Genomic DNA, 72089 nt, shown 5'->3' with positions numbered 1-72089 from the left:
TGCAGAGGAAAAGGAACCAATGGGATGATTCATGCCAAAAAGACTATTTATTCATTCAACAAATATTTATTAAATACCCACTATGTGCCAGCCACTGTCTGGTCTCTGGAAATAGTGCTGAACAATATAGAAAAAAACACCTGCCTTATTGAAATTTGCCTCCTAGCTGGGGACACAGATATTAGACAATTAGTTAAGAATACAAAGACAAGTACTATATGGTAAAGGTGACCAAGGCTACTCTTTATAGGAAGTAGTCCTCCATGAGGAAATGAGATTTGAAGACAGAAAGAGCAGGCCATGGGATTTCTGTAGGCAAAGCGTTCCAGGCTGAGAGAATGGCCAGTGTAAAGTCTCACTGAGTCCCATGTGCTTAGTTTTGAATGTGTATTCTTGCTACTTCAAACAGAGGAGGAAGGTCAGAGAGGGTAACCAGCAAAGGAGTAGATATTTTAGACCCCACACTGAGGCTGACTACTTTTCCCTATTCCTAAAGCTATACTTGCCGACAGTTATCAGTGATTAAAATCCTGGGTGAAACATTCCTGGAAGACCTTGCCAACTCTCCATTTTAATTCTCAGCTGAGCAGTGTTATTGTAGGTTACTCGCCTGGAAGAATGCCTCAGAATGATCTTTATTGTCCTTTGTTCGTGCTAATAATGCAGCACCCTCTCCAAGCAGGGAATGCCATACATATGAGGAGTGAGAGTGTCTGAAAATCCTGAAGCCTGCTTTATTGCTTGTTCACTGTCATCCCTTATTAGTGAAGGTGTCACAGACCCGACTTCTATTCTATTGGGCATTTGGTCTGTTTCTAGTGAATGCTTGTATTACATTGATTTTTGAATCGCCCATGGTATTAAGCGGGTAAACAGCACAGCTTTAGAAGAAATCCTCTGAGCTTTTGGATATTAAGATATTCTTAACTTCTGCTCTATTTTTGTTACAGCAGAGTCTCTGGTAAGTTCCAAAGGATTGTATAGCCTGGCTCATTATTAGGTTTGGGATTCACGAAACGTGTGTTTTGAGCTAGTCACTACCGTCACTACAGTGTGGCATGATAAGGACCTGCGCTGGTATGAGATTTAAGGGGAACTGCACATTAGGAGCCAATTCATTCAGTTCACCTGGAAGGAAAGTCACTGGGCAAGAAGTGGGAGTGTAGCAATGCCCAGGAACACTAACTCTCTCAGCGTGGTGCTTAGCTAGTGTCTGCCAGGGAGGCTCCATAATTAAGGTACACAGACTCTCCTAACTATGGGAGGGGAGGAGAGGTAAGGGGGACTAAAATAGACGTGGAAAAAGCCTAGCTGTGTGAGTATTAGTGTCTTTAAAAAGCACAGGTGAGGGAAGTGCCTCTCAGAAGTCAGGAAAGAGAACTGAGGTGGCTAATCATATTTCTCCCTACTCTCTGTCTCTCTGAGAAAAGTTAGGAATAGAACAGATGGGGGATAAAAGCACAGTGGGGACTGACAGTGGTGGAGAGGCCATGGGTCTAGGATGAGCGTGTTGTGCCCTTCACTGCATTCTCCCCTCCCCACCCACATTCTCTGACACAGAACTTCACACACAAGAGGGATTTAAGTCTTGTTTGTTGAAAGAATACATAAGCAAATAAATTAATGAGGGGCGGGTTGGGTACCTTGACTCAAAGCTCAGTGCTCTTTTCAGAGCCTGCCTGATAAAGTGGCATCTATTTAAAAATGAATTGTATGAAAAGAGACTATTTAAGTGAACTCCATTCAAAGTCACATTGTATTTGATAGGATGACTTTGAATAGACTCATCTCATGCTTTTGAAAATTTTAGAGAGGATTGTGGCCACGAGGCAGAAGAATAAATATAAACCTGTCCCTAGACTTAATATAGCATGGAAATATTTATAGGAATCCTTTCATTGTAAGGTTTGTCATACCAGTCAATTTACTATGGCCAAATTTTATTTATGCACACAATTCACTCCCACTGGCTTCAGCAGGAACTTCAGAAGTGCTTCAAAGACCTATGTGGATTACACGTGATCCCTGAGACAATGCAGTTTTTATTCTCAGTTTCTCTCTGGCCAGCATATTACTTAATATACTCAATTATCTGGATATTTTTCCTGAGTCATTTACATCTATTCATGCATACGTTCATCTTCTTACCTATCTATCCACATACATCCACGCCTCCACCCATCTCTCAGATTCTCCATTCATGCATCTATTCATGCATCCATCCACACGTCCATTTACCCATCCACACATCTATCCCATCTGTATTCATAAGCACATGTATGTGCCAGGTCATGCGTATTGGGAATAGACGTAACAAAGAGATGGTACTTTGTCCCAATAGCTCATAGTCATTTTAGTTATTATCTACACCTTGGGCTGACACAGCTCCTTGTGTAAACCTCTATGGCATTCTAATGTTGGTACATTTGTCCATTTCCACAACTACGAAATTAGCTCATTGAGGCCATGATTTGTTCCAACCTCCTGATTATGTAGACAAGAAATCTGTACATCAGGGAGGGTATGTGATTTGCCCAAATTCTCCCAAATCTTGGCGGTAGAGGAGAAACTAAGATTTTGGTGTCTCACAATCCAGGGTTCTTCCTATTATATCATGTAAGGACTCCCTGTACTTGTGCTCTCAGCTGGTGTATATCAGGGACTAAAGCTGGAGTGAGTGTTCATTTCCTGAGCAGAATGGAGAACCTGTGGATAGTCTGACGTCCTGGGTCTAGCTACTATTCAGGAGGAGCCTGTAAGCCTTGGGAATCTAGAGACTGAAGAGTCTTTAAGGAGCCGAAAAGTGTTACTTTGTCTTTTAATTTCTCAAAGAATATTTATGAGGTGCCATTAGAGGCCTTCGCCTCCACAAAACACTGCATTTACAGATGACACCCACTTCAGTAAGAGCCTAAGGGGCACTCATTAGCAGACAATTAGTTATTCAACTTGTTAAACATTAATTCCTATTATGCCTCTGGTCCGCCTACTAAAAGCACAGGACGGGGGACAAAAGAGCAAACTAGAGTTTGAATAAGTTACCCTGTCCTTTCCAGTAGTCCTTCTTTTTCTCTATGGGTCTAAATATTGCTTTGTTATATCCTTCACTACCCTGGGGGCTCATGGAGAAGCTGAGTTTCTAAAGAGTGGAGCCAATGTCTCCTCTAATTTTTAAAAAAGTTGTGAACGGGTGGTCTTTTGCATACAGGTAGCATGGCAGTCTGAGGCTCCCACCACAGAGGACAAGGCTCAGATGTCTTGGACACTGAAGTTTTCAAGGCAGTAGACATTTGTCACATGAGGCAACGGACACCTACTGATGTGATGACCATACCGTGGGGAAGACAGCACCCTCTCATGAGGATTTGGCAAAGGAAGTAGGGGACAGACAAAGGGAACGGTGACCACAGATTCTAAATTCCCAGAATCTAGCAAACTTCGGGCAAGATAAGAAAAAGAGAGTAAGTAGGGGAAAAGAGAGAGGTAGAAAACTAGTAGACCAGAGATGCTGTGTTCTGGAATAGAAAGGTGTGGAGTCCTGTCTGGGGGCATCAGGGAACAACAATACAGATCCTCTGAAGCATTGTCCAAGGTAGGCTTGCACGAAATAGGTAAGGTGTCAGGGCTTGGGCTCCATGGCACAGGTTTGGGGCAAGGCCTCATATTCAGCAGTTCCCTACCATCTTGAGCATGGTTAAAGAGAAAGCCAGGTAGTGGGTAGGTGGAGAAAGACCACAACATGTAGGATCTGTGCATATCCAGAGCTGTCCCTGGGCCTTGAGCAGCAAGGTGATCTGCAAGGTGAAAATGCACTGGTCACAGATGGGCCACATGCTAGGTGGTAAGGAGAATGAAAGCCACGGCTTCTTGTTACCATATTCCTTGGTCATATGACAGAAGCCAATCGTTTCAGAAAAGAAAGATGCTGAAACTTAAAAGAGAAGCAGAGCAGAGAAATGAAGAAAGTAGGACAGCCCTACTGGTATCACTAGGACCCTCTACCTAAAGTCAAATGTGCCCCTAGACTTCCTGTAAAAGAGTCAATCCATTCTCTCGTTCTGCTTACGCGACTTAGGTTGACTTTCTAATATATTTGTACCAGGAAGTGTCCTGAACTAGCTAGTTCTGGTTCTGTAGGTTAGGGCTTGCCTTAAGCTGAATTTCAAGAAACAATTGCTGTTATTCTCTCGACTTCTCCCACCCATGAGGCCAGGTCACACAACTCCTCTCAATAGAGGAGTTGAGGAGTTCTTCTCATTTTACAAATGAGAACACCCAGACTCGGTAAGGTGGCGTCCTTTGTCCAAGGCTGCAAACCTGGGAAAGTTGAAAACCTGATTTAACTGACTCTGAGGTTCAGATGTTTCCTCTCGGCCACGTTGCCCCTGGCTGGTGAGGTTTATCCCCAAGTTCTCCCTGACCTTCCTTTAAGGGTCTTTTTCTTGTCCTCTGTACCTATAGGCTTCTTTTCTACTTTGCGGTCTATAGCTCTGCAAGCTTTATTTTTTCCCCTTTCTCTACACCCATCAACATATATGGGTCTCAGAATAGGCTCCAGGACCTTGCTCAGGGCTGGGGATGGCTCACTAAAAATCTGTGTATGGCTTGCTAATGAGCAAAGGTACTCATAATATATCTAGAAGCTGCTGCTCAGCAAATGTGCATGATGTAACTCAGGAGGGGTACATATTTTCTCTTTGCAGACATTTACTTAATCCAAAGAAGCAATGCTAACGCAGGCCAGGCCATGAGTTGGGAGGGGAGTCCTTTCCCCACTTCTCTCCCTCTCAGCTTCTTCTTCCGCGGCTGTGCTGTGCCCTGCATGCCTGTCCACCAGCTTGCCAGGTGGGTCTTCCCTGTTAGTGCCAGCCTGCTGCTTTATGTGGCACTGTGTGACTGATTTGATGACCTGTGACCCGACTGTCCATCTGGCCACTCAAGAGTTCTCCCGGCTGTTTATCTTTTTTTTTTTTTTTTTTTTTTTTTTTTTGCTGTGACTGAATTTCTACTGCTTCCCTCAGCATCTGACTTGCAAACCATTCTGCTCTGTCTGTTAAATGGATGAGAAGAGAGTGACCCCCTGCTGCCAGTTCTACCCTGTGCCCTTTCCGTCTTCTTTCGGAATGCACCTGTGCCTTGGAGGCTCTGTTTGCTGCCACGGCTGCCACCCCAGCTTGCCATGTGTGCGGTGCTCTGCATTTCATTTTGTACTTGGCAGGCGCTGAGCTCAACTGGACAGTGAGACCCAGGAAATATGACACCATCTGCTTCCTGCCATGTTCTAGCTCCAGAGCTTGATGTCAGGGCATCAGCTGTTACCTGAGTGTGCCAGGTCCTTTGAAGTGAGTTGTTCAGGAACCACCTTTTCTAACACTTTCCTCAAAAGCACACTTTATATTTGTCAGACTGCATTGCTGAGCATTTTTTCCTTCTTGACTCCCAAAGTAAAAATGTCTTCCTGCTTTCTAAGTTTTTCAAAGAAAACACACAGACACACACACACACATGCAATATAAATGTATATATACAATATATATACACACAACGTATATTTTCTATATGAGCTTATTCGACTATTCTTTTCTATAGGTGGACTTTTTTCTGCCCAAAAGGTAGCCTTCTTAGATCAGTCTCCGGCTGCCTTGAGCTGTCAAGTGCTCTGTGCTTTAGTTGCCTCCATGTTCCAGGTGAGAGCCAGGTCCTTAACTAGTAGTTAAGTGAGGATTAGGTCTTCCAAGGGGAGGATTAAGAAACAATAGTGTCATAGACAATAGGAAAGACGGGTTGGGCTCCGTGCTGGGAGTGCCTAACCCAGCTGACAACATTTGGGGCTATAGGAGGGAATAGGATCTCTGTTTCCCTCTTGCCCTGGCCCCAGCAAATCTCAAATTTCCCTGAACTTCTGACCTGATTCTCTCTAGTTCTGGAAGGGGCCAGGCAGATGGCTTGGGTGATGTGTTGAAGACTGAGTTCTTTTCTGACTCAGTGGTTATAATCTCTTTGTGGACAGACAAATCAAGCCACCTGTGTGGAGTATTAAAAATGAAACAAAACACACACACACACACACACACACACACACACACACACACAAAACCCTGCTGATCTATTAATGAGTTTTCAGACTCAAAGCATGCCATTTGGACCAGACACAATGGCTCCTGGAATCCGTGTCGCTACTTTCCTCTTTCTGAAGATTTTGACATGGTTTTGGTTAGCCATTCCCATTTTGATGCCTAAAGAGTGATATTAAACAACACCTGAATCTAAGTTGAAAATGTGTACTTTTCTCCTTTAAATGTGTTGGGTCTTTGAAGAATTATGGCATTGCAAAATTTTGCTGGTGGGGTTCCTGAGAAAATTCCCTTTGGTCAATGGATTGTTTCCTAAATTTGTTGAAACCTTTAAGTCCTAGGTCATAAGGAAGATGAAACAATTTGTCACAGTGTTGGAGTATGACATTAGAGCAAATACTATGTTTGAATTGTAAAAGTGGCATTGGTTTTAGTGAAAGACTGAGAGAATAGGTGGGCTGTCATGGATGTAAGCTCCAGGCATGACAGCCCGACCATTGCCATGATTTTGATAAGAGCCATGACTATGCTCAGCCAGCCCTACAACAGCGACAGCCCACTGGCCTTTGCCCTCGGAAGACTGATGAAATGCACATGTGCATACGCATGTACATGTACGCGGGCACACACACACGCACATGCACACGCACTGTGCTCTATTACCCTTGTTGTTATACCACCTAGAACCTGCTGCCCTCCCTCTGACCAGTGATATCCACCCAGATCCCCTTCCCACACACCGTCCTCTGCCAGACTGAGCTCTCCCTCGTGTGGAGTAGAGAACACTACAACCTATACTCTGGACCTAGAGGTGGCATTAAAAACTTGCTATGTTGTAGACTCAGTGGGTTGTATGACTGTGCGGGCTGTGACATCACATAGACTATCGTTTGTTTAATCACTAATTTCTGGTGAGCCCATGTTCTATTGTTTAAGATTCTATTGTTTAATACATCCTGGTCCTTTGGCTTTATAGCAATATCTATGTGAATAACATGGTAGTTCTTCATTCTTATCATGTTCCCTCTTTCTTTTCTCTCTCTCTCTCTCTCTCTCTCTTTTACAGCTGCTACTCAGTGCTTTAAAAAAAAAATATTGGGGTAACATTGACAAACTAAACAAACAAATATTCTTCCTCTTTCTTGATTGGTGTAGAGCTATGAGGATGTCCCATTCAGCCCTTTAAAGTATCAAAGGACTGACTATGCGCTCTAGTAAATAAATCCTGGCTCAGCCTTGGCATTGCCTAGTGCTCAGCCACATGAAGCAAAGGCCTTCCAGGCCAGACCATGGGCAGCAGTGGGTACTTTGCTGATACTGAATGATAACAACCTGGGGTACCTTAGAAAATGCTACGTTCTCTTCAAAGAGCCTACCACACACCGAGAGTAAAGGATCAAAAGTCCCATAATGGAGGTCCATTAAAGGTTGTAGTGTTCATAATAATTAAGTACCATTTTATGATAGCTCCAGCAGGCTAGTCAAGTGAATAATTCTTTCCAGGGTTTGCTCTCTCTCTTCGTAGGTAAAGGATTTAGATAGATTTATGACATTGGCTGAAACAAATCAGTGGATGAGTGATTACAGGATTTGAGTATGGTTAAGGCAAGATTAATGCCACTAATTCCTGAGAATGAAGGAGATGACTGTTACCCAAGTTAAGAGAACTTGCAGTTCAAGATATGCTGATTTCTAGCCAGCAGTTAAAATTCTCTGGGCACACACACTATCCCAGCCCCAACCCAGCATTCCCATATCGCACTGAAGGATAGTAGGCAAACAACAATGATAGAAGGCTTGAGGTATGGTGCATCAAATACTTAATGTGAGTAAACTGCTGCTTACTAAGATTCTCAGGTCATCGGGGTACCATTTAGGCCTTAACAAGGTCACTTACCTCTACCTACACCAGAACCATTATCTTAATTGCTACTCAGTCTTCATGGAAAGGTTTATGGGTAAACAGTTTTCACCAAGGGAGTTATTAATGACCCCCTGGATTACCATAGGATCAGGCGTCATAAAAATAGCAGCAATTGTAGTCATAATAACCTAGGCTGTATAAGTATCTGTTATAAATGTCTTAAACTTTTACCATCACCACCACCACCACCACCTAGAGCAGGTTTAGGGTGAAGCACAGCATAAGAAACAGAGCATTGGTTATTAAAATGCATGGATGGATAAGAGGGTCCTCCTTATCCATGCTAGAAAGCATAAAAGAGCACAAGGGCTGCCATAACTTAAACCACTTATTATTGATAACGTTTCACACTTGTGCTGAAGAACTGGTGGTAGATGTGTGAATTGTTCACACTTGAATACAGGAAAAATATGTGCAAAGTTAATATATTTTACATGCATGCCCAAGGTCAAGGTAAAGACAGAGTTTTGGACATAGTGTCAGTTCCATCCCCATTGGCTCATTCTATGGCTACATGACACTCAAATAACAAGTTGAAAGCAGATACTTTAATCCATGCCCAAGAAATTTAACTAAAACAAATAGATATGGGGGACTGTAGAGACTTAGCCATCCCATTTTGTGGGCTGCTTCTTCAATCCGTAGTCATGTGCCCACCTAATGGTAGATTTGTTGCAGACTGAGAAATACCTGGACTGAATTCTTGTTTGAGCTGGCCTGGAAATGACTCCCACATCAGTCCTTGGGTGTCCTAAGCTGACATTCTCCACCCATATGGTTTAAAATACAGTCCTCCCTGCTTCTGGACTGTTATGACATGCCTCCTGTTTCTCTTTAGTTGTTTGTGTTACCTACAAAATAAAATTCAGTCTGAAAGAGTTGCATTTCAGACACTCTGTTTCGAACCCTTACCTGACTCTCTAGCTTTCTCTTACAACTTCTCTACATATGAGGCACTCTGGATCAGTTATGTCCCACTCTTTATGCCTGCCTTTACTGGCAGAAAGCAAGGTAATGTAGTTATAGTATTTCTCAAATTGAGCGATGAAGAGATCATCTTTAAATGAAACAAGTGAAACATGATTTCAGTACTGGATTTCCGTACTGGCTTGTTAGTGAAATAAGTACAAATAGAAAACTAGGTTTGAACTTTTGCAAAGATCCTGTAGACTGAGTATAATTCTCTTTCTTGGTTCAGTAGAAAACAAGATGTTTCTTCTTCCGGGGGCGGGGCGGGGGAGCCTTTGAAATATTTGAGAAAAGCAATCATAGAATCTTCAAGTCTTTTCAGGGTAATATTTCATGTTTCTTCAGCTGTTCCTTACAGGAAATCGTTTTAAATTCCCTTGTATTCGGCTTACTTCTCAGATGAGAATCCAGTTAGTTATTATCTTTCTGAAAGTATAAACAGTACAGCATGCAGACACATCATTCCCTTGATCTGGATCCCACACTTCTAGAATTGTCACCTCAAATTGTTAAAAAGAAAGCAAAACAAACAAACAAAAATACCCCAAAATCCTTTTTGCAGCTACATCTTATACAATTGATTCATGTTGAGCTTGCTGTCGATTAAAATTCCATCTTTTTAAACACATGAATGATTATTATGAAACCATCTCTCCTTCATTCTGTTTTTATGCAGCTGATCTAGTGAACATAAGTGAAGGACTTCACATTTATCCCTGCTAGTTTTAAATCTATATTGTTAATAAGCCCAACATTCCAGAATCTCAAAGTCTTTGATGTTCTTGATTATTTCAATCTACTCACTAGTCCTCTCAGATGAAGATTTGATTAACATCCCATTTTTGTACTTACTAAAATGTTACTGTCAACAGCACTAAACTCTAACCAAAGAGACCTCCCCTCAGTCTAGATTATGAGCTGAAAATTCAACACCTACAAGAGAAAGAGGTAGGTAATAGGGAGGAGTGTTGGGGCATCTGGCCAACTGGAGTGTGTTAAGGTGTTACGGTTCACATTAATTAAGACTACAAATAACAATAATAACGTGCTGACCAATAACACCAAGTAGATTTTGGCAATGGTGGGTAGAAACAACTGTGTTGCCATGGTGTCACACGGTGGTGGTGATTAAAGTGTGTTTAAATCAAGAGTAAAGAGCCTTTGTTGCTTTTGACCACTACCGCCGCAACAGTGTGCAGTCTATTTCTCATCGTAAGATAGTGCTCAAGATAAAAATTAATGAAAACAAGGCACAACAAAACCATCCAACATTTTCCTCTCATACAATGACACATATCTTGCTCCTGCCCTCATAAAATTTTACCCAGCAACCAGGAGATGAAAAAAGAAGACCCCCACCCTTGAAGCCATTGCCAAAACTCCTTCCTATACTGCTGGACATATATGTAGCCCAGAAAAGGGGCAGAGCAAATTGCTTATGCATCACCAACTCGGGGAGCATCCAGACACATGAACAAAGGGGGTGATTTCTCAGGAAAACAATAACTGACCAACACTGTTTTTTTTCTTTTGTTTCTCTCAACACACACACACACACACACACACACACACACACACACACACACTCCTTTTGCAAATATAGAAACTAAGTATTTGAATGAATGAATGAATGAATGAAGAAAGGGCTTATCTCCGCTTACCTGGGATAAACTCACTGCTCTTTTCCCAGGTAGTGAGGACAGCTATCTTTGTCCAGAACAGATGCTATGAGATCATGTCTCTAAGAGCTGAACCGATGATGAATTCACTTAAATTATGATGCTCAGAGAGAGGTTTTTAGTTTGAACATTTGTTCATATGATTTATGGCACCCTCCATCCGGTGGAGTCAAGGCAAAAAAAATGAAACTTAATTACAGCAAGCATAAAGACAGCAGTTTGCTTAAAAGAAAGCTAAAAGTTTGTGGGGATTTTTTTTTTTTTTTTTAAATGAGGCAGGAAACGTCCTCTAGAAGAAAAAAGCAAAGAGCTTCATAAAACATTTGCAACTCAACAGAAGGAGGGTGCTGGTCTCAAGCAAATTACCCCCAAGCCCAGGTCCCCACCCAATTCCTCCGTCCACCAATGCTAGCTTCTCCAGGATTCCCTTTTATTTTAGCTTAGCCTTGCCCTTTAGGGAAGAGTGTAGTATTGTCCTTTTTCCTTGGCAGTTCAAGTCTGGAATTTTAAATTTATGGTCTAAGAATTGTTCCGGTGTTTATACGGCTCAGAGGGTGTTATTATCAAATCCAATTAAAAACATTCTTTCTGCTAATAAAAAAGTCAGCACCTTCCCATTAAACTAGGACCCACCCTTAAGTTAATTAATGGCTGTTAACACCTTATTTGCTTTCAAGGGTCTCTTGGGTACCAGGCTTCTGAGACAAAGCAGACTCTAGTAGGTAGGTAGGTCAGTGGCTTTGTTTGATGCACATCCTTGACCCACAACTTATTCTACATGTGAAGCTGAGTCTCTTAATCTCTTTATGTCTTGAGATTTCCTCTTGAGATCCCATCCAGAGAGGCCTGGTTAATGGTACTTATTTGGCAAACGTTTGTAAGATCTACAGATGAATCTGGCTGATGAATAATACTAATGCTTATGATACTCATCGAATGATAATTGGCCCTCTTTGGACCATTTAGGATTCAAAAATGCCTCCACCCAAAGCATCAGCCTCTGAAGGTGAGATTTAGCTTTTACGCTGAAGTTTGCAAATTGATACTACTTTCATCAAGAAAGAAAATATAACTGAAATGAAATGATACTACCTAACATTTGGACAGCATTTTATATTTTCAGCATGCTTTCAGATCATGCATTATGAAACTCACAAGCAAACAGCATTTTATCTTTTTCAGGCATGCGAAGACAGCAGGATTCCTGAATTCTAAAAAAACTCCTCAAGCACCTCTGAGGCCGACTGTTGGGTCTATTTTCAATAGATTTTGCAGTGAAAAAAGTGATCGATGATTGCGTTTCCTCTCCAAGAGTCAAGTGGATTTATCAGCTTCTGATGCCTGCATTTGTTTAAAATAAGGTGCTAGTCTGGTAGTCTGAGCACTGAAGCTCAGATTCGGGGGGGTGGGGGGAGGGCACGTCCACCCAATTCATCCTCTTTTCCTTATTACTCACCTACCAGTCCTTTCTTGCTTTTGCTGCTCCAGCAGCTTTGAGGGTGAGCATCAGCACTGAAGAACAGCTCTACAAATGAAAGTGTCTTCCGTTTTCAGAAAAGAGAGGAACCTCTATCACTGAAGCCTCACCTAGAGACAATTTATCTAACAAACTCCATTTCCTGCATGCCATTTGTCGGTATTTATCTTGTGTGTGGGCTTCCATGGAGGATCGCCATAAAGAATTGCTCTGTTATAACCCAGAGTCATATTTTCCCACTTAAATAATGAAGAGACTTGACCTTTCTCTTTTGTTTCCTACTGCCTAGATAAGATGTTCGTACTCAGAATGGTTCATTAAGAGGAAGGTGGCCACTTGGTTTTTTGCCTAGAAAGGGACTGTATTTGTACTATCTCTCCTTAAAAAAAGAGTCTGTTAATCCTCCCTTCCTTCCTTCGTCCCTCCCTCCCTCCATCCCTTCCCCACTCCTTCCCCCACTTCTTTTTTTTGATTATAAATTGCCAGATTTTTCTATGACATATTGTCTTCCTTTAGAGATTAAGATATATAATAATAAAACGACATTCATATATACTCACTTGACAGGTAAACTGTGCTTTGTCTGATAATGTTTTAAATTAACAATAACCTAAATAGCATAGAGGACTATTTATTCCTAGGGAAGTTCCTTTCTTCTATTTTTTTAATCCTCCAATTGCAAGCCATTCAATTTTACATTTCCATGTTAAAGATACGACACTAAAAGTGCATTACCTTAATAATCGATAACTCAGTGGGAGGTCCTAATGGGGAGAATTCACTGGAAGCTACATTCCAGTCGAAGAAGCAAAGGACCACCATAGGCCTGCAGGCTATAATTAGACAACCATAAAACTAGGAGGAAAAGGGTGGCAGATGACATTAGCAGTAAAATGCTAACTTGCAAGTAATAAGTCTCGAATCTTTCATGTCTACTGGAGTGTCACTTATACTTGAACAAGGAAAATGTTATGTTAAAGAACAAATTTACATTTAGGATCCCTAAAGCTTAAGGACTGGTGAAGGTTAGTGTGGTAATGAGAAAACAAATGAATACAAATCTGCACACTTCACAATTTTCACTCAGTGCTCCCCTTCTCTCTCTCTCTTTCTTTTCCATCCACCCGTTTTTCATCCCCCTCCAGGGTTTGAGAGACATCACAGAATTTAAACACAGGAAACCAATATAAAAACCCTCTCATGCAAAGAAACCATGCGGCTGACTTTACATTGTTTCTATTCATGGCTCGCTAGTTTTACATTTTCTGATCAGTGACTGCCACGGAGACCAGGAAAGCAGTTTCTTTAAGAGCATCGGTGGACTGTCTGACGGCCTTGCATTATTGATTTTCTGCTCGTAGATTCCAGTTGCTCTGTCAATCATGAGCCAGAAATACAAGATGGCAGTCAATAAGCAAAAGGACTGAGATCTCAAGAAGACGGCAAAATAATTCAGGAGATCTGACTGAAACAGAAAATGCCAAAATCCTCAAGAGAAAAGAAGTAAGATAAGTCTTTTTGGAAAGTCCTTTCTGGAAAGCTCCCCCCTGCCCCCGTCCTCCCCGCCAAAGACACATTATCTTTGTAAGGCAGTATATTCTTCCCAAGTGAGTCTGGAAATTTTTCACCAAATTAATTCATTAATAAAAAAAAAATAAGTGTCTGTTAGGCAATATTACTGATGACACAGTGAAGATTATTATTCTGTTATATTTTATAGAAAGGTATAAGGTAAACATATCATTGTAAGAAAATGTGCTGAGTACTGTAGTAGAGGTGAGTACAAATAGTTTTGTGAGTACTGGATAGAGGAGGGAGATGCAACAGCCTAGGCAAGTCGGGGAAGAGTCCAGGAGTGACAGCTGAGTTGTATCTTGAAGAATGCTTAGGAGTTCTACAAATAAAGCGGGAGCAGGACACTCCAGGCTGAGGACCTAGCACGTGGCACCCACCCTACTCTTGCTCATTCTTATTCATACAAATTTAATGGACATATAATTTATTGAAAGAGGCATTCTTTAAACTAGACATTTGAACTGAACACTCTGTTATGTAGGTTTTCAACTGTTTAATGATTTTCCCCCTCATTCTCTATCGGATGTGATCCCACAGTGTCTAACTAATGCTTTGTGCAAAGAAACTTCTCAATAAATATTTGTTAATAGGTAGATTGAAGAGGGGATGGTTGCGCATGAACTGAAGGAGATAGTAAAATATCTTTAAGGAGTTATTAAATATCTTTAGGACCCCTTCATGTGATCTACCAAATACTAAAATTATTAACGAGTAAAAGAACTATGCGTATGAATTTGGTAGGAAAGTATCCATTACAAAGCCAAGGTTTGGATAATGGGATTTTCTGGTTGATATGATTTTCTGGGTGAAGGAAAGCTGTCTTAAATATTTAAAAGATTTTAGTAAACCTTTTAAACTTATATTTGTTCAAGTTACTACCGTGCCTACTAGATGGAGTGCCAAGGGTTTCCACTGGCCCCTGAATAATCTGACTCCACGGCCCAGAACCTTCCCACTCCGCTCTCTTACCCATTGTGCTTCAGTCACAGAGGCTCTTCCCAAAACAACCAAGTGTCTTTCCACTTCAGGGTCGTCTAATATGTTATTCTTTCTTTCTGAGCCACATTTTCTCCTCTACAAGTGTTTAGGGGCTTTCACACCCTTGGAAGGGCTGGGCTCCCTCTCCCTGAACTCAGCCTGTTGCACCGACCTCTAGGAAGTTGACATCGACCCTTGCAGCTGTGTATAACACTAAAGCAAATGATTTGCAGGAGCTCACTTCAAATTTGCTGCAAACCTCCTCTCCTCAGTCTGGCCACAAATTTTTGCAACTGCTTCAGGAGAGTACCACCTTGTCCTTTTCTGCCTCCCCCCTCATTGTCAGACTCAACTGGAACCACCAAGGGAAAAGGATTCTGGGAAATCTAGTTCCCAGTTTTTCTGATGTGCCAGGAGATTGCAATAGAAGATAAGATGATTAGGTTGACAGATAATCCAGCACTCGGCTAATTTCTACACATCTCTCATTTTCACAGACTGTTTCATGATCTCTAGATAAGATTATGCCCCGTCATAGTATTTTTCTTAATCACACTTAGCACAATTGTAATATTATGGTTATATGTGTAATGGTGCATTAAATATGCATATTTTTCTTATCCAGTAGAAGCATTATTTCTTTGTATTTATCAATATATCTTCTCATCCTTTGGAACATATTAGGTTTTCAATAAATACTTGTTGAAGGAGTAAATAAAATACCTCAACATTTTTTCAATGATTTATACCCTTGCAATAATGGAAAGTCATCCTTTCTGAATGTTGTACAGAGGTGAGGTTTTGATATTGATGTAACAAGTGAAAGAGATTGCGGTAAATCGGTGATTGTAGGGTAAATTGCTTTAAAAATTAATAGCAGGGAGGACAATTTGGCATTCTCTATCAAAAGTGTTTAAAATATGTCTATCCTTCAACTTATAAATTCTAAGGATATAGTCCTATGATGTTTTAAGCCATGAAAGAGATTGATATATAAGGATCATTCATTGCAACTTCTGGAAAGAGTTGTCCTTACTCAATGTTTATGCCTCCACACCTCCCACTCACTACTTAAAACACTATTATATGGCCTCAGACCCCATAAACCCACTGAAAATGTCTGTCTGAGGTCAGTAATGACCACTTGCTCATCAATAAACCCAATGAATATCTGTAGTTTGTAGGTTATTTGATCTCTCAGAGCACTTGGCCTGGGATAGTTTTCTCCTTTTTAAAACATCCTCCCCCGTGACTTCTAGAACCTGCTCTCTGGCCACCCAATCTCATTCTCTTCTGTGAGCCCTCCTTCCTCTGCTTTGTGGTTCTGCTCTAGGTTCTCATGCCTTTCTGCTTTCTCTGGGCAAATTCATCCTTTCTCATTATTTCAATTACCTTTCACATGCAGAAAATGCTCAAGTCTATCTCCAGACTGAAAGGACCTCAGTATAAACAGTGGGCTACTGGACATCTCAACTCAGCATGTTGTTAACCTAAATTTACCTAAAACTGAACATGCCATTATTCCAAGCAAATATACTTCATTCAATTATTATTCAGCCAAAAGTGTGAGTATGTGTGTGTCTCTAAGTATCTTATGGAAATGGAGATCAAGGATCTTTTAACTTACTTTCAGGTAAGCAAGCTAACCAGCATCAGAGCACAAGTAGTCCATGGTAAAGCTTTCTTTTCTCGTTATGTTTTCTTCACAGTCAATTTATTTCAGATTTTAGCAATAGAGTCATGATCAAGTTCTAATTTATAGTGTTTTGAGTTTTAGACTCCCCTCTTTTCCTGAATCGATCTAGATATTTTAGATAAGACTTAGAGAGCTTGGTACAGTTTCAAACCAGAAAACATAAGCATCATACTTAATGGTTGCCTAAGTCCATCATATAGAAATATCAGAGTTTATTTAACCATTCTCGTATGGCTACTTCCTAATGAAAGATGAGTTCAGAAGTATTCTAGTGAATTCAAGGTCAAGGTTAGTTAAGCTGCAGTGAATGTAGGCTTCACTCTATAACAATGTTCACAAGTCTGAAAATATTTGTTCGATTTGAAAATGAAATTCCTAGCAGGAGTATACTTACCCGTACTTCTATGTTCCTTTAAAAGAGATTTGATTCCATATTCTGGAAAACTCTGTCAGAAATAAAATAGAACATCATCTTTTAGAGATTGGAGGCTTAGTGTGTGCTCTATGGAAGAAAAGGGATTCACATTTTACATTTTGATAGGAGTCTTTGGCTCTGCCTTGGTTAAAGATTATAGAAGAACAGCTTTTAAGTGCTTTTGCCTTACTGACCTTTCATAAGTCAGTTCAAATAATAAATCTCTGCAAATTTGAGGAGAAAAAGAAGATGGCAAAGTACTTTCCAGAGGAATATGACTTTGGTTTGATTCATTTAAATAGTAAGTACAGTTTTAGGATGATTTTTAGTATGCTCAAAGAGCTATACATCCTGTCCCATGGCTTCCCTTCAGATAGACTAAGGAAACACCAAAATATCTCTATAAAGTTTCTAAAGTCACAGTAAGGTTTTACATACTCCCATCACCTCTGCCTAATCCCAACATTGTTCCCTCATCAACTCTTTTCTGGTTTTTATAATACCTTAATCAAGTGGCATGTAAGTAATAAAAGTTTATTCTCTCACTCACCCAGGCTAGGCATTTGTTATAAGATACATGTAATTACCAAATATGGACCATCTTCAAAGAAAAAGTATTATTGAAAAAAGGAAATATGTGTATGAAATAAATAGACTATCACTTAAACTGGAAATCTTGAGCCTGGAAAAACAAATAATTAAGTGGTGGGAAGATGAGAGGGCTTCGCAAAATAAATATTGTCATGACGGCCATGTGGAAGGAGTGACTTAAGTTGCTCTGTTGAATACCAGAGGATGGGACTAGAAAAGATGTAGAAGTTAGAGCAAGGAATTTTAAAATTTTAAATCTAATTGACCCGAAAGCAGGATGGCCTGTGTTGAGAGAGAATAGGTTTCCTGTCACTAAAGTCATTCAAGAAGATGCTGGATTGAACACTGATTGGTGCTGTTACAGAAGGGGTCCAATGCTGGGACAGGAAGATGGACAAGGAACCGTTAAGATGCATTCTGTATATATATGTACGCATATACTTACAAGAAGCGGAGTACAGCATTAGGAATAGAGACAGTGGAAATGTAATGGCTGTGTGCGATGTCAGGGGGATGGTGGATGGGGGAGAGGGGTTCACACAGTGTGAGGGATATAAATGATAAACGTCTAAGTATTACTTTGTCTTGTGCACCTGAAACTAATAAAAATAAATAAATAAATAAATAAATAAAAAATAAAAAGATGCATTCTGACTCTAAGAGTACACGTACTGTTTTCAAGGCAAAGATGATAGAACTTTCTAGCAATTAGATGGTATATTATATAGATAATGTAGAACTGGAACATCATTTTAATAGACTTGGGTGAGGCCTTTCTGCTCTAGAAATAACATGTGATGAATGTCACTATATGCATTATTCTAGGCTATTATCTCCTGTCTTCATCAAATTCTCAAAGTTTCTATGATCTCAAACATATTATGGCCACAGCAACAGAGGGCCCTGGTTAACAGCATTATGCTCACCTCTCACATTTCAGTGAGTGAAACTTCAGTGGGGAGGTAGCTGTAGCCTAATAGGAAACAAGGTCTAAGGGGTAAAAACAGAGAAGAGTTAAGTATTGATAGTAGAAAAAAAGAACAGAAGGGAAGTTGGGAGACTTGGAAGTGTCGAGGGGGTGGGATGGGGACGGTGGAGTGGTGGCCTGGAGGGGATGTTATTTTTTTTCATTGGCTAAAAGCTGAAATCACCCTCTTTCTTCCTTAGAGTAGCTTCCTTCCCATTACCACAGATCACACCACTGTAACAGCAGGATTCTCCAAAGAAACAGAATAAAAAAGTATGTGTATGTGTATATAGGCATGTACATCTTAAGAGATTTATCTTAAGGAATTGGTTCACGTGATTCTGAGGGCTGGCAAGATCGAAATATGTAGGTCAAACTGGCAGGTTGGAAACTAGGAGGAGATGAGGCTGCAGCTTTGCAGCAGAATTTCTTCTCCTCCGGGAAACCTCAGGGTTTATTCTTTAGGCCTTAACTGATTGAATGAGGCCCACACATATTACCAGAGTAATCTCCTTAATTTAAAGTCAACTGATTGTAGATGTTAAACACATTTACAAAATACTGTCACAGCAACACTGAGATTAGTGTTTGATTAAATAACTGGGTAATGCAGTCTAGCTAAGTTGACACATAAAATTAACCACCACCACGGCGAGGCTAATATCTTTCTGGCCAGGAAACATGTAGTTATTCTTATTTCTCCTGAAATTTCACTGTGCTTTTATACTAGAGAGAAACACAAGCAAAATCTTTTTTTAATGAAGGTGGAATGAAAGTACCAAGAAAATAGCCTCCTTCACTATTGTGTGTAGGTTTGGCTTTGGTAAATGGAGTTGGTAATTGCTAAACTACTTGCATTGTTTTTTAAGTAGTAGCAAGGATTTGCTCTTATTCATCCTATTTTGTTTTTGTGACATGGATGGCTTCGGTCATGCATAAAATTTTTAGTTGAGTGATATAATTTCACTCTAACCTACTAGGCTGTCTAGAGGAATGGCAGATATTAGCAAAAACCCTTAATTTTGTGCCTTTAATATATCACATCTACCAGGGATGCCAAAAAATGTATACAAATGGACACTTTGGTCAATGTTGCTCAAGCAGTAGTTCTCCGTAATCAGAAGTGTCTGGTGCTGATGGTAACCACTTTGAGCACCTCCTGTAATTGCAGAAGTCAAACATGACCTGTATTCATCTTTTATTATTGGTATATTGAGTATTACACTTTTAATACAGTTTTCCTTTCTTAAAATGTGTATATATTGTTTTGGCACCCTCTGTCTATCACAATAATATTTGCAGTTGTTATTGTTGGATATCAAACAATTGCAAAATCTTTCATTCAGGTGTGACTGAACTTGTTGACGTTTTGCTGTAGGTCTTCAATTCATACCTGCTCTGCTACTAGTGGGCTGAGACATGTCTATCTCACAGTTATAGCAGAAGAGTAATGGAGGAAAGTGGAAACATGGGATTCCTCTGAAGGCCTAGGAGGCTTGAAGTTGAAATACTGTCACCTCTATCCACATTTTATTGGGGAGAAAAAAGCCGCATTAATGGGGTAGGACATTTTGCTTCTAGTGGGAGAAACTTCAAAGTTATATGGCTAGGTTCATGGATAGAGGGAGAAGTCAAAAGTTGATCCAATAATTAAATTTATTAAATTTATTATAGTGTATTAGTTTTAACAAATGATTGTTTTAACAAATCACCACAAACTTGTTGGCTTAAAACAACAGAAGAATATTCTCTCACAGTTCTTCAGGTCAGAAGTCTGAAATTAATATCACTGGGCCAAAATCAAGATGTCAAAGTGTTGCACTCCCTTTTTGGGCTCCAGGATATAAAGTCCATTCCTTCCCTTTCCCAGCTTTTGGTGGCTGCCGGCATTCTTTCAGTTGTGGCTTCTTCCTTCCAATCTCTGATTCATGATCATACTGCCCTCTCTTCTTCTATCTTTCCCTCTTCTGTACATGTGAAATCTCCCTTTGCCTCTCTTTTTAAGGATATAAGTGATCACCTGTAGGACCTTTCTGGATAATCTAGGAGATTCTCTCCATCTCAAGATCCTGTACTTAATCATATCATTTGCATGTAAAATAATATTCAAGTTTCCAGGAGTTAAGATCTGATACCTTTGGGGGACATTTTTTAGCATAACACAAGTAGGAATAGCATTCATAGAAGGCTTACCTTCTATAAGATACTAATTGAAGCCTTTTCATACATTAACTCATTGACTCCTCCAAACAACCTTAATACTGTTTCAGTTTTTATCCCCAATTTTTAGACGAGGAAACTAAGGAAAAGAGAAGCTAAATAACAACTTGCCCAAATAGTAGAGTCAGGACTTGAACCCTTGGGCTCCAGAGTCTCATCAATACACTCTACTGCTTCTCAACTTTGCTTGTAAATCAATAGAAACATAGATGGAAACCATATCCTATACACTGGGATTTTTAATGCTGGACTTTTAATGTCAGTAAGCATATTGGCTTCTTATACTGGAAAATATGGACTGGGCTTCTGAGACGTCAGGGAGTGGCATCTATCTATCTATCTACCTATCTAACTATCTTGGATGCTGTCAGCAATTGTTCCAAAACTGTTGGACTGGAATCAAGGACCAGATTCCTGGGTGATATTCCAGGGGCCAAGTCGCCAGTATTGCTTCTCAGCTGGAAATATTTCTACTTTCCAAATGCTTTTGTTTCTTCTCTTCAAAATTACTGAAAAATTATGATTGGTGCTTGGCAGAGCTCGTGTTCTTCCTTCCTGTAGAAAGCTGAAGCCAAGGAGTCTTAATAATGCACAATTTCATGGCAAACACAATCTGAGTTATGATGATGGTTAGGTTGTTTTGAATCAGTCATTCAACAGAGTGATGTGTTTCTTTAAACACACAGGTATTTTTCAGGACTTAAATGCTGAGCTTTCTTAGCTTAGCTTCTGATCTACCCTCCAAAAGGGATACATAACTTTGTATTATTATGTTTACTATTTTGGTTTAAATACTGTAAAAAATCTAATATATTATATTATGAAGAACCCTAACATTGTAAAAGGAAGGATGAATCCAACCACATACGGTGTGAACCAAATGTCTCCAAAGCTGTTCTACTTTTTATATGCTTTGCTAGGACTTTTCTCCCTTCACTCTTTAGACCACATTTTGGTTTTTTTTTTGAAGGTTCCATTAATTGGCACATAGTTTAATCATTTGTTCCCAATTTATCAAAAATGCATTATATGTAGGTAAGATATTTATTTCCAAATGGCTTTGTTGGCTCTTTAGGTGTGCTAAAGATATTTTTAGTATATGTTAAAAGCCACCGTTATTATTTTCTCCAAGAGTAAATACATTGAAATCCATGAGCTTTAAATAGATTCCTAACATTAAAACTATACCCTTCAGTCTGCCAAAGTGACTGAATAGCAAAAAAACACATTCTCACTTAGGCTTCTGAAAGTTGGGACAAAAATCAGTTTCTAAAGTACAAATAGTAAACACAAAACAAGACCTTTTCCTTCAATTTTTCACTTTCTATCCCTTTGTAGAGTGCTATCATTTGTATTCATCCTAAATAAAAGTGAGAATGAAGACCAAGGCTAATAATTAAATTTTTGCCATAGATAAAATTGCCAAAAATTAAACATGGTATGTAAATCAGGGAATCATGGGGAGTTTATGTCCATCTCTTCTCTGAATATTATTGAAGACACAGCGGGAAAAATACCCAAAATATTAGGAGATATAGGATGTTTGTGTGTAGTGAAAAGTAATATTTGAGAGGTTCATGTGAAACATGAACCCTCAAGATGCTAATAATACAGCAACACTAAAATTATTCCTATGTCAGACTTTAGCACTCACACTCCGTCCCTGGCTTGGAATGAACTTATATGTCAGGTAGTCAGATAGACCCAGCCCTTACTTCATTCAGATCTCTGCTCAAATCTCTTCTCCTGAAGGAGTCCTTTCCTGACCATCCTATTAAAAGTAGCAGCACCTGTCACTCTATCCTTATCTTTATTTTATTTTTACCATTATGATATTTATAACTACCTTGGTTTATATGTTCATTTGTTATTGTTAGTTTATTTTCTGTCCTTTTCCCTCGACACACACCTAGAAGAGTACCTTACAGAGTGGATACCCAGTACATATTTGCTGTTTCTGTTGAACCCCCATGCCACACTTTAATTACAAACACACGCTGTTTACTTGTTTGTTTTTAATTAAGTGCTTATGCACAGACTCTTTGAAATTAAGAACAATTCATTTGAGATATTTCCAAAAATCCAAAAGCAAAGAACTAGGGAACATAGGATGTGAGAAGTCATTTTATAGATAATGAAAATAAAGCTCAAAGAGAAAAAATGAAGAGTTCAAGTTCACATAGCTGTCAACAATTGCAGAGGATCTGATGTTTGAGAGGATCTGAGGCTAAGGTAGCAAGTTAGCCTCCCATAGATGCACGGGTGGGTGCTGGCAGAGACAGGAGACTCCTGGGTCAGTAACAAAGGACTTGGTTCTCATGGCACAACAAACGTTACAAACGTCATATTTGCATCATTGCTCCTTGTTCTCTTCCCCTACCTATCAGACTCATGGGAGTGATGTGGAGGTTGCCCAAGGCGGGTGCTATACATACATGCAGTGTGTTTGTGTCACAGTTGAGGAACCCTGAACTTAAGGATCTGAATCTTTTATAATGAGCAATTAGCAAACTTGACCTCTTTTCCAGAAGAGTCACTTTCTCTATCATTCAATGTTGGACAACATCCTTGAAAAGATAAAAACAGGTTGTGCCACTGCTCACAACACTTGAAGAACTGCTAGAGATCCATGGGGAATTGTCTCCCAAATTGGCCAGTTAATAAAAATAATTGGGAGCCATGTCCTAACTGTTAATTTAACTATTGCTTTATCAAATTACTTAAAACTCATACAACCCAGTATAATGTCTGGCACATAGTAATTTTTCAATAAAAGTTAACTATTTATTCTCATTCCACTTATTGCCTTTTCATCTTTAGGTTATATATAAGGTTTCTGCTTTACTTCTGATTATCTATAATAGGCTTGACTTGGTGAAGGGACGCACTAGGGGGGAAAAAAACTCAACGCTGAACTCTGTTCTGAGCACATCAATAGAGGAAGCCCATTACAAGAAATCATTAAATAAATATTGATACATTGTGAGTGTTTCATACCTCGTAAATCATAATAAATATACAGAATTTTAGAGTGGGAACTTTAAAGATCACCTCACCCAACTTGCCCTCCTACCCTATATTTGCTAATTTACCAGTGAGGAAACAAGCTGAGGGATGGAGTATCTTGTTCACAAGTCATATTGAGTTAATAGCAGAGTGGGGAATGTGACAGTTTTCATAAAATGGTAGGACTGTAACAAGAACTTGAGTCTTATCTTCTCATACTGTTTTATTTTTTATTTATTTATATTTTTTAAAATAGCTTGCCTTTATTGAACACTTCAATATTCTAGGCATCGTTTTACATGTTCGTTTTACATGTTTTTTTTTATATTTTTATTTTTCAATGACAGTTGACATACAATATTATATTACTTTCTGGTGTACAACATGGTGATTAGACATTTCTATAACTTATGAAGCTTTCATCCCGGTAAATAACTGTGACACCATACCTAGTTATTACAATATTACTGACTATATTTCCTATGTTATACTTTACATCCCTATGACTATTTTGAAACTACCAATTGGTACTTCGTAATTCCTTCTCCTTTTTCATCCAATCTCCCCCCACACCCCGTCTGATCCGGCAACCATTAAAATGTTTTCTGTATCTATGGGTTTCTGAAAAATGGGTTTCTGTTCATGTTGCGTTTTAAAAGGACATTCACAGTATGAGTGGTTTGAGTTAATTGCCTCTTTAAGTACTTATCCAGGAAAGGGAAGGGGTGCCTAGACCTGAACATGATGAACTTGGGATGTATTGTGAGCAAAATCAGTGACTGCACAGGGTTGAGTACAGATTAAATGCTGTGGAAAATCTTAACAGCATTAGCTAATCAGTACTCATCCATTGAGTGGGAGATGGCACATCATAGCGGGTGTAACCTCTAGCGTCAGGTATGGGTGTGAATTTTTACTTTATTTAGCTTTTCAAAGTTATTGGACAGAGCATTGCCTCTCAGATCCTTCATATATGGTCTGAAGATAATAATTGTATCTTTCTCATAGAATTAAATGATCAAATGCACACATAGCCTTTAACAAAGTCCATCTGTAGCAGGAAGTCAATAGTATTAGCATCATTTATACTATTCTGTCTCTACCCTAGATTTTATAAATCATTTAGGCTGGATAATATCTGTTGCCCTAGATTGTCTCCAGCCCTCTCCACTTTGCTCTGTGCACTAGGAGAATGAACCACATGCGTCACCTCAATGGATAACCTTGGGTTAAGCCGGTGGGGAGCCCTGGTGGGGACTTGGAGAAAAAGGTGAGAGAATCACTGTGAGAGCACTGTGAAGTCCATCGAGAGCCTTAACTCTCGGTCTGCCCACTCCACACTGCCTTCTAAATTCAGCCACAGACAATGGTCCTCACCTTCTTGGCCATTACCCGCTGATACTAGCCATGAGGTACTGCATTGTTTCTGGTGGCCTTTTAACAATTTGTTCCCACTTTTATTTCAATTTATTTTATTTTTAAGGTTTTTATTAAAATATAGCTAACATAAAGCATCATATTAGTTTCAGGGATACACCATAGTTATTCAACATTTGTATACCTAAAAGAAGTGGTCACCATAATGAGTAGGTAACCCTCTGACACCGTACCACACTACTGCAATCTTATTGACTATATTCCCTATGCTGGACATTACATCCCCAAGACTTGTTTGTTTTATACCTGGGGATTTGGACTTCTTATTCCCCTTCACATTTCCCCCATTTAAAAATTTTTCATTTACAGTTGACATTCAATATTATTTTATATTAATGTCAGGTGTACAGCAGAGTGGTTAGACATTTATGTATTTTAAGAAATGATCCCCCTGACCAGTCTAGTACTCCTGTGGCACTATACGTAGTTATTACCATATTATTGAGTATATTCCCTGTGCTTTACTTTACAGCCCCATGACGATTTTGTAACTATCAGTTTGGACTTCTTACTCCCTTCACCTTTTATAGCCTGCCCTCCAACCCTCTCCCATCTATCACCTCAACAAATCTAGTACTCATCTGACACCATACATAATTATTACAATATTATTGACTATATTTCTTATATATACCCTACATCCCCAAGACTACTGTGTAACAACCAATTTGTACTTCTTAATCTCTTCCCCTCTTTCACTCATCCCCAAACCCCCTCCCATCTGGCAACAATCAAAACATTCTCTGTATCTATGAGTTTGTTTCTGTTTTGTTTGTTTATTTTGTTCCTTAAATTCCACATATAAGCAAAATCTCACTGCATCTGTTTTTCTCTGTCAGACACTCCATTCAGCAAAAATCCCTCCAGGTCCAGCAATGCTGCTGTATATGGCAAAACCCATTTCCTTCCATAGCCAAGCAGTATTCCGTTGTATATATGTACCACCTCCTCTTTATCCATTCTTCCACTGACAGACACCCAGGCTGCCTCCATACCTTGGCTATTGTAAACTATAGCTGCAATGAACATATGGATTACACATCCCCTCAAAGTAGTGTTTGGGTTTCTTCAGATAAATATCCTGAAGTGAGATTACTGGATCCTTCTTTGTCTCTTGTTATAGCCTTTGTATAAAAGTCTATTTCGTCTGGTATAAGTATTGCTACCCCAGCTTTTTGTTTGTTTGTTTTCCTCTTTTTAATTTCCATTTTTATGAAATATCATTCCCATTCCTTTACCTTCAGTCTTTGTGTGTCTTTCAATCTAAAGTGAGTCTCTTGTAGACAGCATATGTAAGCGTCTCGTTTTCTTATCCATGCAGCCCTCCTATGTCTTTGAGTGGAGCATGTAATCCATTTACATTGAAATTAATTGTTGATGGTTATATAGCTATTACCATGTTATTATTCATATATATATTTGTCTTAAAGAAGTTCCCTGCCTCCATTTCGTTTAGTTTTTTTTCTGGAGTTTTCTCCTGTTTTTTCATTTGGGATGTACTTCTTTGTTTCTTCATTTTGGCTGCCTCTGTGTTTGTTTCTATGTATTTGGTAGATCTGCTATGTCTTGCAATCTTGGCAGGGTGGTTTTATGTAGTAGGTGCCCTGTGGGGCCCTGTCACAGTCTCCATGGTCACCTGCTCTGGATGCTCTGGGAGTGTCCTTTGTGTTGGTTGTGTGTATCTTCCTGTTACAGTTAAGTCTTGATTGCTATTGGGATGTCAGTGGGGGTTGATTAACCTTCATGTTGATTGGCTGTGGGTTTCGGCCACTTGCACAGCTTACAGGCTGCTGTGTGGGTGGCTTACTACACTGAGTGGGTTTTGCCCCACTGGGCTCTCATGCCTGTTGAGACTGCCCTATTTGTGTGCTACTTGTGGGGCTAATTGAGGGATACTTTGCTGTGTTCTGAAGCCAAACTCCAAGTATGTTGGTTCTGAGCCTCTTGGGAGGGACTCTGGTGCAGGCCCAGGACACCCACTGCCTGTGACCGTTTGGGGACACCTACTAAAGGCTACAAACTGATCTGCAGCTGTTTGCTGACTGTGTTAACCCTGGACGCATGTGGGAGAGGCCACCCTATCCATGAACGAGGACATCTGCACCAGTACCAGGCCTGGGGTAGCTCTGAAAAATGCCAGGACACCCCAAGGCCTGCTGCCACCTGCCAGCTCCTTTAAGATGCAGCCATTGATAAAGCCTCCTTTGGTATGCAATTTGAGTGAGGCAGGGTTTCAGGGAGTCACTAGAGTTGGAAGAGTTGTGGTCACCAAGTTAGATAAATTCTGGTTTTGTGCCAGTACTGAGACTGAAGCTACTCAGCCAAAGTCTCAGAGCACACCGAGGCCAGTTGCTACCCACATGGGCTCTGTGGGACTCTGATAGTTGTCCAAGAAAGAGTGCAATGCAAGTGGGGCTGGCTGCTCTTGGAGAAAGTGCCTCTGGCATTGGGGGAGTTGAGTGGAGTAGGATTACAGTGAGTCAGCAGATGGAGCAGTGGAGCTCACCAGACCAGTCAGATTCCGATTTGGCCATAAGCATAGGAGGAAGGCTCAACACAGGAAAGATGGCACCAGCCTGCTGGCTGCCCAAGAGGAGGACCCCTCACAGGTAAATTACCAACTGTCTTCTAGCCCTTATCACAAAGCCACACTACTCAGTCTGCCCCCCTGCCCCCATATGTCTCTAACACCCCCTGAGTTACTGTCCCTTTGCTGGATCCAAGGTGAGTGCCTGAGAGTGAGAGTCTGTGCACAGGCCCTTTAAGAGGATGCCTGGGTTTCCCGCTGCCTTCTGTCCCACCTGGATGGTGAGCATCTCCACTGTTTTTCACAGCCAGATGTGAGGGCTACTCTTCCTAGTACCAGTACTCTGGGCTGGGGAAGCTGGTGAGCTGGGGACCCTCACTCCTCTGGGAGGAACTTCTAGGGCTAAGATCTCCCTCCCAGTTCTCAACTGCTACACAGAGGTTTGGGGTTCACCAGTTCTGCATCCCCAACCCTCCTGTCAGTTTCAGCGTGGCTTCTTTATATCCTTAGTTATAAAACTTCTATTCAGCCAGACTTTGGAGGGTTCTCCAGGTTGATTGTTGTATAATTTAATTGTAGTTTTAATTGGTTCATGGAAGAATTGGTTCATGGAAGAAGCAGTGTTTATCTACTCCACTATCTTGGATCTCCCTCACCTTGCTCCCACTTTTAGAAAGGGCCTCTTTGTTCAACTCTTCTCAACTCATCCTAATCTGAATGTGTTCTCTAATTCTTGCTGATTGACCATATTCCCATATGATCTTTACAAAAACTCCATAAGGTAAGTATTATTACCATTTAATGTATATAACTCCTGAGGCTTACACTAGTTAAACTAGTTTCTTAAAGTCAATTGACTAGTAACTGACAATGTCAAGACCAGAATCCAGGTTTTCTGACTCCAAATTCCAAGGTCATTTTAATATGCCATGTTTATGTGCTTCTATTGCATTCCCTAGATCATATTCCTCAAGGGCAAGATCATGGTTTATTAATCTTAGTATTTAGCTGCATTGCATTCCAAGTACATGGCATATATTCAATACATGTTTTTAAAATTCCTATCAACTATAACTTAAATTTGAAGGTTATTTTTAGGGAGGCATATACCGCTTAATCCATATTACATTTCACATCACATAATCTGAACATATTGTTTTATTATAAGATAATAATCTTACTCCTCATTGACTGCCCCAAAATAGCACACAGTTGATGAGAGAATGCTGTTGGTGGGTGGTAGGGGGGAAGAGAAAGATGACTTCATAAGTAAGCCTTGGGAGTTGTTCTGGTTGAATTCTTACGTTTTTTCTGGGCCCCTCTCTGAAACGTAAAGAGCTCTGGGACTCTGGCTACAGATGAAAGAGGTGGATTTTTGTTTTGAGACAAGCTGAGGGATGTGGGTGTGTTTTGCTGTGTTTTGAGTTTAAGTTCTTTTCTTGCATGAAAGAATCTGATTTCCTACAGAAAAGTTTAGCATCTGTTTTGTGATTTGATGAATGGCTTTGAGCTGTTAATTTAATTGCTTCCTAGTAAGACACTAATGACCTTTTTTGTTCCACTAAATACTAGTGTGTTTAGTTACAAATTAACCATAACCAAACACTTGGAGCTCCTATACTTACAATTCATATTGCTCAGGTTCCGGTTGTAGCAACTAGAGTTTGTATTAGAGATGACCTATGGATTTTGCTTTTAAAATCTGTAGTAGGTGGGAAGACCATTAACTTTCTCATAATAGCCGATTCAGAGAAAAAGTTCACTGCAAATAGAGCAAACAAATGAGAAGGAAATAGAAAAATACTCCGAAACATTTTTAAGTCTGAGAAGTCCCATTTTAAATGTTCAGCCCAGGAGTTGGAGGCTCCTGGAGTTTGCATCTTTCCAGTCCCAATTACCTGAGAATTCTTTGTCCTCTGGGTGGCCACAAACACAGGGTAGGCATAGGGGATTTAAGCTAAAAGTCTGTACTCTCATATTTGTATATTGATTACCAGGTTTCAAATGTTTCTTCAAGAGTGAGGACATCTTTATATATTTCAGGGGAATAAATATTAATTCACCACGTCTCTAGCCCTCTGGCATGGCCACTGAGTGTTGATTTGATTGGTAATTGAAATTAGGGCATTGCAGCTCCCGCTGGATTTTAATCAGCTTCCTCTTTGAATACTGCCAACTAAGATCTTTTCCTGAAGGGCCCCAACTAAACAGGGAGACCACAGAAGGTCCAGGTCTGCCTTTGGCAACTGGACTAATGCAATTGCTTGGACGTCTATATCATCGGGAGATTTATTCCCTTCCTTCTTTGAAAGAACACTTTCTCACCAACTAGGAATTCTCCCAAAGCTCCAAGATAAATATTTTTGGAAACCTAATGATATTTGATTTGCTCAAATTTTAGACAAAGATAAGGTACGTGTTCAGGAAGGAAAAAGGCAGGATCTCACTCCCCACTTCAGGCTGAAGCATATTTGGTTTCCAAACTGCCTACAAATAGCAGTTGAAAGAACTTCAGAGCGAACTGAAGCTGGAGTGAAAGGGTTGCAATACTCGTTAATCTCCAGGACCCAGGGAGGGCTGCTGCATGCACTGTGGACCTCCAACACATGGACTTGATTTTGTGTCAAGGCTGGTATGAGGAGCCAAGGGACATTTTCACCAGAAAGATCAAGAATTCTTTAAAATCGAAGATCGGTACGGTGATGTTAAAGAGATTGAAGTAATAAGTGTATAGTGTGTAGGCCAAATCTTGATATCTTTTTTCTTAATCACCCCTGCCTCCAAACTAAATACATTTTATTCAGCCTTTCAATGACTATATTATGCATTAGGTGAAGTGATACTTTATTATTAAGATTAAATTTGAACCCTTTTAAAGGAAGCCTGTAAGGATTGATATTGTTCAACTTTGGGCTCCCTATCGCTTTAGCTATTAGAAAACAGTATACTATAACCACGTCAAGATTGATTTAAATATTTTATTTTTCTCGGAAAATGTTTTTCTAAGCTTAGAATCCACTCATTATCTCTCCATGTTAAGCACAGCCATGCAGTTCATATTTAGGATGGATTTTAAGGTCTCTCAAGGTGAAACTCTATGTTGAACATGCAAACCACCAGCATCAAATCCATCAGTTAATATTGTTAGTAAAATCTTCAGAATAAATCCAGACTTAGACCATTTCTCACCACCCCACTGTTAATCATTCTGGTCTGAGCCACCATAACTTCTTGCAATCACTTCCTACCTGGTTTTCCAATTCCAACTCTGATTCCCTTTAGCCTTTTCTAAACCCAGGTCTGTCTTATCAAACATGAGTTTACTCTTTTGCTCAAAACCTTCCAAGGGCTTCCCATACCACTCAGAGTAAAAACCAAAGTCTTATAATGGCTTTCAAGGTCTTACATGATCTGCTTTCTATTCCTACCTTGTTTTCTCTCTTCCATCTCTGAGACTAGTTTCTGTCTACCTACTCTGGACTTCTTGCTCTTCATCAAACGTGTCAGGTAAGTTTAGTGTTAGGTATTTTCTCTGTCAGAAACACTCTTCCTTTGTATGGAGGCTCTCTTACCACTTTGAGCTCTTTACTCAAATATCCCACTCTTAATGAAGTCATTTGTTACTACTGTATTTAAAATTGCAATCCTCCCCATAAATGTCTCTATCTCTTTTGGCTGATTTAAATTTTTCACATATTATTATTTTTTCACATACTTCTTTTGTTCATTGTCTGCCTCTCCCAACCAGAAAATAAGCTCTATGAGGATATACCCGGAAAATCACAGGGCTTATAGTAGACATTCAAAAATATTTTAAAATGGATGAATAAGACACTATATTTTTATTCTTTGGAGTCCTGTTAAAGATTCTGACTCTCATTCCACTTCTGATCATAAACCAATGATTCTCTACCCAATTTCAATGTGGCAGGGGAGGAATGTTCCATACCAATAGCCAATTCTCTGACACCAGCTGGCTGTCCTACAATTCAACTCAATTCTGACACTATCTACCCAGAGGTAGCATCAAATTCCACAGGTTAAGGACTGCCTCCTTCCACACACACATACACACTTCAGATGCCAGTCACAATCCCAGGTTATCACCTGTGCTTCTGACTTACTGGCTATAAATTAAAATTCCAATGACCACCTCCTTGGGTTTGATTAATTTTATAGAGTGACTCACAGAACTCAGAGAAACATTTTATTTACTGGATTACTGGTTTATTATAAAAGGATGTTAGTCAGGAGCAACCAGATAGAAGAGGTGCATAGGGCAAGGGGAAATGGTATAGAACTCGCAGGTACCACTCTCCCTGAATCTCTGTACGTTCACACACTTGGAAGCTCTCCAAACCCCTCATTTTGGGCTTTTATTGATACTTATTATTACATAGATACAATTGGTTAAATCATTGGCTATTGGTAATTGCTCCAACTTCCAGCGCCTCTCCTCTCCCCAAAGGTGTGAGGGAAGAGTGAGGCTTAAAGTTCCAACCTTTTAATCAAATGGTTAGTTCTTTTAACAATCAGCCCCCATCACTAGGGCTTTCCAGAAGTCACCTCATTAACGTAACAAAATATACCTTTGTCATTCTCATCACTTAGGAAATCCTAAGAGTTTTAGGAGCTCTGTGCTAGAAATGAGGACAAAGATCAAATGTATATTTATTTTTTATTATTATTTTTATTTTTCAGTTGCAGTTGATATTCAATATTGTTATATTATATATTTCTTATTACAAATTACAATATCACTCCTGTGAAGAGTTCCCAAGGTCTACTCTAAAGAGAGATGCAAAAATACAGAATATGTTAAGTATGTAATAATAGCATAAAATAGTGATTTTCTAATAACAAGTACCCACCTACCCAACATATACTAATGTAAAACAATGACGAGTTCTAACATTACTACATTCTCCTTTTAGTCTTTTCTCAACCGATTCTTGAGCTTCTTATTTTCGTCTGAATTCCTACCTCAGCAAACTGTGACATCTCAGGACAAATCTCAAATCCAAATCCAGATGAACTAAAGAATAATCAAGATATTTTACTGAAGATTTCTTGGAAACACTGAAGGATACTGTATTTCATATTAAAAAAAAAAAAAAAAAAGCCTTCCTAACAAGTACTGCTGAAATATCTTCTTTCTTCATGATTCAATCTAGGGTTTTCCACACACTCTCTTGTGTGTCTCTCTTCTCTGGTTCTCAGGAAATCCCTAAGACAACGCAGAGTCCTGACTAATACCTAGATCTAGTCCACCTGGCCCACATTCTGTCATTCTCCTTTGTCACTGTTCAGCAATATTTGTTTATTCAGATCCATATATGATAGTTCCCTTGTTAAAACTTGTAATTATCTTCCTATTGCCAGAGTATATAGTTTAAACCTCTTAAAATAATCTTGGTATCGCTAAACTTGCCAAATGTATGTCTAGCTGGGGGTCCTCACAATCTAAGCTCCAGCCATATTGAATTATGTTCAGTTCTGCAAATACAGCAGCCCTTTCATATCTCTGAACATTTGTCTAGATGGCTTTTTTCCTCATAATACCTCATTTCTCATCCTTCTGATGGACTCAACTAGAAAATCACCTCACCGATGGATTTTTTTTTCTTCACGTCTCTCTCGGGTAGAATTGGTCATATTTACCTTCATATACTCAAAGCCTTCTCTTCTTCAAATACTCAAAAACTACTCCAGCCTTGAGACATTTGCACTTGCTATTCCCTCTGCTTGGAGTATACACTTTGTTTAGTTAGCCACATGGCTTACTCCCATATTTTCTTAAGAGCTCTGCTAAATAACATTGTATCAGTGATTCATTCCCCAATTATCTTGCAAAAAGGGAGTTAAGCCTACTCTGTTTCTCATACCAGCACTACCCTAATTCTCCTATCATGCTTTATTTTTTTCCTCCCAAAATACTCATATTCATATGACATATATTTCTTTGTTTATTTGTTTATTTCTCTCTCGCCATTAGAATGTAAGGTCTATTATAGCAGATTTAAAAAATGTTTTATTCACTATTGTTCTCCCGTAATTCACTACAACGCTTGGCATATATGTTCAATATTTATTGAATTAATTGATGAATAAATGTTTAACTGTCTCTTTTATTATTCAGTCTGCAGACATTAGGAGAAATTACTAGGTGTATTTCATTTATACGTATAATAAATAATTTTTCTTTGATGAGTAAATGAATTGATAAATAATTGTATCACATCTTGAGTGCTCAGCACAGAGTCTGTCACATTGCGTACATTCATATGCTTATATGGGGAAAGACTCTTTTGAGCAGAGAGAACAGTTAATACAAAGACCAAAGGCACATGTACACTTGACATATTCTAGATAAAGCAGAGTCACAGTGGATGGAACGAAGAGAATTAAGGGAAAACAGTAGGAGCTGAGCTCTAATTGGAGTATATTACTTAGAGCCTTGTAGGTCATTTTGAAGATTAATTTTTTAACAAAGGGAGGCACTGATAAAAGGCTTACATTCAGAATATATAAAGAAATCTCAATGCTCAATAATAAAAAAATCAAGCAGTCAAATATTTTAAAAAAGGGCAAAAGATTTGAATAGACAATCCACACACAAAGATATATGAACGGCAAATAAGCATATGAATAGATGCTCAACATCATTGTTCATTAGGGAAATGCAAATTAAATTCACAATGAGATACCACTACATACTTGTTCGAATGACCAAAATTAAAAAGAATGATCATACAAAATGTTGTCAAGAATGTAGAACAACTGGGGCTCTCAAATATTTCTGGTGTTAATGTAAAAAGGTGTAATCAATTTGGATAACACTTTAGCAGTCTCTTAGAAATTTAAACATACATGTACCTAGTGGCTTTTTAGAAACTTATAGCAGCTTTATTTGTTATAGCCAAAATCAGGAAACAATGCAAATGTCCATTAATTGTGAAGGGATAGACACATTTATGTATATCCATACAATGGAATACTACTTAACAAGAAAAAAAAAAGAACTAGCGATAAATGCAAAGACATAGATGAATTTCAAATTAATTGTGCAGATTGAAAGAAATCAGAGAAGAAAGTACAGACTGTATGATTGTATTTATTTGAAACTCATGAAAATGCGATCTTCAGTGACAGAGAGCACTTCAGTGACAGAAAGCAGATCACTGATTACCTGGCAAGGGTGGGGGGCGGTGAGAGAAAGTAGTGAGGGTGAGGAAGCAGGGATCACAAATTGTAGGTGATGATGGATATGTTCGCTATCTTGCTTGTGACAATAGTTTCACGTGTGTATATACGAGTATATATGTCAAAACTTATCAAATTGTACACTATAAACGTGTACAGTTTCTCATATGTCACTTACATCTCAATAAAAAAAAAGGGGGGAAAACACATTTGGCTTCAGCTATTAGAAGAATAGAGTTGCCGTAAACTAGGACGGAGATGCCGACGGACAGAGCAGCTTTGGAGAGAAGATTGAGTTCAGTTTTGGATATGCTTTATGTGAGAGGTTTATTAGACATCCAAGTGAGATACCAAATGGGCAGTAAAAAAAAAAAAAAAAAAAAAAAAAAAAAAAAAAAAAAAAAAAAAAAAAAAAAAAAAAACAAGCCTGGATTTCAAGGGAGAGGTCTGGGCTGGTAATAAATGTGGGAGCCATTGACATACATATAGTATTTAACACCTTGGTAGGAGCTCAATGGATATTTGTGAGTGCCTTGGGAACCACATTCCTGAATCATCCAACATTTACTGACCATTTACTACAATTTGCTAGATAGAATTTGAGGAGACAATGACACTTATGGCTGTATTATGTAACGAATTCTGTTGTATAAGTGATTTGTGCAGGATAGTATCCTTTTTTCAGTGAGTACATTTTATTTTATTTTTTTACTTGGCTTTGTCTGTTTTGGATATCTACTATAACTCCTTAGAATTGTGCTTGCTAGGGGAGCTGAAGGTCTGTCAAAGAGGTTGAAAGCTACTGCTTAAAAGTCCTTGCTAATGACCTGGTAATTGTTTTAATGGATTTTCAATGAAGTGTGAAGTTCTTTGCTGACTTCTCAACAAAGTGTAAAGTATGCTAAACTATGTGAGAGAGTTATTCTCACTCTGGTGAATTTGTCTCTATCTGTTTAGGGAATCAAGAAACATTGCCAAGTACAGCTTTGGTTACTTGGTCAATATAAATCTGCCTTGGGTGTGTGAACATTCAAGTAGCCTGTCTTAGTTTTGTTTAACACGTGGGATGGAATAAAGCAGTCTGCCTCTAGTCCTTTTGAGCAAAGGAAAGACTTGTGTCCCTGATAGATTCCAGAACAAGGGTTCTGAAGAAGCCAGCCTGGATTCCTGGCAGCTATCTTGCTCAAGACTTTCTCTCGCCTCTTACCTGAAAGGGTGTAGAGATGCTTCTTTAGAACCATGTAACAATGTAACAGCAGTTCTCAGAGGCTCTTTAGAGGCTCTTATTTCTAGTTTCTAATACATTTTGTCTAACAGACCAAAAGTTCCAAACATGGCCTTCCGATGCCTGTGAAAGAATATTTTCTTGGAATTGACATTAGTGCTTTCATTTAGGTTTACTGCCATGTTAAGCTATTTTTGAGTGTGCATTAACACTAGCCCAGAATTGATTCAGGAAGGGAACACTTTCCTCACGATGCCGAAGGGGTGGAGAGTGCATAGATTTGTGTGTTACAAAATCTGTTTTTTTCCTGCCTTTTTCTGGTAGCATCTAATAGATTTGGAGGGCAGGAAATGATTAAATGTTGTTTCTTCTTTGAATCTCTAAGGCTCGGAGTCTATGCCCTCTATGTCAGCTCTTTAGCAGAAATACTACTAAGAGTACACGGAGGCCACTGACAATCTACTTGAGGGTGAAATCCAGCCCAGGGCAAGGGAGTTGTGCCTTAGGCCCTAGTCAATACTTTTTAAGTGGATACTATGAATGAATCCGTCTCACAGACCTGAACTCCATTGAGGTTCTTAGTGTTGCAGTGAATGAACAGTGACTGCCTTAGCTTGGGTTCCTCGGAAACAGACCATGAGATGGAGATTTGTAGGCAAGAGATTTATTGGAGAGCACGCTCAGGAACCGCACCAATTGGAAAATCAGGGGAGTAGGAATGGGTGGAGGGAGAAGTTGAATTGAGGCCAGATAGTGGGGACTTTGTACCTTTCCATCAACCAGTCATTGAATGCAGGCTGCTCTAGGGGAGACTGCATATCCCTGGAAAAGGGGTCTCCCTTTGGCACAGGGCAATTCTTGGGTTGGAATGCAGAAGCTGACCATCAAAAGCTGGCACACCTAGTAGCGGGGAGAATAAGTGCCTCAGTCCTGAAGGCGAGATCTGGGTCAGGTACCACAGCATCCTTTACATGATTAATAATGGGGGATGCCATTAGATTGTAGCTAGCTTAGTGACAACCAATATAAGGTTTCATTTTGCTTTGAAATTATGTCAGCTATTTGTACTACTACTAATAAAGAAAATGAACTTATTGAGCACTTACTCTGTGCTGTCTACTTTCACCTACTGTAGTTTCTTTTTTATTCTTTTAATACAGCAACTCTGTAAAGTAGATATCATATAGCCACTTTTTCTTGAAAAGTATTTTTCAGAGAGATGAATAGCCTAATGTCATACAGTGGGTATCTGATTCACATCACATGCTTTTTTCTTCAAGTTATACTGTTTTCTCTGTCCAGCCATATTGAATGTTTTTGTACTTCCAAAATTAATCGTGCTTTTCCTTGCTTCTTTGAATTTGTATGATGTAGATCCCTTTACCTGCGATGTCTTGCCTTCTTTTTCCACCTATTAAACATCCATTCATCCTTCAAGGTTCATTCTAAAGATCAATTTCCCTGTGAAGTTTTCCTGGACTCCTTCACAAACAGTTAACTCTTATCATCTATGGTCTCAGAATGCAATTTGTACATTGTACCTAATAGGTGATGGATACATGTTTATGAAATGAAGGCATGGGTTCATATTTTCAACCATGTTGCTTTGCTCTGGGGTTTGCTTGATGAATTTCTTTCAAAAAACTGCTCAGTCTTGGAACCTCTGTATTTTTCTGCAGTTTTCAGTGAAGCCTGGAACATGTACCCAACGCATTTCTCTTGGCTGACCAAGTCGAGCATCATCACAGCAAATACCGGAAACTGCTATCAGATTTTCCACTTTAGGATGCTTTTGTTGTTGAATTTGTCTGAAACGCTTATAGAGACACCCAAATTTTATGTGTACGTAATTATTTGATGGTATGCTGAGTCTGTTTGTATCCAGAAAGTATAAAGGAGGTCTTGATTCATTTTTCTACTCTACAGTTTCCTTTTGGGTGAGCTTCTTACATGTGGACAAAGGTTTCAGAATGGGGAAGAACAATGTAACAGCAGTTCTCAGCACTGATTTTGTTGATGAAAACTCTGAGATTGTAAGTGAAGAGGCACACTTTTAAAGGAACTTAGTGGGCTACAATCTTGCTCTCAGTTCTAGAACTCTGCTGGTGGACCCCATGCCTCAAGCTCTCTTCTTCTTTATGTTCCCTCTTAGATGGAGCTAGTTTGAGTGCTAAAGCTCCATGATGACTGCACAATATTAAATCTTGTTCCCAAGTTACTAAATTAGAAAAGGAATCTTCTGAATTAAAAGCTGGGATAAATAAATACAAGCTTATACGTTCTTTGTAAAACTCTGAGCAAGAGTAGAAATAATGGACTTACTTACTACATAGGACTCCTTACGTTGCCTTAACTCTGTCCCTTGACTATTTTATCATGGACCAACAAAGCCAGTTCTGTCATCATGGAGCACAATTCGACCTCTGATGAAGGCTTCTGGGCTCACAAACTGGTGACTATCTGAAAGATTACTTTCATCAGATCAAGTATAGATTTGAAGTAAAGACGTATACTGGAAAGTAGATTTGTGCTCCAATTGGCCTGCAGTTTGGCCTATGCTTTACTGAAGCTGTCAGGACTAGTACAGTGTAGACTTCGTCACTGAGTGAGTGTCCCCTGTTTGGCTTTTCTCATGTTCACGTCCTGAATGCTCCCGACACTCTCGTATATCTGCTCTGCCTGTTTCACTGAATTACCTTCATCCGATAACAAAGCTCCTTCTATACAGTAAATTATATATCTATTCATAACCTTTTCAATACAGTGGAGTACTAGTCAGTCTAAAAGGGTAATTCTAAGTAAGTGAGTGTATTGGGGTAATTAATGCAGATCTTATAAGTGACAATTTACAACTCAGGAGTGGCTTAAGTACGGGGAGGGTGAAATCTTCTCTGTCTTATGGTACATTTTTTGCCACTGACCTTACAGAACAAACGGAACTAAATCATTGTTAATGCTGAACCTCAAATTTTTCTACTAGTCATTTCTCTCCTTTTTAGGTGCCCACACTCATAAATACACTGTCTCTTAAATATTAATCCAGCTTTGTTATTTAATCAAAAAGCTTCTCTGTTCTTTTCTTACTTTACATTAGCCTTTTGTGAGGCATAATATCAAAAGCACCAAAAGACTACATAATTCATATCTATAGCTTCTCTTTTCTCTTTCAAACCTCCATTTTTATGGACAAGTGATACTTTCATGACTCCTTGGAGACTCTCTATCATTAAATCTTTCCCCCAGGTCAGTTTTCCCTTTACCACTCAATAATACAATAAATCAATATTTGGGAGGTTTGTAAAAGATGTCAAAGCTGTCTTTCAGAAACCAAAAGATTATACTGTTTTCCCCAAAGTTTTATATTGCAGTTCCTTAGTACTTTAAAGCATTAAATCCTCGCTTCCAAAGCATCATCACAGTTTTTCTTTTGGCTTATTTTATTTTAGAATCCTGTTTGTAATAGCCATTTCCCCACCTTATCTCATCCTCAGCACGTGCTTATGCTCCAGGTCTTTTATTTATTGCCTGCAAATGTTTGGTCAATATATTTGCACTCATTTATTCAAGAAATGTGTATTTAGGGGCTACTGGCATGACTAATACCTTGAGAATGGTGTGACTTTTAGACAATCTTATGTAGGGCTGCCTACACTTGGGAGGATCTGCTCTGCCCGCAAACATTCTGCCACGGGCCAGGGAAGGAAAACAAAATGTGGCCTAGAAATTACCTGTGAACTGGTGGAAACAAGCATTGAAACAGGGGAGCGCTCCAATAGTGAGTGGTATAGGATGGTAGGGAGGCACAGGAAAAAGGGATGTCTAACCAAGCCTGCTTGAGGATCTGATATCTACGCTAAATCTGGAAGGAAACAATGGAGTTCTCCACGTGAAGAAGGAATAGAAAAGTGCATCAGGCAGAGAAAGCAGCAGAAGTGCAAGTATGGTGGTTTCAAATATGGTGTTGTTGGAATTACAAACAATTCACTGTTGTTAGAGTGAAGAGGAGGAGGCAGAAATTTGGGTGGGGGTTGGGTGGGAAGACACTGCTCTGGAGGGGAGTAAAATCCAGCTCATAGAAAATTTTCTATGCCTTGAGAGGTTGCTTGGTTTTTATTATACAGGCACCAGGGAACTGTTGAAAGATTTTTAGTGGAGGAGAAAATAGATTTAAGTTTCAGGTTGCTTTCTGGGCTGTGAGGAGAACACTTTTGAGGGGAGTGAGTTTCAGGGCAGGGAAACCAGTTTGGGAGTGGCTGCTGTTGTCCAAATGAGTTGTAAGGATGGCTGAGACTCCAGCCCAGGTAGTAGAGATGGAAAAGACAGGGAGCAGCTTGAAAAACCTTTTGGAAATGCTCTTGTTTGTTGAAGGTGGGAGGATTGACTATCCTGTCATCCATCCATGAGTGAGTGTAAGTACATCTTCTGTGATTGTTTATGGCGTGAGAAAGGCATCATCCTCTCCTGAAATGATGCCCAATACCTCTGTGTACTGTCAATACATTAGGTATCTGACTCCGCACGGGTAATGCTCATGAGGCACCAAATTTCCTGCAGTGGGTCCAATGTGTTACTCAGAAGTTTTCTTTTTTTTGACTCTTAAATATCCGAAGCTTAATCCCAGTGAGGCAAGCTGTCATTTTCTTCCCAGACAGGAAGCTGAACTGTCTTTTTGAATACCCCAGGGCTTTCTGAACTCGCAAACCTTTCATTATAAGTACTTGTCTAACTTACAGGGAAGTTACACAGAGTGCGCCCCATGCACTGTGTTTAAGATGCAGCTCACATGTCTACAGTCCTGCCCTTGGTGCCTGGGCCCCTCAAAGTGAGCTGTCTCAGCAGAGGTCAAAGGAATTGTCTTTGATTTGGGGAGATGGGTCTTAGTAAGGGGGTGGGGGTGTTGTCTAGCCTAAGACTGCCGGGAGATATGCACTATATCTCCAATCTATAGAAACTTACACAGCTGCTAGAAGAAAAGAGAAGCCAAATATTAAAATATTTATTAAGAATATACTCCAATGCCTCTCGCTATAATAGGTACTCCCCAATTCCCTCTGGGATTAGAGAGTTGGCAGGTCAAGGCTAGGAGATGGGTCATATGAGGGTGGAAGGTTCATGCAAATAACTACCCATGAGAGCTTTAAGCAGAGGTAGTGGGTATGGCGATGTACACCCGAGTTCTGGGACAAAAGCCAAAGGTCAGGAGCTAGCAGGCCCATATGCAAGTATGAACTCCAGGGGGGAAGAAAAGAGATGGAGAGGCGAGGCAGAGCTAAGGGGTGGGACCAGACAGGGACGATTCCAAGAGGCAGTAGATTAAGAATGAGAGTGGAGGGTCCGGGATAGTGCTGCAAACACAGATGGTAGTGAGAGGCTCACTCTATGGGATACTGGGGAGTTACGGGTGGGTGCTTCCTGCGGGTTGAAAAAGCACAGGTTCACAGCAGACGTGACTTTAGAGGCACCAGGGAAGAGCTCCTAAAAAACTGATTGTCTGCTTGCAGCAGACAAGATGAAAACAAGCACTGGTGTGGGGCAGACAGCTCTAATTGAGTGTACTGTGGTGTGATGGAGGAGCCTCGAGGAAGAGTTTGATGTGGACCAAAATTTGTAGGAGTTTGGTGAGTAAAGTAGAGGTTAAGTTGGACAATTGTCCTTGCTCAGAAACCTTATGTTTAAAGCCAAACTCACCACACCTTCCCTGACTCAACATTAACTGTACTCCTTGTGTCAACCTTTACCTGTGACATCATGCTTCACAGTCCAGCTCATGAGCCACCTTCTTCATGAATGTCCACTTTGATGCTAGTGAGTCAGCATCAATTGTCCCCTTAGGAGCTTGTAAGTTACTTGAGCAATTGCTTCTGCTACATCATGGAGTCCATGAAATGCTTATTATTCACTGTTGATTTTCCTGTACATGCAGTCCAACAAACGATAGAGAACACTTCACTTGGCATTTACAGGTCTCTATCCATCATCCCCTCACTATCCTCTTTCTTATTTCTACAATTTAAACATTTTTGTCTTCCATTGCTCTTGAATCTGCCTTGCATCTGGTAAGCCTGCCCATTTCCCATCTCCAGTACACATTTTATTACTTCCAAACTCTCTGCTCCATTTTCCCATCTGTACCTCCCTTTCTTTTTCCCTCCGTCTTCCTCCTGCCATCACCTTCTTCATTTTTATTTCATTTTTCCCCTTCAGGAAAGATCTTCAACATCTTGCCCTCATGACTCTTGACACATATTCACCACTTACATGATTATTCTTTACTTGTCAGTACATTTATTTGTAACTTTTCTCACACCATTCATTCATCAAAATATTCATTTATCAATTTTTTCTCATCAAATAGTTGTAAGTGTTTACTATGTGCTGGAAACTGGGTTACACCCTGGAGACACACCAGGGAATGTGACACAATCCATGCTCTCCAAATGTTTACAGTCTGGCATGTTTGTGTTACATTCCTACTTGGGTTTAAAAAATATTAAATATAGACATGCATGTTTATTTCACAGTTTGTGATGCACTCTCAAGTTTTCTTGTGCAATTTGATCTTTTTCATAGATTTTAAATGTAATTGTTGATTTATTTGTAAGTGTAATTGATGATTTATTTGTAAAAGTGATTAACTCTCATGGAGTTCAACATTGGTAGGGAGGAAAATTGGAGTTCGACGTGGACCAGATGTACACGATTATCCTTAAACAAGTTATGTCTCAACAATGTCTTTGCCATGTAGAATTGCCTGTTGTTCCAATCTCTGTAATTCAATACAATTTCATTCCATCCCATTATACCAACATTTACTAATATTGACAATATTTTAGACACTCAAGTTCCAGGGAGAATAATGCTCAGACCCTGTCCTCCAGCAAACTCAAGTAGGTTTTTCTTTCTTTTTCTCCTATTATGGCAATTTTTTTGTCTTATTTTTCTATAGTCCCTAAGGGATCTGTAGAAGATATCAATTACCACTTCTTTTTATAAAGAAAAATTGGTTGACTTGTTTTTCTCTTTTGTACACAGAATCCTTTCAGTCTTAAGTATATCCTTTCTCTGGCACCCAGTTTAATTGATCGTCTTGTAGCTGTCCCAGCTCCCCAAAGAGAACCAGAGAAGACTACCAAAGCCATGTTATTTGTTTCAACTCAGCTGAGTTCTTATAGCTCACCTTCCAGTTGGGTAAATATTAAAACGAACTGAAAAGCCAAAGAAGTAAACCTTTGAACAGCCTTCTCAGAAAAACAACACACTCTTGAAGGCTAGCTGATTTGCTCTACCTCTTGAATCTCTGAATGATGGAAACAAGTGCCTAACTGATGTAGCCTTAAAATATCTCTCTCAAAATGTACACGGGGCACCTTCCACAGCCCCTGTCATAAGTACTGGCTCTTCCTCGGGGGAGACTTTACACTGAGATGTTTGCTCCATTGCAAAACCTACTTAGATATGAAACAAGTGGCAGCAGGGGCAGGGGGTGTCCAGGTTTATGAAAATGGATTTGTGAATGCACAATAAGGTTAACGGAGATTCAGTAGCTCACTTAGCTTACATGGAATAGTAAGGAAAATGTCATGTTTTGTGTTGGAAATGAGAGCATGGCGGGGCGGGTGCGGATAAAAGCTTAAGGAAATAAAGCCAGGAGACAAGCTGTTTCCATCTAATGTTTCAGAAAACTCACATATTTTACACAAATTCTGGCAACAATACAGATATGTAAAAGTGTTTTTTTAAAACTTCCAGATATTTCAACTATAATGATGTGTTTGAAGATCTTTCCCAGCCATGGAATGATGAACTGGGGGAGTGAGGGGTCCGGAGCAAGGCGCAGGACTATTGAGACTCTAGGAAGTTTTTATTAAATGACTCATAAATACCAGGGAGAAAATTATACTAGTTAGTATAATAGCTATTATATAGCTCCTTTTAATTAAAGTGAAACTTGTATTTTTTCTTGATGTGGGACTGTATTTTGAATCCATCACTACCAAGTCTGGATAAATTGAAACACTTAAGAACTAAGCCCTGAAAGGGGTAAATGTGCTTTGAATGTTACAAATTGGGCCTGATGGGTTGAATTAATTTTCCTGCTTTACCATGAAAGTGCTGTGACCTCTGGTGAACTCTTTAAGTTTTCTCAGCGTTATTTTTTTCCATCTGCAAAGTGGAAAGGGATGTTACGCGTGTCTTATGGGCAATGCCTAAACAGCAAAAGTTAGAGGAGACGGCTTTAGGAGTAATGATGTGAGTGTATGTCCTCTTCCACCCTTTTTGTCTTACTCTGACCAGTCCTTTATCTTCACAAACCCTCGTGAGCTGATTCTGGGACTCCTGCTCCCCTTTTACAAGCCTGGATCACAGTGGGGCCTGCTTGGGTATAACTGGTCTATGGCAGTTATGAATATGGACATCAGAGGCACTTGAAAGAACACACTGAAAACATGTATCTAACATTCACATTCTGTCGTAGGCAGAATAATGCCACCCAGTGCCACCCCTCTCCCCCACCATGTCCATATCCTAATTCCGGGAATCTATAAATATTCTTACTTTACATGGCAACAGGGACCTTGCAGATGTAATTAAGTCGAAAATCTCGAGATGGGAGATTATCCTGGGTTCTCTGGGTGAGCCTAATCTAACTATGACAGAGGGAGGTAAGAAAGTGGGTGTCAGAATCAGAGGGAGATTTGAAGATGCCATGCTGCTGGAGGAAGGAGCTACAAGCCAAGGAATGCAGGTGGTCCATAGAAAATGGAAAAGTCAAGGAATGGATTATCTCCCAGAGCTTCCAGAAGGAAGCAGACCTTTCAACACCTTGATTTTAGCCCAGTGAAACCAATTTCAGACTTTGACTTCCAAAACTATAAGATAATAATGAATATGTGTGGTTTTAAGCCATTAACTTTGTGCTATTTTGTGACAACACAACAGGAAAGCATACATATCCCAAGCCAATCATTTCATCATTTGATAAAAGACACTAGAGTGAAACAACAACAACAACAAACTCCATCAGCCTTCTTCTTTAGGGGTAGTCTACCAACAAAGATGGTGAGAATGGGCTGAACTTTACAGCCTTACTCGAGTGCCTCGCGTGTGGCTATAATTTAGCTTTATTTTGTTCACCATGATGTTTCACTCCCTTCTAGTTATCACCTCGCACTTTCCAGAATGATCTTCTGAAACCAAAAATGTGATCATGTCATTTTCCTGCTTAAAATTGTTAATACTTTTATATTGCCTTCAATAGAAGGGTGAATGCCTTAACATGGTCTATGGAACGCTCCGTGACTTGTTCCTGACTGAGCTGCTGGCACATTGCCAAGCACATCCCTACTCCCCAACTTAGGCCCTAAACTTTAACGATTACTTACAGGTCCCCACATGCTGTGGTCTGCCACAGTTCCTTGCTTTCGCTTGCATGTCCTTTCATTTGAACGAATACTTTTTGAGCACATACCATTGTACTTGGTACTTAAAAATGCTTTATAGATATTAATTCATTAAATTCTATGTAGTAGGTGTTAGTATTATCTCCATTCTACAAATGAGGAAACTGAGGTACAAAGAAGTTATATAAGTTGACCAAGGCCACATGCCTGATTAGTAGTAGAATAAAGATACTGACCTGGCAGCAGGAGTGAGGTACATGGGAGAGTGAAACAGCGGGGAAGAAAGGCCACTATAAGGATGTATCTTTAGTTGGTTACATCTTTGGGCATCTGGAGTTTGATCCCGCTAGATCCACAAGTTGCAGATAGAATGTCTCTTGGAATTGTCCACCTGAGGATTGATAGGCATAACATTTATCCACTAGTTTCATTCCCTATTTGTTGGGACCTACCTGATAGAGATGTTAAATGTCCTCCACTGTCTGGTGGCACCTGGGCTACACCAGGGTTCTATACAGCAACACTGGAAAATTCTTACAACTGGAGAATCCCAGTGTAGAAAGCTAAAGCCTCCAGGCATGCACCGGTAACACGTTGCCATGGAAGTTCTCACAAAACACTACCACAGCTACAGTGGGAATTGGAGATAAGGCAGAGAGACGTGAAGTACAACGTAATGTGCTTTTGATACTGTGCTCTAGGCTTCCTGAGAAAGTTATTATTTCAGGGACTGGGGGTATGTGGAATAAAGCTCCTTTTGTAAATGTGCAGAGATCCCAAAAGCTAAACTAGGCACTTGCGATTCTTGTCAACAAGAGCCACACCGATTATATGGATCTCAGAACCCACATGCCTTTAATAAAACCTCAGTCTTAGGAACTATTGTACAAAAACGGTTCCATTACTGTTTATGCTTTAAAAAGTGTTATTTTCATTACTATTATTATTATTCTTTTATTCTGTTGATTCAGATAGTCTACAAATATATGCTAATTACGATTCTTTGAGACACATTTTCTTGAGAAAAATGAGTAAGTTAAACAAGGGCAAATCTACTCTGGTACCTACCAGAAAGAATCTCAGCATTCTGAGACTGCTACCAACTGCACTAGTTTTGCTTAATGCCATCTATGAGAGCTAATCTTATTAAAAATACCTATGGAAGGAAGGGGCGTGCGGTGAGGGAGGCCAGAGACTAAAGACATTTTTGGATTTGATTGATTTGATAAAATCAGGTGAATCCGTTCACTCACTCTTTGAATGGAGAAAGAACGGTATTCAGATTAAGGAAAGGAAAATATCTTCTCACAAAGCCTAACTACCTACCAGGTTAGAGTCAGAGGCAGCACATTTGAACAGAATTCTCACAAGCCTAGAAAGAACTGGGACTGTTGATGAGAATTGCAGGTGAAAGAGGAGAGTGCCATGATGAGGGGCGCTCTGGAAATGACGCCCACTTTGCTGCTGAATCTGGCTTTGCTGTCTGAGAAAATCTGTGTTTGAGGCTGTGGGTATGCAGTGTGTATGGACAACAGGGCACTGATGTCTCCATGAAAAAAAACAAAATGAAGAATTATTCAAAGGTCTGACTCTACAGGAATTCTATGGTTCCCCAACCTATTTAAAAAAAGATTATTTTCAGAGTCTATTTGTTTCACTGCTGGAGATCAGGGGAGCAAGATGTAAGGGCTGTTTGTCAACTCTCAGGCAGAGAAATCACTAATTCATTTCTTTCTGGGGTCAGGGAACTTGATTTCCTTTTATCAAAATAAAATTACTTCATAGAGAATGATCTGTCATTATAAGGAGGAAAGGAATTAAATAGCACTGAATTTTCAAGCCACTCATTTGGTTTTGTTCTTTAATTGATTTTTGAACTGGAGCTCACTTGCTAGCTTTCTGCCTGGAAGTTTAGAATTATATTCCTGTATGATCACAGGAAGTCATTAAGTTACATTTTGTTTGTAATGAAAACACACACACACACACACACACACACACACACACACACTCACACACACACACACACCTCTATTCTCACAGGTCATCTTTGCATTGAAGATTAAACCTAAACTCAATCCAGCCAATACGTGTAGAATACAGAGGGTGCCAAAAAACATATACACATTTTAAAAAATGAAAAAAACCTGTATTAAAATTGTAATGCAGTGAATGATGCTAGCATTCATTTGATTAACACCACCTTTTGAGCAAACGTCATACTATACATTGCTACCGTAATTCAATTCAACTTCGAAAAGTAATACATAGATAACATCTCTCAAAATATGTACATTTTGGGGGCACTCCTGGTATATGCCATATTTCAAATACTGTAAGGGATGTTAGAGAAAAAGAATGACATGCCTTCATGCCTTCATGAGCCACCAATATCTTCATAAGAAAAGAACTCAGAATAAGAAATCATACATTCATTTAAGCATTCATTCAACAAATGTGTATTGAGGGGCTGTTACAGACTGAATTGTGTCCTCTCCAAATTCCTATGTTGAAGCTCTTACCTCCTAATGTGACAATATTGGGAGACAGAGTCTTTAAGGAGATAATCCAACTTAAATGAGGTCATAAGAATGGGACCCCAAATCAATAGGACTGGTATCCTTGTAAGAAAAGGAAGAGACAGCAGCGAGCTCTCTGTTCTCTCTCCATGCATACACAAAGGAAAAGCCATGTGAGGACACAGTGAAAAGTAAGAAAGAAAAGTCTCATCAGAAAACAACTGTGATAATACCTTAATCTTGGACTTCAAGCCTCCCACAGCATGTTGTTTAAGCCACCCAGCCTGTGCTATTTTGTTGTGGTGGCGCAAGCAGACTAATATGGGGCCTCTTACATCCCAGGCACTGGGTTAGGTGCTGAGGATGCAAAACTGAACACAACGTGCACAATTCCTGCCCTCAAGGGCTTTCTTTCTAGCGGAAGAAGGTTAAATTCCACGAATGTTTTGAAAGTAGAAATAGAATTACCTGTGGAGAATTTACGGAAAAAATATGGCTTATTTTAGGAGTCAGGAAAAGTCTGCAAGAAGGTGTTTTTTGTTGTTGTTGTTGTTGTGGTTGTGGTTGTTGTTTTTAATCTCAAATATAAATTCAAAGATGGTGGATGTTGGGATTAGGGAAGGTTAGTCTAGGTGGTGGCAACAGTCTGCATGAGGGCCTGATGGCCGGGGAGATAATGGCTGGTTAGATACACTGGAATGAGACCAACATGGCAGACCTTAGCTGGCAGTGGAGAGAGATAAGCATAGTTTCGAATCACAGACTCCTGAGGCCACGTTTAGAAATGTGTCCTTGATTCCAAGAGCTCAGGAAGAATAATAAACAAGAGGAAGAAATTAAATTGAAGTACTACGAGGCAATGCTAGGGATGTGTAAGCAAGTCAGGAAGAACAAGGCCCTCAGACCTTTATGATTGTGACAACCTGAAACATTGTCTCCAAAGGCTGGACTGAGTATGTGGGAACGGCCATCTGTGGAAAAACAGTCATTTTCATATGCCTAGGAGGATCTATCCCTTAGGCATGATTTGCAACTGTACTTTCTGCAGCCTGCTAGGAAGGAAGTGTCTAAATTATTTAAAAGAAAGGTGCTTCAGGTGTTTGTGGTTTTAAGGCCATCAAACGCCACATCGACCCTACCAAAACAGACTATTCAAAATACAGCGTGTTGAAAGACATGTATAACTGAATCATTCCCTTAGAAATGTCTTTCTTTACTTGTTGGCTGCAGAAATGGTTGGAACTGATAAATGGTGTGCTAGAGAATGTGGTTCGTTGGGGTACATCCATCCAGTAGGTGTTAGCAATTACACTCCTCTGACAGGGCTCACGCCCACACCTTGGAGCAAGCTTCGCCAACCACTGAAAGTGTTGATGGGAAGACGATCAGTTATGGTGAAGCCTGAGTGTTGTTGCCAAGTCGTCACACACTCAGCATGAATGTCATGCTCCAGTCCAAGAGAGGAGCTCCAAGGAGATTAGAAAAGGCTTGGGTTTGGAATTGTGGCTATAGAGAGGGGCGACTGTGCGAAGAACAAGGGGAAAAAACACATCAAGCTGCCAGACACTTGGTAGAGTTTATAAAATTAGTTCCTCATTCCCTCATGTAGCTAAGCCAACCCAAGCTAAGCACACAAAACGTTCTTCTTAATGCCCTGTGAGTTTCACAAGAATGACTTTCTGGAATCCAATCAGACGTTTCTATGGTTTCCTTATTTTTCTTTTTCTGATGGACCCTATTCCCACTGCTGCTACTTTGCCTTGCTTCATCTACCACATAGCATATCAGAGAATATTTTATACAGTTCCTGTTAGATTTGAAAACCCTCAACTTGCAGAGTCATGGCATTTCCCCCATTGTTGATGTTATGTTTGCTGAATTCTTTTTGTCTCTCTGGAATGCCCAGCTGTGGGCTTGGACTGAGTTCTCCTCTCTGATCTGTAGCATGGAGTCTTCTGCACAAGCATCACACCCGCAGCCCTTCCCTGATTATCAGTGGGAACTCTACCCAGAGACTAAGTACAGAGCATGTTCTAGAGGGCTACCAGAAAAGGCAGCAGAGTCAAGGTGGGAGATGAGTTTGACTATAGAGAACTACAGAGTTTGACTATAGAGAACAATCAGTTACCCTGGATCATTTTAACTCCATCTGTAATATTGGGCACACTAACAGAAGGAATGGCTGGCATCTAGGAAACTGAATATTTTTTAAATTCAGAAAGCTGAGGACATTGCTAAATAAAGAGAGATATAGTAGATGAATTGTTTTAAGGTGGATCTGTCATTCATCAGTGTAATATTTAGACAACTTCCCTGTCTCTCATTCTTTTCTCTCACTGACCTAGTTTAATTATGCCATGTGAAAAATGTACTTGGTCTTTACAGCTATAAATTAAGTTGCTTCTGGTAACCGCTTCTAAATTTCGGGGATAAAGGACTTGGGCTGGTCTTTGATCATGCAGAAATGTCAGAAGACCAGAAGAAAAACAGATGAGGTGAAAGCCTGTCAAACAAAGCTTCAATTTTAGAGTTTCATTTTTCATGAGGCCGTGGCTTCTTCAGTTTCAAATTGATTAGGTATTTAAAATTAAATTAAAATTAACATAAAACTCTTCCAACCCTCCTATTGGGTTTCAAGGTTTCCTTTTTTTTAAAAAAATGTTTTTTTAAAGATTTTTTTTTTTTTATTGGGGAAGGGGTACAGGATTTTATTGGGGAACAGTGTGTACTTCCAGGACTTTTTTCCAAGTCAAATTGTTGTCCTTTCAGTCTCAGTTGTGGAGGGCGCAGGTCCAGTTGTTAGTTGCAGGGGGCACAGCCCACCATCCCTTGAGGTAGTTGAACTGGCAACAATGTGGTTGAGAGGACACACTCCAACCAATTGAGCCATCCGGGAGCTCAGCAGCAGCTCAGCTCAAGGTGCCGTGTTCAATCTTAGTTGCAGGGGGCGCTGCCCACCATCCCTTGTGGGACTCGAGGAATTGAACCAGCAACCTTGTGGTTGAGAGCCCACTGGCCCATGTGGGAATCAAACTGGCAGCCTTTGGAGTTAGGAGCTCGGAGCTCTAACCGCCTGAGCCACCGGGCCGGCCCTTAAGGTTTCCTTTTAATTTTTTTACACTTATGGGTATAGAAGTATTGTTGATCTTATTAAAGTTGTTTGTTCTCAATTCCTGAGGCTGAAACTCCAGAACTCTGGGTCTTTGGTACTTTGATTCTGGAAGGAGCACAAATTGTTTTCTTTGTGCAACATGATGAACGTTTTGCCCTTTCCTTATTCCTTAATAGTGGATTGCATTGCCTTTGCTCCTTGTACTTCAGGAGATTCCCATCCCCACGCTCCCCAACATTTCATAACACCTTTGTTTCAAACATGCATAAAACTTTCTTTGAAGCAAGATTCATAGGTAGCTAAACCGGTGTATTACAAAACAGTATTAAGGCTAGGCTTTACAAGAGACTGGGAATTATGATTAATTAACTTTCTTTCCCAAGCCAAGGAGCTAGTAGGGCTAGCTAGTCTTGATTGTAAGTACTTCATAATGATGTCCTACTGTATGCAAATCACTGAAGTTGTAGCTTTACATACATTGTCTTCTTTGTCTTCATAATAATTCTAGAAGGTGGGAGGTGCGCACTGTTTATGCATATTTTATGGTTAAGGAAGCTGAGCATCAGAGCTGTTAAAAAAACTTGCTCAAGGGAAGTCTTAGTGGGCTTAGAGTTGGGATTTATACCCATGTTTGATATTCTGTGCTCTTCTCACTCTGTTTACCTGCCACCCAACCTACTATAAGGGTCCTCTCCTGAGTCTGTGTTGGCTGGCAATGGAGAAGAGGGAGATGGGAGATGAAGAATTGTGTTTGAGACCAGTGGGAGGCACATTTGTGAGAATTTTATATGGACAGATTCTAGGATCAGGTTAATGTTAGAAAAATCAGCTAAACTCTGTGCCTCGGGTTTTTTGTTTTCCTTATCTGTAAAATGGGGATAATAATAGTATCCACTCATAGGGCTGTTGTTAAGACTGCATTATCCATGCAAACTATTTAGTACCTGGCCTGGCTCAGAGACAACTGTTAGCAAGTCTTACTTTCTTTTTCTGCCTCCCTCCTTTCCTTCCTTCTTTCCAACATCATTCATTGATTATTTAGTAAATGCCTATTATGCACTATTCTACATATAGTGTTAGCAGATGTGAACACAAGGTAGTTCTTGAAACTCAAAAATCTTAAAGTCTTAAGGTTGGTGGGGACAATAAATTGTATAACAACAGGAGACATAATATTGAATATACAATATTGTAAAAATATAAGTCATAAACTAGTCATTGAGCAGAATTTCCCCAAATGGAGAAATAAATGAGAAGGATATTTGGAGTGGAAGAAACAGCATGAACAAAAATAAGTGGCAATTGGCCCAATGTGGTGAAGGGTGTGAAGAATGTAGTTAGCAGTGATGGAAAATGAGGCAGAAATGAGAAAAGTAGAGAGTGAAGGACCTCAGTGCTTTAGGTGGGGGAGTTATTTCACTTATATAGCAAAAACTATTATCCTGACTATAAGTCACTGTTCTGTGTCATTTACTAGTATTAACTCATTTAATCTTCATAATAACCCTATGGAGGTAGATACTGTCATTACCCCATTTTACAGATGGAGAAACTGAGGTATAACTCAAGTCACTCAGTCAGTAATTGGCACAACTGGGATTTGAACCCAGAGAGTTTGACTCTGGAGCCCTTGTTTAACTATCTTGTTTTGTGGTTTTGCAAACGTGGTGTATTTAATACTGAGAAGGTGGGAATCTTTGCACGGATTTTAGGCAGACCTGGGATGTGAGTTTTTTGAACTTTAGAAAGTTTGTCTTGGTGGCATAACGAGGTGATTTGGAGACAGAGGGAGACTAAAGGCAGACAGATTGATGACAAAGGTATAATAACCCTGGAGGAAAATGACAAGGGCCAGGCCTGTCATGGTGGGTGGCACATTTGAGGGTGACCTTTGGAGGCACGATTGTGGCATAGTGGGGAGGAGGAGGAGGAGAGAGAAGGTAAAGGTCACTTTGGTTTCCAACTCGGGTATCTGAATCGATGGTAGAACCATTAATGTTCAAGAATCAGCCATGTGAAAAAGGAGGGATTAGGTAAGAAAAAGCAACTTCTTCTAAATCCAGGAATTATAAAATGCATCGTTAGATAGGAATCATTATACGGTTTGTCAGTATGCCCATTTGAATTCCTAACCAAATACCCACAGAGTTGATAGGAGCAAACGAACTAGAATGTATATTTAACCTTAAAATGGAAAACAAAGGTCAAGAGAAACAGAGCAACTTGTTTGGGAATATTTCTCTCTTACCGGAAAATGAAACCATTTGTAGCCTTTCAACGTAGTACAGAGAAGAGGGTGGCAAAAAGGATGGGAAAAGGGTGGGAGTGTTGGCAAGGCTGAAGCAGGGCTGACAGGCTATAAAACCAGTGCCTGCTAGCAGCGTATCCCTCCTTCCCCACAGTTATTACCCTGTAGGCCCCGCAAGGAGAAGAAATAAAGCACCCAAAGAAACCACTAAAAAAGCTGCATTTGCTTCTTTGTCCCAGCTTTCTCTTCTTTCCCAAATCTCATCATTATCCTTCGCTCTCCAATTGTGCAAATGTATTTTCTCCAATTAAAACGAATCATATCAGGGTTGATCCCTTCATTGTTATGGTAGGGGGCTGTAGAACCTCATAGGGGGCGTGATTTTGAAACTTAGGATTGGGGAGGGATCAAGACTAACAGAGAATGAGACACGGTAACTCAAGAGCAGCTCTTGTCATAGGAATCACACTCCAAAGCTCGCTGCCTTTTGCTTTCCTACTCAGCGTGTTCATGAAGCTGTCTCAGACAATCATTGAAAAGCCTTGAAAATTTGCAGACCATTGGTGACTACAGATTGGAATATAGTTGCAAAGACGTTGAGTTACTGTGTCTGAATGCAAAAACAACCAACTCAGAGTGACAATTTCATATGGTTAAGCTCATTAAAATTTAGTTTGACTTCTTTCATCTCTTGTGAGTATATGGGATGTCATTAATGTTACCAGCTGCATGGCTGTCTCTGAATACCAACAGCAGAGGGAAAAAAACCCCCTCAACGCCATTGGCTCTCCTGTTTTCCACTTAGACAGCTATTGTACTGCCAAGGCAAATGGAAAACAGACTCCCACAATAACAGCAATTTCCCAAATGCCCTGTTAATTTTCAGTAAACCAAAATAAAATGTGTTATTATTTATTAAGAATATGCACTACATACGGTTTCCAGATGATAAGTATTTCCGTAAAGTACCACGTTGAGAACAATTTGAGTTGGCTTGCGAGCTGTAACCTTAGAGTAATGGGTATCGCCCACGGTCAGAATTGTCACTTTTATTGGGTTAATTCAATGTTCGTGGTTTACAGACTATGATACAGGAACAGTGAAAAGTTTTCCCATCCCCAGTATCAGCTGCAGTATACACATAATTTTATGTAAAAGAGCAGCATCCCTTCTGTCATTATTTATTCATAATGACATTCACAAAACAACGGCATGGCACAGGCTGATAATATAGTCTGGAGGGTAGCATATGGAGCACAGAGTCCAAACACTGGGTCTCACACCACTCCTTTAATGATGTTAGCTTTGAAAACACGATGTAGAACAATATAATGTCACAGTCGTGGGACAGAATGGCATTATTTCACAAACAGAATACAAACATTTGAAGGATTCCAGGTTTGAGGAACGATGTGAGTTCCCTGGAAGGGAGTTGAATATGGTAGGAAGCTTTTCTCACTGCTCTGAGTCTCCACCCGGATGAAGGGGAATCTTGATCCAGCCTCTGGTTTACAGACGCTTCCACGCTCTGAAGAGAGGATGACTGCATCTGGCCAAGGCTCTGGTGTCACACGGAACGTTCTGGATCTGGACCATGCCAGACTTCCTGTGAGGGCGGCCTGCCTTGGTTTCATTTCCTGTCCTCGGTGCTTCCAGGTCCTCACAGCTGGCTCTATGATTTCCTGACCTAATGCTGCCTGAGCTGGGGAAGCCTTCGCCTCAGATCCTGCTCTCCCTGCTGGCCTTGCTGCTAGCTGTTTTCCCAGGCCAGACTGAGGTCTGGCACCCTGGGAAGAGTCTGGGCTGTGTTACCGCTTCCTGACCTGAGGTCGAACCCTCCTTGTTCTCAAGGCTGCAGGTCTCTAAATTAGAATTCCAACTGGGTTCTGGCTATCTGCCTTAAAGAAAAAGAACTTATACTGCTTTTTAAAAACTGAACATGAAATGTATATTCAATTAGGAAAATCAGAAAATTCCCTCCAAATATTATACAAACTCCCACTGCCTAGTGATACCCACCACAAACATTTTGAGGTTTATTCTTCAAGACTTTTTTCCCTGCACATATATACAAAAACTTACTTTTTTTTACAAAAATGAAATTATACAAATATACATATAATGTATTTTATATACATAAAGTGTTACAACCTAGATATGTATTTTTTCTTTTCTTGAATGAATATAGTTCAATATAAAAAATAGACTCTATGACATTATTTTTAAGGCTGCTTCCTATTCCAATTTTCTTTAAATGCACTTTTTAAATCCACAATTCAAGAAGAATGTATTGTTACACATTCTTTGCCTTTATCAGCTCATCTATTTTTTCTAGTTCCTCTGTCTGAAGCCTTTTTATGGGCCTCTGTGACCCCAGTATAATGAATGACTCACAATATAATGAATAGAAGACTCATCACTTGTTTGAAGTTTATTTTCCCACATCCTAACCTCAGGTATTTTCATTCAGTGATCTTGGAGTGGGGTTCTGGATTTTTAAGAATACCTGAAATAATTCTGTTTCAGTGTTCTTCACACCATGTTACCAGCAACACGGCCCAAGAAGATCCACACTCTGGGGGGCCTTTTGGCCACTGTACCTGGTAACCCTCTACTCAGAAGACCACTCCCCAGGAGTGGCCTGGAAAACTCCTTCTTGTCACTTACGACTCAGTTTTCAATTCCCATCACTAGTGAGCTTTTCTTTGGCTGCTCAGGCAGTTATAACCGCTGTCCTTTGTGCCTGCTTGAACCATGTGAACCTCTGGTTCAATACCTGCTCATCTCCCCCACTAAACTGTTAGCTTCCTAAGGGCCAGAGCTCTATCTCCCTGTGTATGTGCCCAAGATTGGCCTGGCGTCTGACGTCAAGTAGCTGCTCCATGGATGCTTATTGCATCAGAGGAGGGAAGCAAGAAAGGAAGGAAGGGAAAGAGAGGAAGGAAAGAAGGAAGGAAGGAAGAAAATGTGGAAGGGAGATAGGGACGGAGGGAGGAGGGAGAAACAAGCTATCTTGTAATGCAGAATCAGGGAAAGCTTCCTACAGGGGATTTCATTTGAGGTAAGCCTTAAAAATAGGTGCCTTTGATGAGTGCTACCTTCTTTTTGTTATCGCATTCCTCTGAAATCTCCTGACAACCCCTTATATCAGCAAATTTTACCATTTTCAGAGTTACCTTTAAATCTACGGAGATTATTTTGTTCAAAGCCATAGAGCTTTAAAAAGCAAAGAATGTGAACTAATATGGTCTGTGGGCTACACAGTGGAGAGAGAAGAAAGGGCATCTTAGATGTGTGGAGCACAAGGAAAGACTTGGAATAAGAATGGCTTGCATCCTATGGTAATGATAGCACAGAATAACTCAGTTCAACTTGAATGTTGGGTAGATATATAGAAGCACAGGATTTGGGGCTGGAAAGGTAGTTCAGAGTTGAAGTATTGAGCTTATTTATTTCACCAGACTTTGGGGACGCATTACATTATTTTTAATAATAAAGTGTATACTCAGAGCTGGAGGCAGTGTGCACGTTAGGTTGGAAGAAAAAGAGACAGAATGTGGGAAGACCCGCTAAGAGCTTATTGCAAAAGCCCAAGTGAGAAGTACATGGACTTGGGGTAGGGCAGGGGCAGTGGGAGTAAGTGAATGGAGACATATTTTAGGTTTAGAACCCGAAGCTGTTAGTGACTCACTGTGTACAAATAAGGTTGGAAGAATCAGCCAAAGTTAACTCTAGGTTACTAGTCTGTGAAATCTGCTGTGTGTTTAACAGAAATGGGCTGAAGAACGGTGGGAGGAGGTATTCTGTGTGGGAGGGGGCAGTGTGGGAAACTACATTTTGGACATGGTCAATTGGAGATGTCGGGGAATTGTTGCAGATAGAGATAGAGACCAGGTAGTGGGGAAAAGTGGATCAGAGAAATTAAGACAGACTGGACAAGTGTTCTGAGAAAAAGGTAGAAGTGTTAGTGAAGTTGTAGAAAAAGCCAGCTTCTCCTGACCTTGGATATAAAAAAATAGACTGGGAAGATTGAAGGAAAAGTAGTGTCACTGGGGAATCCCGAGAGTCCTGTAAGACTGTCAATGGAAGCAGGTTAAAGGAAAATGTCAAAGATAAGGAGGTGATTTAATGGAATCTTGCTCTTGGGTGTGACCGTGGAAGAAATGAGAGCTATTATTTTATAAATATGAGATTCATAGATGATACGTTGTTTTGCATTATAAGAAGTGTTTGTCTTTTAATAACGCTAGAGACTCTTGTGAACCCTGAATTCTCTATCCAAGGAATAATTTTCCAAAGGTAGAATTTCAGGTACATAACAGGCTGGTGGGAAAGTTTGTTTGGAGTCCAGGGACCTTATTAGTACCCACGATAGTTAACTTTTACTGAGCTGTGTTAAATGAATTAATTCATTTAATTCAGACAAAATAACCCTATGAGGTAAATATCATTCATTCGATTTTAGAGTTGAGGACACAGAGCCACGCAGAGGTTAAATAACTTGCCTAAAGTCACATGGCTAGTAAACGCACATCTGAAATTTAATCTAAATAGCCTGGCCCCATTCCCCACGTGCTTCACTCCTACCTGTGCCTCTTCTCAAACTAACACCACAGTCTTTCCTGCCTCATTTAGAGTGAGTTTAAGCAAACTCAGCATTGGTACCAGTCAGACATGGATTCCTACAAGAGAGATATTCTTGTCTACCATTAGCTCTTTATTTTTTGGAGGTGCAGGTGGGTGGGGCATAGGTAGGAAGAGGTCTGGGAGGTCCATTTCTTAGCCTGGCATCTATTTTTGTGTCACCGCAGTGCTGTCCCCTTGGAGCAATCTACAATCTAAGATGTGCTGGAGCAGATAGATATGTTCCCATTTTCTTTGCTCTGGTGCAGTATGGAAGGAGGGCAAGAGCATCAGATCTTGCCTCCAGGATATCATTGGGAGTCTGGCTGCATCCCCACACCCACTCCTCCCCTCCTTCTGTTATTTACTTTCCCTCTCAAGGTAGTGAGGGAGTAGGGCAGTGAGAATCCAACTGAATAACCAAATGTGTGGATTTAATTCTAGCCGAAATCTCACATGATTGTGTGTGTGTGTGTGTGTGTGTGTGTGTGTACACATGCATGCTTTGGCTTTGTCTCTGAGTGGTATGAAAACGCAGAAAGAATGGGTATAGGATTCACCCAAATATTTTTCACTTGGAGTGTAGTTCTCAGGAGTGATGCTAATTTTACATGAACCCTGAAAACCCCTTATCTGCGTGTAGAACATGTATATTTAAAGAACCATTATTCTCTTGAACTGTGCCTCAGTGAAAGGAAGAAACCTGCAGCTTCAATGAATAATTGAAACTTACCTGTCAATGTACAACTGGAGGCCAGCTTACACTTTTCTTACATCCTCTACTTCAAGTAAACAGCACTCTGACATGTGACTAAACCATCTCAGTGTGGCAAAATCTGTGGACACCCCCTACAGGTAACTGACAGGTCACATGATTAGTAGATGCAAGGGACAGGAAACCTCCTTAGCTGCAGAGGAGGTGGTGGGGAAGCTTTCATCTTCCCCTGTCACATGCCTGCTTTGCTGGAGTGCGGAGCATTCTCTCATCTGCCTGCCCCCAAACAGTCGCATTCCAGAGGCTCCACTTTCACCCTGCCAGGTGGCTTCTCCCTTCTTCATCATGTACTTGGTACACTTCTTGAAATTAATAGTGACCTCTCACTTATCTTCAGGTCTAACGCTGAGCTGGCTGTGATCCTGCCCCCAAACTTGTCTCTTGATTCATCTAAGCAACAGTTGGGGTCATCAATAGTGAGAAGGAGGCCTTCGTTCTTCTGTCCCCAAAGCCAAAGGAGCTCACTTTCCTTGGGGCAATAACTGTCTAGAATTTTTATATGGCGGCCAGGGAAATATTATTTTCTACATATTATGATTTCTTTGCTTTGGCATTGAAGAAAAATGGCTCACCGCCACCACCAGAAACTAACCGTGTCATTTTCCTGATGTCAGAAAGCCTCTTGCCAATAATGGTTTCCTGTAATTCCTTCCCTGTGTCAGAAGGGGCAGCTGCTCCATTGTCAGTATACTTCAGGAAAAATAAAATAAAATCAGCTGTGTGTTTCTTGAGGTAGAGAGCTCCCATGCCAGAGGAAACGGCTTCTTTAGAATTCATTGCTACACTGACAGCTATGGTCTGTGCTCACTCCTTCTGGTGCCTTACCAACAGCTCTTTCCGTAACCCTCCACAACCACTTTGCTCCCCAACCACTGTGGAAATGCCAGTTTTGCTCACTGACATCCTCTCTTTTCCTTACTGTTAATGGCTACCTCCTTCCCAATGCTCTCTCCTCCTCTGCTTTCTAGGTCATTGGACATCTTGGCCTTTTCTTTTCCTAGTATCTTCTCTGCTTCCTCTCGTCCCTTTGGCTTCCTATTCTGGGTTATGTAGACCTTCAAGCATTCTGTCCTTAGGACCTTTCCTCTCTACTCACACTGAGAGGTGACCATACTCACAGCTTTAAATGTCAGCTCATCGTAGTGAAACTTAAGCCCTGATCAGTGGCTTTGAAAAATATTAAAGTTATACAAACACATACTTTAAAGAGTAAAATATTTTTACAAAACTTGATAAAATTAGTTCCCTGAAGGAAATCCCCCATACTCCTGCCATTTTCTACTGTGACAACCGTATTCAATTGTTACAACTGATTTGGGGGCATGGGGCACTTATTTCTAAAGCTTTAAAAATGATGCTTCTATTTCTATTTCTTTCTTTCTGTTCTTTCTAAGGTCGTAGCTACTGATTTCCAAATAGATGCTGAAGATTTAGCTTCCTTTCACATATGCCACATCATATTTATACTCCTTTCTCCTTACCCTCCAAAGTAATCAATTTGTAATGTGGGCTAAATGAATAATCAATGTTTATATTTGACCACGAGAAGACTACTTACAGGGGAGATATATACCGAAAATAAGACCTAGACGGACAATCAGCTCTAATGCATCTTTTGGAGCAAAAATTAATATCAGACCCAATCTTATTTTACTATAATATAAGACTGGGTATAATATAATATAATATAATATAATATAATATAATATAATATAATATAATATAATATAATATAATATAATATAATATAGTATAACATAATACCGGATCTTATTTTACTATAAGACCTGGTATAATATAATGTAATATGATATAATACGGACTTTGTATTAATTTTTGCTCCAACAGACCATTAGAGCTGATTGTCCGGCTAGGTATTATTTTTGGAGAAACACGGTACTAGTTTATGATTATATTGAGAGGCAACATGGAGTAATAGTTAAGAGAACAGCTTGGATTCAAACCGCAGAGACAGTACTTACTTCGACCTGAGCTTGCGTAAGTTCCTTAATATCTCTGTGTCTCAACTTCTTCAACTATAGAGTGAGGTTGTCATAGTACATATACATTGCTTTTGTGATGATTAATAGTTAATAATTTAATACATATAAAGAGTTAGAACAATGCATGTCATATACTAAGCACCAAAGGAGTGCTAATTTTTTTTTTGTTATTATTGTTCCCGGTGCAACTTTTAAATTTTCTTGGGATTAATAATGAGAACACCATAATCATAATTTCTGTTTTAATTTGCATAGTTTTTCATGCATTTATGCTAATTTATCTCAAATCTCTCTCTAGCAAATCTCTTCTCAATTATATTCAAATGTATTTGGTGCTACAATCATCCATTTTTACAAAGTCTTTTCCAGAATCTGCCACTCTAGTACATGCTGGGAAACCTTCAGACTGCGGCAGGGTTGTCATCTCTCTTTCTCTTCACCATCAGCTGAGGAATACCTTTACTTTTCTTTTGTGTTTGATCACCTGTTTCCTAGATCTTTCTTCCTCCTCTTACTTGGTTTAGCTCCTCATTTTAGCAGAATATGTCGTCTTGAGAAAAGAAGAAAGTACATTTTTTTTGAAGTCTACGTACTTGAAAATGTCTTATAGCTAGCTATAGATTTCCAGGTTGGAACCATGTTTTCCCAGAATTTTGCAGACATTGATTCATTGTTTTCAGCTTTTGTGTTGCTGTTGAAACGTTCTATGTTGTAATTTTGATCTTTTGTATGTATACAGTTCCTTTTCTCTGGAAACTTTCAGAGCCTTATCATCCCCAGTGTTCTGGAATTTCATCATGATGTGCTTCAGTGTAGATCTGTTCATCCATTACACTGAACACTTGATGGGCCTTCAGTTTGGGACACTGTCTTGAATTATTTCTCTAATAATTATTTCTTTGTCTCTTACTGGAATTTCTATTATTTGGATGTGGAATGGTGCTCTGAATTAAATCTCTTTATCCCCTACTTTTCTTGTTTTTCCCTTTTGCTCAACTCTCCAAGAATTTGCCAAATTTTATTCCAAACTATCTGTTGATTTTACTTCTACTGTTTTGTTTTTAATTTACAAGTTTTTCTTTTTTTTTAATTGGTCTCTGCAATGTTCCCCCTGTCAAGTGCCTCATTTTCTTTTTAGTAATTCAGTGTCTCTTTTATTTTTTTTGAGAGTTGTAAAAATAATTATTTAAAAAGTTTTCCTATCTCTGTATTGTCTATTCTCTCCAAGTTTTAAAAATGACCATTTGGTGTGACATCTATCTTCTATTTTTGAGGCTTTCTTCAAAGGCCTAACGACCCTTGGATATTGACTTTTGCTTGAGGGGAGGATTGCTGAAGAGCTAACTTTCTTAAATGGATACTGTTTCAGACCTTCTACATTGGTAAGAATCTGGTGCCAAGAATTCTTGAGTCTTCTAAGATTTCCACGGTGTAGATTAAGCTGCTTCTCAGACTTTCCTAGGCTTAGAGTCAGTTTTTTTGGCTCTGCTAGATCAATTGCTACTTATACATATATGCTTCCTCACTTCCAATGTTTTGTTGCATTTTCTTTAATTTGGATTTATGTCTTTTAAAAAAATTCATTGCTATCATTCTCATGGGACTTCAGGAGGGTGCAGAGGGTAATGTGAAAGGTAATATTAGGAAGACGATCTTCAACAGATAAATACATGTAAATATATAACTACAAATTATAGAAAATATAAAGAAAAAGAATAAGATAATTTAAGAGAACAGTACAGAGGGACCTAATTTGGATTGGTGCTTCATGACACGGCTCTCTGAGAAGGTAATATTTCAGCCAAGTCCTGAAGACAAGTGGGAGCTAGTCAGGCAAAGAGTATAAAGAAAAACATTCCTTGCAGATGAGCAGCCTGAGGTGATAGAATAGTCAGGACTCTTGGCTGAAAGTGACAGAAACCTAAGCTTAAGCAAAAAATGGGAGTTAACTAGTACATATAGCCAGGGAGACTGAGATAGGGAGATAGCAAGGCTTGGCTGGATCCAGGGATTTATGTTAGGCCTCAGGTTCCTGTCTCTATCTCCATCTAGAGTTCTGCTTGTCTTTGTTTGGCCTCATTCTCAGGGAGAGTTCCGCCATTTGGTGGCAAATCGGTTAGTAGCAGCCACAAGCCTTAGCGCTCCTGTTCCAGAGAGAAAGAAAAAGGCTGTTCCATCTTCTATTTTTCTTTCTTCCTTTTTTTTCTTCTTTTAAGCTAGCATCCATATACGACATTCCATATTCCTTGGAATAATTACAGTAATGTAATGGAGTTCTGTGTTTGACCAGACTTGGATTCAAGTCTATAGGCAGAAGATAATTTGATCCATGCAAAATACTGAGAAATAATTGCTATCAGAAAAATGTGAGAGGTAGAAATATAGAGATTTAAAGTATTGCGGGCAATGTTAAGCATTTAGAATTTATGCTAACTGCAAAGAGCAACTATTACTAGATTTTAATCAAGAAGTAACCTAAGCACTCACTGTTAACTACTGTTAACTCAATCCACTCTTCCACCCCGAATGCCCTTTGCAGGTCCTTTACCTGTGTCAGAAGCTCTACCATTTTCCTACTGCTTTAGCTTTACACTTGGAGTCATCTTTGAGGTCTCTCTCAAATGTATCGCCCACGTAAAATTAGTCATGAAACCCACTGAGTTCCTCCTTCCTGAAGTCGCTTGGATTTACCTTTGCTCCTGCTTTATGCACACTGCCATACCGTTGCAGGCTCTTATCAACTCGGACATGGTTTTTGTGATAATCTCCTAACAGGCTTCTCTTCTATTTTCTCCCTGCTTCTAAGTCATTGCACATGGCACTGTCAGATTGCTCTTTTGAAAATACCACTATCTCTGTGTCATTCCTTTACACAGGCGCCTACAATGCCTCCCTATCATTTAATGAATCAAGTCCAAATGCCTCAGCTCAGCATCCAGCGCTTTCCATCATCTGGTCCTACTATACCTCCCTAGCCTTATCTTCCAGTTATCCCTCCACCATGATAAGACTACATGGGCCCTGACTCCCCAACTCTTCATCTCCAGGAGTGGGAGAAAGATGGACTGTTATCAATCACTTTGTAGACTGAAGAGGATAGAAGCCAGGGAAGGAGAAAGGAGGCTGTGAGTGATTCTACTGAGTCACAGCTACATTAGATAAAGAAAAGCTGCAGATATAACTGTTTGGTGACCCTGAACTTGATGGTGTGGTCAGGTTAGTCTTTCTGAGCAGCATGGGCAGATGACAGGGCCAAGGAGAAATCTCAAAGTATGCATTTTCAAGGTGAGGCTTTGGCTGGAAGGAGGACATTTGCTCAGGCAATCCTTTCTAGGTTGTAATACCCACTCCCTCTGGCAAAATATGTGGGCCTGGCTCACAGGTTGCTGGGAACTTGCCCAGACTTTTCAGGGTCAATTGGTACGGCAGAGAAATGATGGATTATCCAGAGAGGTGTGAATAGTGTCAGGAAACATGACCAACCCTGGTGGGATCTCATTACTTATGTTTGCTCAAGTAGCTTTTTGGTGGGGGTTTGGCATGGTGTTTGGAATTTGCAGAAACAAAGTGCTATTTATTACAATGGGTAGGGATCTGGCAACTTTTAAAAATCCACTAAAGTTTTGAGGGAAATTGGGTAAAAGATCTGTATCTAAATCCTAAGAGCCAACAATAGATAGAAAAGTTTAAAAAGTCAGTGCAGAGTCACTATTATCTCTATCTGGGATTGATTTGGTTAACTGCTTTCTACAGTTACCAATTACTAGGTGACATGGATAGACATAATGGGATCAAATTTTATAGTAATTTCTTTAAGACTTGAACTGAAGTGTGAAACAAGGAGTTTTGCAAAACAAGAAGTTTATGTAAAACGAGATGTAGATTTTAAGGAGTGAAGGAATTTTATTCATGCAAGAGAACATTTAAAAAGAACGTGATACAAGGCCACAGAAGTTCTGTGGTAGGAAGAATGATGGTTCCCTAAAGATGTCCACACCCTAATCGCGGAAACTTAGAATATGCTGGCGTACATGGCAAAAGGAGCTTTAAAGATGTGATTGAGTCTACAGACCTTGAGATTGTGAGAGGAGCCTATATTATCCAGGTGAACCCAAACTAATCACATGACGCTTTAAAATCAGAGAATTTGTTCAAGCTGGGTTTAGTCAGCAGGAGATAGGAGCATGGAAAGAGCGTTAGAGAGGTGCAACATTGCTGGCTGTGAAGATGGGGCAGAGAATTCACGGCCCAGGAGTACGGGAGGCCTCTACAAGCTGAAAAAAACAAGTAAATAGATATTCTCCTTGAACCTCCAGAAAGAAACAGCCCAGCCAACACCTTGACTTTAGTCCTGTGAGACCTATATTGGACTTCTGACCTACAAAACTGTAAGGTAATCAATTTATGTTTTTTGAAACTGTTAAGTTTGAAGTAATTTGCTATGGCAACTATAGAACACTAATGCAAATGCTTAGTAAATATGTCATGAATGAACGATATTAGTCTAAGAATTTATATGAAAATCGTGTAAACAGGCTTCTTTTGTTTGGGGTGGTGCATAAACATGCTTTTTGTAAGTGATTCATTTTTAAACTATCTTTTATTGAGCACTTAGTAAGTATTAGTCCCTTTTCTTTGTTGTTGTATTAAACCCTCACAATAACTGAGATATTGCTATTAGTTACTGATGTAATCTTTCCAAAGTCACACACTTAGTGTGGGGACAGAGTCCCAGAGAGCAGGTTCCAGGCTCTCGAACTCACATGGAAAGGTGCTGACTGGAGCAGTAGATGGCCTTCAGCTGTAACCAGTTAGCCATTAGCCAGCAATATAACTGCCGTGGCTACACTAGCAAGCACAGATTGCGGCTAGCAAGTGCGGTTAGCAAGGGGATTGTGAATTGCGGATCGTGTTGATCCTACTTCTTGTGTCTCACATGGCCACCAATGAGACTGGGGTGCAGGAAGACCCCTTGTTGGGGTATGTTTGCTTTTGTGTCTCAACCAGCTGTCATTGAGAACACAGTGATATGACTCCCCTATCTGTGGCTCCGTTGTTCCTTTTTGACCTCACCATATCCTGCGTTCTTGTGCAGCGCGCAGGAGCTGAGACCCTGCATCACACTTAGTAAAGGGATTAGCTGAGTTTTGAACCTGAGAAGTTACAGAAGTCTGTTTAGTCACTACAGTGGCAGTTGCCACACTTAGCTTGGGGAGTTTTTACATATCTCATGTCAATGAAATCTGAATGTTTGAATTTGAAGCGACGTCTAAGTATTTTTTAAAGATCTCTTGTGATTCCAACGTGCAGTGAAGTTTTGGTACCACTGCCTTTGGTGTACTCTCTCAAAGTACAAGGTGCCATTGAATTATTTATTCCATCTAATAGAAAGAATTGAAACTCTTTTTCATTGAAAGTTACAGTATAGATTGCCTCTAACTCTGTATTAGTGGTATTATCATCAGCAGCTGTCATTATTTGGATAAAAGGGCAGTTGTTAGTTCATCTAAAGACTACAGTAGAATTGATCTTGCATGTAGACCCAGTTTGGATTGTCAGTCAAAATAATGGAGGGCCAGTAAGTGGAGACACCTTTCCCAAAATCAGACAAGGAGGAGAGAGAAACACAACTCTTTATCAGGAATGGAGAGCTGCCAGATGAGGATGGTGATCAAAATGCCTGTCTGGACATTTTGTCACCACTTTTGTTGGAAGTCTGTGACTTTGTGTGTCTTCAGCATTAGTCAGAAGCAGCTTTGCTCTGCTATTCAGATTGGCACTGTGCCTCAGAGCCTGCATGTCCTGTATTTGCTGTCCCTTGGCTTCCTTGTGCCATACTGGACAGCTTCTCCAGGGTGGCCAATGTCATCCATCAGCAGGCTTGCATCCCCCTTCTGGTCAGCGAACAGACTGTAAGTTGGGGCACTGATGGAATTTTGGCTGCGATCTGGCTGCAACTGTGGCGAAAGCCTGTTCCTTCACTGAAAAAGCATTTTCATAAGGTATAGTACCCAATTTTCCCTCGGGCAGGACAGGCAGGCTCTGTTCCTTAATCGGCTGCAGAACCTCTTAACTTTTTCAGTTAGTTTTGCAAACAAAAATCAGTTCAGCGGGTTTCAACTGGAAACAGGTGTTGAGAATGGTGTCCAAATCTTCAGCTGAGGTTCTTCATTGCCCTTTGCCAGCCTTTCTGTGGGAATAATGAGCAGGTCTTTGCTGGACGTAGCAGATGTACCTCTCCACATGGGCCAGAGCTCTTGGTTCAAATTACACAGACGAGAGTTATAAATTAAAATGCACTTTTGTCTCCCAGGTAATAATCGCAGATCCCAGTATATCATCTTTTTGTACATGCTAAGCCGTAAACTTGCGTTAGCCAGGATTACCTCAGGATTCCTAGCTGAATGCAAGGCAGTCTTCTTGGCCCGAGTTCTCCCAACTGGCTATATGCTCTTTGCAATTTCACCGGTTGCCAACACTCTACTCCAATGTGAGCTGGGTAGCTGTGGAGGTAAAATTACTAAATCAGAACCATGAAAGCGGTAACTACAGATTTTGCATGATTATCGTTACTGGTTTTCTCTTGGGTTTACTCGTCTTAGTAAATATTACAAGTTACAATTTGATTTTATTTGTATTGACCTTATTTACTTCCTGGGTGTTTTAATTGGTCAAGACAAGAATTGGGAGTTCAGAGAGATTACTCCCAATGAGATTAGAGTTTAAGTGGAGACCTTACTGTTAATCTAATGCAGGGGTGTCCAAACTTTTTTCAACGTTTTCCACCAAGGGCCATATGTAGTAAAATACACAAACAGCCGGGCCACTCACTCGAGGTGAAGGACGTATCGCCTCACCTGGTTTATTTAAGTAAACTAAATATATTTTTGGAATTTGCTGCGGGCCAATTAACAATGGATCATGGGCCGCAGTTGGCCCGCGGGCCGCAGTTTGGACACCCCTGATCTAATGGATCCATATGGCATAAACAGGCAGAAGTACCAGCCAAGAAGTCATGTTGGGGCAATCGCATAAAACTCACTTTTGTCCTCTTCACATGTTTTCCTAGAACAAGGACTCCAGGCTTTTTTTGAGTTTTAAAGATGGCTTAAAACCACTGAGAATTGAGATCTTTCATAAGCCATAAATTCTTTAACACAAACAAAACAAAACAAACCCTTAAACCAGGGAAAATCAGTACTGTTTTCTGAAAATTCCCTTCTTGTACATTTTCCTTGTGGTTAATTTCACATTTCCCTTTTCTCAAAACTGATTTGTATTTTACACAGTTGTTAAGTGCTATTCTACACTTTACACTTTTCAAGGAATTATAGTTACCCTCTTCCTAAAAGATAATTTTGACACAGCTTACAGACAGATGGGCACGCTTGTGCGTGCACACGCACACACATTTATTAGCCAATATCAGTAAATGACTAAAGCCCTGACAAAACTATTGAAAATTAAATTTTGTTACAGTATAATGGTATCTACAATGTACTGGCTACTTATTCATGTTTATAAATAGGACACAAAAGCTTAATTTTATCATAATTGAACAGCAATTTTGAGAAAGTCACATAATTTAATGGTTTAACTGTCTTTTATTGCTATCTGTAAATTGACTAACAGCAGTAAATGTTGAACATAATCTAATGTACTACAATTCTTTGGAACACAATTTGAATTTCAAATTATATTTAATGCTTTTGTACATATTACAGGTCTCTTTTCTAAAGCTTATCCTATGAAATTGATTTATTTAAGGAAATTGGCATTTGAGAAAAACAGAGAAGTATAATGGATCATTTGGAAATCTGACGAAATATGTTTTTCAAAAGTGTGTCTTTTGTTTTCAAATGGTCTTTTCCTTTCATCATTTTGAACTTTACCAGTATCTTCCTGTGTTATATATTTAGATGATCTCTGAAAAAGACAACTGTTTTTCAATTGCATTTTGTTACTTGGCTACAAACATTTCCTTTGTCTTTTATATAATTAGGCTTAAAGATGATACATAATAGGACACAATGTGTGCATCTGTTCGGCCACTTCTTCCCATTGAAATGGTTCACTAAATGACATCCTTTAATTCTGTTCTTGGGTCCTTTGTCCTATCTTTAGGACCATCATATCCTTCTGTATGAAATAATGCTTAATAAAAAAGGAAGAGAATGTTGTTTTCTTTGGATCCTATCTGATTTCAGAATGTTACAATTACAATATAGACATGAAGGTCAGATAAAGAGTTAAAAAGTTAAAAGTTGTTTTGAGAGGCAGAGTTAGATGGCTCTGAGGGGGGGTGAGAGAAATAAACCAGGGTGTCCAACCTGCATTCTCTTGGACTGCCATCAACAATGGGGAGATTATTCTAAAGTAAACTCATTCATGAAATTTATAAATCTTAGGAGTTCTCAAAAGATATATTGTGCACATAGCAATATACCTTGAGCTCATGGAATTTTATTTTATTTTTTTTAAGTTCAGTTTTGTGCTCACAGGATAACTTTAAACCAAATTGAGAAAATATGGAAACACACATGCTTTTAGGTTAAAAAGAAATCTATAAATCTACCATAATAGAGTTATTACGAAATTTACCTACATGTGGTTATTAATGATCCATCAGGAAAACTCTTGTTTATCCTAAAACTCTTACTTTCTCAGGGTGAAGCCTTTTCTTACCTTGCAACAACTTCTCTAATTCTCATGCAGTTTGGTTAAATGAGTAAGTTTCCCACATTTGTTTCTGAATTTGTCTTTACTGTGTGCCAGGCTTAAAGATTTAAAGGTGAACTAAACAGTAAAGGAACTCTAAGGCTTCTGAGGAGGACAAACAGTGAATGAACAAATATATAATTATAATAAAGTCCTAGGTGGAGACGAAAAGTCTGGAGGAAGAAGAAAGGACTTGTTCCTTTCTGTTAGTTCCAAGGTTAGTCCAGCTTCTTGATTTGGAACAAAGTTGTGCTTTTCCTATGTAACAGAACACAAGTCAACTCAAGTATGGGCTTTAAAACCTAAGTGCAGAAAATGTGGTGTTGGGCAAATTTACTTAGGTTTTGTTTCTGACTGATTATTGTTTATTTCCCATCTCCTGTTTTTTAATCATAGGTTTTCACGTGGTATTATAGTTTTCTACACCATCTTTCTTACCACTTTGCACCTTCTAGTCACAACCAGCGTTGACCTTGGTGATAGACACATGGCTATGTTTTACAGATTATGGAATTAATCTTTGTTTATTTGTTGATTTATATTAGAGATATTGTATGCCTCTCTCCGCCCCATTTTTAATTGTGTTGGACATGATTTCCTAAAAAAATTGCTGATAAGTGTGTCTACATTTGTCGTAAGCTTTATTTAAAGTGACATGTTAGCGTTAATATAAGGGCTTGGACTTCCACTTGCCTTTCCTGGATGAACAATTGCTTGAGCTGTTCTTATGTCATATGACTGGCTATGTCATGTGATATTTACTACCCTGTTCATGTTATGTAGCCATGTTGTCTCAGATGCAATTTGGACATAGCGCCAAGATGACGAAAAACCCCAAAGCAGCCACATGTTTTCATCTTTTGTTAATGGAGGTGGCGATTAAGGACATGTAGGGTCAAACGAGCACTTGATGGAAGTGTTACATAGTCTCAGAAATATTGATATTTCTCTCATTAAGAAAGAGTTCCACAAAGAGTTTACTTGTCCTTTGTGGGGAAGTGTTAAATATCCCAGGCCTTAGAGGAGAGAGCATCACATTGCAGATATTTTTGGTAAGTCAATGTTAAACAGGCACCTGAGCTAATGGCACAACAAGGGTGGCACCCTGAGCGTGATCTGCCCTGGGTTCATGAACTATGGAGAACTTAAAATCAGTAATAAAACTTACCAAATGTAGGTTGGTTTTTATTATAACCATGTGCTAGCAATTCTAGACAATGTCAGTAACAAAGTAGTTTTCTCAAAAAAAGTTTTGTTCATCTATTCTAAACAATCACAATGACTTTTAATAATATATATGTAAGCTTCAAATTAGCACATTTTTTGTTGTTTGTCCTTTAATAAACATTGTTTTCTATGTGGACATTAATTTGGAGAACTCCCAGTTATATAGTTTTTTCCCTAACACATATGGACTCAGCTGTTTTGTTAATTTTGCAAAGTTTGTTATGTTTCAAAATATCAGGCACTATTTGTGTCATCAACTCCTATGGTACTACATGTTCCTGTATTTTAAACAGGAAATTTGAAATAAATGGTGATAAAGTATAAAAATGAAATAGAACTTGAGTACCATCAAGTCTATCATCCTATGTGACCACTTGGAGTTTTATATCTGTGTTTAAAATGTAAAACATGAAGTAAAAAAATTTTTGTTGGAAGGGCAAATTTTAGTTCTTAAGTAAAATCTTTTACTTGCACTTGAATAATATCTTTAAAATTTAGTTTAATTCTTCTTAAAACTTTCAGTTGTTTTAAAAAAAGAGCAGATAAAAATTACAATGTTACACAAGTGGTGCAATTTAGTACTTACCTAAATTGTGCTTTTTGCAGATATTTCAGTGTTATTAAATTCTACTTACTAGTTACTGGACAATTACTTACAGAATTTATATATGTGATTTTTTAAAAAAAAAATGTTCTCTGTCTGCAATTCTTTTCTTTCCATTATTATTATTTGTTCATCTCTTGATTATTCCTGAAGAGAGTTTTGTCACAGGGGGAAGGAGTGGTAAAAACTATCTGCTCTGGGTGTCATGTATGCTAGATTTGTCACTAGTGAAGCATTTCCAGATGCATATTTTCATCATTATGAGGTATGCTTCCATGGAAGATTTAGAATCAGGTTGAAGAGTAGAACACTTGTATTTGGAACACTCGATAGTGGAGATTCGTTGACAGCCTACTTTTTAGTTTGCTGGGGGCCTACTGTGGTGAGTTTTATGTTCTGCCTACTCTCAGAGGCTGAAGGCTAAAACACAGAGATAAACTTTAGAATCTTATAGATCTTTGTTTAATTCTAAGCCCTATCTCTTCCAAGCTGTGTAGTGTTGGGCAACTCAGTTTTTTTAAGCCTCTGTATTTTCGACCTGTCAACATGTAAATAAAATACATGTATCTCAGAGACTCGTGAGAATTGCCATGTAAGTGGAAGTACTTAGCTGATGCCTGATCCAAACGTTGGTCCCAGTGAATGTGAGTTTCCTTGAATGTGAGTTTCCTTTTCCTCGACATCTTTTAAATACTCAGTTCAGTTATTACTTCATTCTTTGCATAAGTTTTCATCAGATGGACAATATTCTTGTATTTTGTGTTAATTTGTAAGCACTAAGGAGGCCAATCGAATGTTTGCTAATTAAGTTGTGATATGTGACATTAGTTTCTTGATGTCTTTGTTAAAGTTTCCACGAATTATTTATTGACTGATTTAGAGGTAAAATAAATGAG

Source organism: Rhinolophus ferrumequinum, chromosome 9, assembly GCF_004115265.2.
Source record: "Rhinolophus ferrumequinum isolate MPI-CBG mRhiFer1 chromosome 9, mRhiFer1_v1.p, whole genome shotgun sequence".
NCBI classification, from domain to species: Eukaryota; Metazoa; Chordata; class Mammalia; order Chiroptera; family Rhinolophidae; genus Rhinolophus; species Rhinolophus ferrumequinum.
The sequence above is the reverse complement of the archived record's forward strand: the minus strand, read 5'-3'. Positions refer to the sequence as shown.